The sequence below is a fragment of the Podarcis raffonei genome, chromosome Z, assembly GCF_027172205.1.
Source record: "Podarcis raffonei isolate rPodRaf1 chromosome Z, rPodRaf1.pri, whole genome shotgun sequence".
Classification (NCBI taxonomy): domain Eukaryota; kingdom Metazoa; phylum Chordata; class Lepidosauria; order Squamata; family Lacertidae; genus Podarcis; species Podarcis raffonei.
The window spans coordinates 17,340,604-17,401,551 of NC_070621.1; the positions used below are offsets into that span (position 1 = coordinate 17,340,604).

Below are 60,948 nucleotides of genomic sequence, written 5' to 3' on the forward strand. Positions count from 1 at the left end.
CACAGAGAGAGGCAGAAGGGGTGGCAGAAAGAGGGAGGGGGAGAAGGGGTGCACGATGGACCAATGGTCTGACTCAGTATAAGGTAACTCCCTACCTACATGTTCAACTGAGCCCTTTGGTCAGCACTATGAGGACTAGGATTTTACTCTCTTTTTCACTGCACTACTCAGATGTAGTACACTTTAAAGGTAAAGGGACCCCTGACCATTAGGTCCAGTTGTGACCGACTCTGGGGTTGCGGCGTTCATCTCGCTTTATTGGCCGAGGAAGCTGGCGTCCAGCTTCCGGGTCATTTGGCCAGCATGACTAAGCCGCTTCTGGCGAACCAGAGCAGTGCACGGAAACGCCGTTTACCTTCCCGCTGGAGCGGTACCTATTTATCTACTTGCACTTTGACGTGCTTTCGAACTGCTAGGTTGGCAGGAGCAGGGACTGAGCAATGGGAGCTCACCCCTTCACAAGGATTCGAACCGCCAACCTTCTGATCGGCAAGTCCTAGGTTCTGTGGTTTAACCCACAGCGCCACGTATTTGCCTGCAAAAGATCTCAGGTTCAGTCTCTGGCATCTCCAGGTAGGGCTCCTTGCCTGAAACCCTGCAAAGTTGTGTGGGCAAAGTCAGTGTGGGCAATACTGAGTGAGATGGAGGAATGAGCTTGACTCAGTATAGGCATCTTCCCGTGTTCCTAAAACATGCAAAAAACTAAATTTGTCTCCCATCTTCTTCCAAGCAGAAGAAAGCTTTCAGATGGAGTTTCTTTAAGTCACTATGATAATTACTGTAAGCACCTGAACAAGAGGTGCATAGGCTGTGGGCTTTCTACCGGCACAAAGACAAGGGTCCCTGGAATGAAGCCTTCAGTCTTGGCAATGGATTTGAAAGGAGGGACCCTCCTATCCATTAGTGTAATGAAAACTGCTCACTGAGGCATGCCCTTCCAAGAAAAAAAATTTTGCTTATCAACTGAAGACCAGACTGAAGACTGGTGTCAAATTGCCAGATGTCTGGACAAGAGACCTTCCTTCGATATTGCAAAGCATACTTAGCTGTAGAACATCTTATTCCCATAGAACTTTGGTCTACAGGCAGATACCCCACCTCTCTGTTTCCTGGTTCTCAAAATCTCAATTTCCATGTGAAGTGAAGGGTAGGGTTCCAGATCCGATGTATTGCCTGGACCCAAATATACGTTAATGGAAAGCTATGCCCGGCATGGAGAAAGTGGTTAGAGAAAAGATTTTCCTCCCTCATGACACTAGAACTAGTGGACATTCAATGAAGCTGAATACTGGAAGATTCAGGGCATAGGAATAGCCAGGATTTATGTTGGGGAAGGGGCAGAACTGAGGTATCTGTGACACGATTGATCAGTTAGTTACATTTTTATTTATCTACCTGATTTGGGGGGCAGCTGCCCTCCCCCGGCTATGCCCATGACTCGGAGCATGGAACTGGCTACCACAGGAGGCAGAGGTGGCCATCAACTTGGATGGCTTTAAAATAGTATTGGACAAATTCATGGAGGCGAAGAGGGCTATTGAAGGCTACTAGCCATGCTGGTTGTGCTCTGCCTCCACAAATGGAGGCAGCAATGTTTCCGAATACCAGTTGATGGAAGCCACAGGAGGGGAGAGAGTTCTTTTACTGAGGTGCTGCTTGCAGGTTTCTCATAATTGGCACCTGGATGTCCACTGTTAGAACAGGATGCTGGGCGAAATGGGCCACTGGCCACATCCAGAAGACTTTCCCTATGTTTTATCTACACAATACACAGGAGTTGGTTTAGGGTTTTAGGGAATGTTTTGTCACAGTTCCTTATACAGTGGTACCTTGGGTTACAGACGCTTCAGGTTACATGCACTTCAGGTTACAGACTCCACTAACCCAGAAATATTACCTCGGGTTAAGAACTTTGCTTCAGGATGAGAACAAAAACCGCATGGCAGCGGCAGCAGGAGGCCCCATTAGCTAAAGTGGTACCTCAGGTTAAAAACTGTTTCAGGTTAAGAACGGACCTCCAGTACGAATTAAGTTCTTAACCTGAGGTACCATTGTAGAACCATAGAATTGTAGAGTGGGGGGACGACCTCAAGAATCATCTGATCCAGCCTCACTCAGTGCAGGCATTTCAATGAATGCATCCACAACAGATGGCCATCCAACATCTGCTTAAAAACCTCTAAGGAAGGAGAACCCACCACCTTCTGAGGGAGTCCATGCTACTGTTCAACAACTCTAGTCATCATGAAGTTCTTTCTGATGTTTAGTCAGAATCTTATTTCTTATACAGTGGTACCTCAGGTTACAGACGCTTCAGGTTACAGACACTTCAGGTTACAGACTCCGCTAACCCAGAAATAGTACCTCGGGTTAAGAACTTTGCTTCAGGATGAGAACAGAAATTGTGTGGTGGAGGCGCAGCGGCAGCAGGAGGCCCCATTAGCTAAAGTGGTACCTCAGGTTAAGAACAGTTTCAGGTTAAGAATGGACCTTCAGAACGAATTAAGTTCTTAACCAAAGGTACCACTGTATGTTGAATCCATTGGTTCTGGTCCAGGGCAGAAGAAAATAAGCTTGCTCCATCTTCCCTGTGACACTCTTCAGATATTTGGGTATCAGATCATCCCACAGGCAGGAATAGCCATCTGGAACACCTAGTTTGCCAGTAGTACATATGAAAATGATCTAGGGTTCTTAGTGGACCACAAGCTTAACATGAATCAACAGTGTGATGCAGCAAACAAAAAAGTTAATGCTATTCTAGGCTATGGTAACAGAAGGGCGGTCCCACTCTATTCTGCCTTGGTCAGACCACACCTGGATTCCTGTGTCCAGTTCTGGGCTTCACAATTTAAGAAGGATATTAAGAAGCTGGAATGTGTGGAGAGGAGGGTGACCAAGATGGCCAGGGGTCTGGAAACCAAGCCTTATAAGGAACAGTTGAGGAAGTTGGGTTATGTTCAGCCTGGAGAAGAGAAGAGAAGACCAAGATGTGATATGACAGCCCTCTTCAAATAAATGAAGGGCACATGGAAGAGGAAGTGAGCTTGTTTTATCTTGCTCCAGAGGGCAGGACCTGAATCCTGAGCATACCTTGTGAGAAATGGTTGAGGGAGTTGGGTATGTTTAGCCTGGAAAACAGGAGAATGGGAGTAGATATAATAGCCACCATCAAATAGCTAAAGGGCTGTCACATGGAAGAAGGAGTGAGTTTGTTTTCTCTTGCTCCAGAAGGTAGGACACAATCAAATGGTTTCCAGTTACTAGAAAGGAGATTCCAGCTAAATAGCAGTAAGAACTTAACTGATGGTTTGGCAGTGGAATGGATTTCCTTGGAAGGTGATGTACTCTTCTTCATGGGAGGTTTTTAAGCAGAAGTTGGCTGGCCACCATATATGATCTTGATGAGATTCCTGCATTACACATGGTTGGACTAGATGACAGTCTCTCCCAACTCTACAATTCTATGATTCTTTGATTCTCTGCTTAGGAGAAGAGGAGAAAAAAAAGTCTCCCTATCTGCTTTCTTCCATGCCATGCATAATTTTATAAACTTCTACCAAGTTCCCTGTTAAGTCTCAGATACTGGAACCTTTCTTCATAGGGGTACACGTATATTTGGCAAAACTGCATAAAATCTTGTGTGTCTTGGGAGGAATTTACACTAAAAAGTGGGTGAAATTTCATGAGGACTTTATTTGAATAAATGAATGATTGAATCACACACTGATGTGGAGAGCCTGAAAACAGTGAAACTGACAGATTTGCCCCCCACTCTTTTTTGGGGGGTAGGGTGGGGTGAGGCTTTAAAGCAAGTCTCCCATGTACACAACTCCGCAGAGAAAAATATGGAGGTGCAGTTGGAGCCATGTCAAATCGCCTTGGGAAAAAGCGGTGCGTATATGTGTGAATGTAACACGAGCTCCATTTTTCGGATTCCATTCTGGGCGGGGACCCCCCACGCAAGGCTGGCCTGTGTTTGTGAAATGCCTGTGTGGGGTGGAGAAGGAGGTTAACAAAGGGTGAAAAGCTTTTGAAATTCAGCTTCGTCACCCCACCCCCAAACCCCCATGGGCTAAAGCAAATACCCTCCCCCCCATCCTCCTGTAGGTTTCTTCCCCCCACAGCTGCCTCCCCTCCTGGTAATCTATTCTTCCAAAAAAGAAAAAGGGGGAAAAAGAGAGCCTTTTGTTGGCAATCTGAGAGAAAGGCAGGCAGTTGTGTGAGTGAAACGAGGCTTCTCGTGGTCAGCTGGGAGACCTTCCAGGCCTGCCCATCAGATGATGCTGATTGCAACCCCCAACTGACTGCTGATGCTTGAAAAAAATGTGAAAAAAGCCTGGTGGATCAGGCCAATGGCCTATCTAGTCTAGCATCCTGCCCTCACAGTGGTGCCCCAACCAGCTGCTCCAAAGGGAAGAAGCCCACAAGCAGGACCAGAGCACAAGAGCCTTCTCCCCCTTCTGTGGTTTCCAGCAGCTGGCGTTCAGAAGCACTGTGGAGGCAGAGCACAGCCATTGTGCCTAGTGGCCAGCGATAGCCCTCCATGAAATTGTCTAATCCTCTCTTAAAGCCATCCAAGCTGGTGGACATTGCTGCCTTCTGGGGAAGTGTGTTCCATAGTTTATGCACTGTGTAAAGAAATACTTTAATCCATCCTGAATCTTCCAACATTCAACTTCATTGGACATCTACCAGTGCTGGTGTTAGGCACTTTCTCCATATCATGCACCATTTTAAAACTTTATGAACTTACCGGTAATATAATGTTGCCTCTTACCTGCCTTTTTTCTAACTAACCCCCCCCCCCGCAGTTTCATCCTATTGATATTTTTTGTTGCCCTTTTCTGAACGTTTTCCAGCTCTGCAATATCCTTTTGGAGGTGAGAGGTGGCCAAGCAAGAGGGTGATTGGAAGGGGAGAGGGCTGAGACTCAGTGCCCAGATTTAGTCCTAAAGTCCCTTCTTGAGATTGCTCCTCTGAAAAATGGTATAGCTCCCATCTGCTCCTGTCTCTCTCTCTCTCTCTAACCCCCTTTCTCTGGCAGGGACAGGACAAGAATGACTCCCTCACTATTCACCCCTCCAAACCTCATTACAGTCTCAGAATCATCATCTGTTTTTAAGCCCCACTCTTGCCACATATCATGTAAACCTATATTGTGACTGCGGTGCGTGTGTGTGCGTGCGCACAGGCACAAACCTCAGCTGTTTGTATTCTACTATGAAGAATCTCATTTTTTTACCTAGAAGTCATTCCTGAGCAATCACAAATCTTCTGTTGTGCCTTTTGGGAGAGATTTTAGGGATGGCTTCTTAAAAGCCCCTTCCCTTTAATTTTATTTGGAAGTTGAAAAATACAGGTAACAAAAAATGATAACATAAGAACAGAACATTGCCACTAATTAAGAAAAAACAGGATTCTGATGATGATGGTAGATTGCAGCCCTTTGCAAACTATAGGTGGACTTTTGAGATGCCTCCAGTATAACATCTTAAGGATGGATGTTGTTGTTGTTGTTTTCTGCTTTTTGCCCAAGTAGTACTCAAGGTGGCTTACACAAATTAGATCAAGGCAAATAAAATATAGAATACTAAAAACATATAACAGACGGTTGTTAAAAAGTAATTACACTCTAACAGAATTAAAACAAAATAAAAAGCATGTATAAAAATAGGGATAATAAAAGCAACACAGCACTCTTAAAAGCTATTTCCTTAAATAAATAAAAAAGTCATTTCCCTATTGACAGAGTTTGGACAGAGTTTGTGAAATTATGTTAAGTTTAGATGGATAAAGTTATTTAGAAAGTCACCTGACAAAGTGTATTGTGTTTAATTATGGGGTATCAGAGTTTTTAGGGGGCTAACCAGGCTGGGTTAGCTGGGATAGCAGGCTTGTTGGTTTTTAAATGTCTGATGTAGATTTTTTCAATTTCGTTGTTCTGTATGAGACAATAAAGATTACTGTATCATAAAAAGGAACTTAAACAGAGCAAAACACACAAGATGATATAGTGTAATGGTTAGAGCAGGGGTAGGGACTTCCAGGCCCTGGGGCTAAATCCGGCCCTCTAGTCCTTTCTGTCTGGTGCTGGGAACTCTCTCCAGGGCATCCTCTCAATGCCATGCCTCCTCCCATTGGCCACACCCTCCTTGAGAACCTTTGCCTGGCTGGAAGGTAACCTGTGCTACTAAGTTAAGAATCATATCTCTTGCGCTGTCCCCCTTGCCCCACTTTTTTGCCATTGGCTCCATTTGCTACTTTCAGGATTGCCAGTTCAGGAGCGGCCCATACCCTGATATTTCAGGGTCCAAACCTGAGACCTAGGGGCACCCTGCAGTGATGTCACAGTGGGTGGTGATGTCACAGGAGGCAGGCCCTGGAGAGCTTATGCAATAATTTGCAGGGATGGGGGTTAATTAGCAGAGGGGAAGAGGAAGGGGAGGAGGGCATACCCCACCAGCGGGGTCTCAAATTTTGGCGCTGCTCTGTGCAATGCCAAAATTTGACGTGCCCCTGCCCCACCTCTGACCGTTCATTCTACATCACAGTTGCAGCGCCCCCAAGGCTCCATAGCCAGTGTGACTGAATCAGTTGTGCTCCCCTAAATCCACCTCTGACTCCCAGTCTATACAATAGTTTGCAGTCAGCTCCTGTTGTGCTGAAGCTTGCAGGCTGCACACTGTTTTCTTATTATGTATGCATTTTTTTAAAGGCACTCTTGCCCACCTGGAGATTCAAGCCCACCACCTGGAAGGGGCCAGGAAAACCTTGAGACCTTACTTCAGCTTTGGTGGGGGGCAGACGACCTTAGCTACTGGCAGGAGGCCTCACCCAGAAGGTTGGGGGAGGGAGAGATCTGGCATTTCCAGCCCTTTCTCCCTTTTCCAGATCTTTAAAAGGGAAACAGGTGAGGGATAAAGGGTTGAGAGGCAGGCGGCAGGGGAGTGAGGCTGTCAGGGCTCAGAGGGGAAGGATCCCAAAGCATAATCTGTGCTGCTAGCACCAAGTGGAGCTGTCCACAGTCCTTTTGTTTGGAGGGAAAGGGCTCTTTTGTAGCTGGCAGGGGTTGGTGGGGAAGTGGATTCTCTGGGAATCCCCTTCCTTTCATTCGGCCCTGAAATGCAAACATCCCCCCAAAGTCCCCACAGGCAGGCTGGGTGGGAGGCGGGTTTGTGCCTGTGATCACAGCTGCTCCTCAGCTTCTGGGAAGGAGGTGGGCATTCAAAACCTCAGTTTATAGCCCCGAGCCACACTGAGCAAATATAACAGGATGAGAAGATGTTGGCTCTGAGGCTTCTGTTGACTGATGGACAAGAGCACAGGAAGCTTCCATTTGCTATAAGGAACTGTGGTCCACTTAGCTGAGAATTGGCTGCGCTGGCTGGCAAAGTCTCTCCAAGGTTTCAGCCAGCGAACTTGTCTGTGTGAGGGCCCAAGGCCTGATGGGAGTTGTAGTCCACATCTGGAGGGTAATGGGTTGGAGAAGGCTGGTTTGCAGGTAAGGCACCCAGGCAACCATCAGGCTGGCCTTTTCTTCCTCCTGCATTTTGGGCTTCTGGGAGGTCCTCTGAGCCCCTGGTACTTTCTCCAAAAGTGAACAGAAGGAGGAAGTGGAGGGGAAACAAGAGGTGGGGAAAGAGAAAAAGAGAAAAAAATAGTTTTCCTCGCTGCCCCAGTGGTGGCAGGGATTGATCGGGCGCAGGTTAGCGGCGAGCGGCAGCGAGAGCTTCATTCCCAACTTGCCAGCTTACAATTATCGGGAAAAAACCTGCTTGGCTGCTGCAGTGAAATTAGTTATTGATCCTTTGTCTGGGTGACGAGGCTGAGTTCCCTCCTCTCGCCCACAGCTGCAGAGTCCCTGAGTTGCTCACTCCATCTCCCAAGAACCCCCCACCCCAGATCCCACCTGCCTCCCCAGCTCTTTGCTGATGGAGCATGCAGGGAGGGGGGGAGAAGGAACGGTTGAGGGAGCTGGGTATGTTTAGCCTGGAAAAGAGGAGACTGAGAGGAGATATGATAGCCACCTTCAAATATCTCAAGGGCTGTCACATGGAAAACTGAGCAAGCTTGTTTGCTCCTGCTTCGGAGGGTAGGACCAGAACCATGTTGGGCAAAAGATTCCTGCATTGCATGGGTTTGGACTAGATGACCCTTGAGGTCCCTTTCAACTCTACAATTCTTTGACTCCACAATTCTACGAATCTTGCCCTCCAGGCCACAGATGCACAACTGAGAACCATGCAGACAGCAATATCAGGTTGGACAAAAGGAAAGTTCTTCTGCATCCTTCCAGACATCATTCCACACCATAGTCCTATGAGTATATAGAGCCCTTAATGACTTGGGACCAGTCTACCCACAAGATTGCCTAATCCCAAATACACCCACTTGGCTGCTTTGATTGGCAGAACTGGCACCACTAGAAATGCCACATTACACCCATTCTGCATTTGTGAGAAACTGATTTTTTTTTTAGTGGGGCAGCACCCAAACTTTGGAACTCCCTGCCTCTTGACACCACTGTACTCTTTTCAGTGCCTGCTAAAAACATTTTTGTTGAGACAAGCCTACTATATTTAGAAATATATTTTCTAAATATTTTATATTTTACCTTTTTTATATTTAGAAAGCTGATGCAAGTTTTTGGTTTATTGGTATTTTAACTTTTTGATAGTCTTACATTATTGTTGCTAATTCTTTCTTGGATAATTTTCTTGTTACATCTTTTTTGTAAGCCGCCTTGAGGTTTTGTGTTTTTTAAAAAACCCCAATCAAATGGTGTATAAATTTTATCAAATGAAATAAAATAAAATAAAAAGCCAATTTCGACTGAACATCAGGAAGAGCTTTCTGGCAGAAAGAGCTGTTCAGCAGTGGAACAGACTCCCTCAGGAGGTGATGGATTCTCCTTTCTTGGAGGTTTTTAAACAGATGTTGGGTGGCCATCTGCCTTGGATGCTATAGTTGAGATTCCTGCATTGCATGGGGTTGGACTAGATGACCCTTGGGAGTACATTCTAACTATGATTCTATTAAAATTCATTGCTGCAGGTTGTAGAATTTTGCATGCAGTCCCCCATCGAAGTCACGTGTACAAAAAACACATAAATTAAGAGTAAAGTGTGCATAAAAATGCACACATTAGTGAAAATTAACAGAAATTGTGTTAGGTTTGGGAAAACTGCTTTGCAAAAATTTGTTCAATAGGCAAACTCTACTGTATATTTTGGAAAGTGGTTTGTTTGTTTGTCTGTCTATCTATCTGTTCTCCTTTCTAGATATATCATTGCCAAACTTGGCATGAGGGTTTCTTAACCGGGGGCTACAGTTGCCGAGAAGAACTAGATCCCAGTCACCATGTTGAATGAAAGTGGAAAACCAAAATATTATTTTGGCATGACTTTGACCACTTTGCGGCATAGCTTTGGCTGCCACTCATGATAGCATTAACAAACTGCACCAGGGTTCCTGAGGTGGGGGTTGTGGATGTAGTTGCCATTATGCTGAGCACCATTTTGAATCCAGATGGCAGGTCAAAATATGACTTTGGAGTGGCTTTGCCTCTATTTAGGCATCAGTTTGGCAGCCTCTCAGGATATGATATTGTTGCCAAACTTTGCATGAGGCTTGTTGTATGGCAACCCTGGACTGAGGTGGGAGTGACTTTGGTGTGACTTCACCCATTTTTTGGTGTGATGGTTCCGACCTCATAAACTGCACTATCCATTCAAAAACACAATATGCTTTGGTTTCTACCAGTCACTCCCTGCTAGTTGCAAAAATAAAATAAAATAAATGTGTACAGCAGGAGAAATTAACACAAAAATGCTGACGTGTTACGTGATGACCTTTTTAAAAACATGCAGATTCAGAAATGGAGAAAAGTGAACTTAAGCATGGAAAAAATGAGAAAATGAGAGAAACTGAAATTGACAGCTCTGTTCATTCCTGGTGGGTGTTCTATGATTCTGCTATTTTATATTGTTTCAATTTATTTTTATTATAATACGCTGCTCATTGCTCTCAGCCCCGAAGTGGTATATAAATAAACCACAACATTGCATTACACAACATAATAGTGGGGCTCAAACATTCAGATGACAGACATCAGAGTCACTAGGGATGAGGGAGAAATTCCATTATGTCTGCATTTTGAAGAGAAACTACCTGCTTTGCACTTCTCGAACTGAAATCTTTTGGGATTTGCACGTTTCTGAATTTTGCAATGCAATTTCCCCAACCCAGCAATGTGTACAAAGGTGTATATATTAGGGGGAGTAACAAACTGAAAAAAGCATCACATATGGGGAAATTGCAAACAATATGTGCATGGGTCAAAACTGCTTTCAAAAATGTGTGTGCTTATGGAAAATCCACAGCAAGATCTTGATGAAAAATCTTATTAAATTTTCACAATGATTTTTAAAAAAATTATTTAGCAAATTACTACATAGGGGCTCATCAACCTGGGAAGGTAGCACATCTAGGAGAAGGAAAACTCTGATCCTAAACCTCAGCTGCTTTGTAGGATATCTTCAGGACAAAAAAAAGCTACACAAATCTGGAGTGGAATCCCTAGGATGGTGCCTTGTAAGCCTCCTTTGGGCAACTCTTGCAGCCAAGTTGGGTCCAAATATATTGCTCTGCTTTCCTATGGACCACATCAGCACAGCCAAGAGGGGGGTCTTGTCACCTGGGCAGCCCAGGACATCTATACACACTGCCTAGGCTTGTGCTTGTGCCCCGGGGAGGTCACAGGTGCTGCTAACACAGTGGTTTGACTTCACCCCAGGAGGTGCACTCCATTGTCTCTCGAGACAGATGGATGCCAACAAAAACAACTTCAGAAATAAGGGGAACTGAACTGAACATTGGAAAAATGAGGAACTGACCAGGCTGAAATTGACCGATCCACCTTACATGTGTCTTGGGGTAAATAATAGCCTCTGGGGAGCAGCTTGAAGACTGAAATGAGTGGATAATCAATATAATCCCTGGCAACTAATGCTTGGAGCTCAGATCAAACCATCACTCTTCCTGGCTGGCATCATCTTGAACCTCTCCCCTGTTGGGCTGAAATGATGGGTGCTCTGTGCTTGCCCCCAAAGTGCCTCTTCAGACATATAATCCTTTTGCAAAAATGGGAGGTAATGAGCAATAGAGCAATAAAGCTCTGCCTGTTTGTGCATGGAGGGTGGCCGGGTGTTGACTCCAGTGGCTCCTTTAAGAAACCCACAACCTTCTCCAGAAGGAAACAGCTGAAGGTCACAGCAGGAAACATGCCAGGCTAGTAGAGGGAGAGAAGGGAGAGCAAGGAAGGGGAGAGATTGCCTGGGGATCTTAGAGGGAGTTGAAAACAAGGGAGAGGAAGGAGATGGAAGATGGGGAGCAGGTGGAGCAGGGAGAAAGCAAGTCTGAAACCAGGCCTCAGAACTAAGCAGTTTCAAATATAGGGAAAGTGATTTAATGGCTTGGGGAATGCTGACTGTTTCTGTAGCACCAATCAATAATGTGGATTAGAATCTCCAGATTATCCATGACTACACAGAAAGGAAGGGGGTGGCAATTCTTGCTTTCTGGGGTCAGTCCCTGGAAAACTGATCTCTTGCCTTTTGGACAGGGGTGGGGAAATGAATGCAACCCTTTGGTCCTTTTTATCTGGCCCTTCACAGTCCTACTCTGTGGGAAGGGCCATAGCTCAGTGGTTAAGAGCATCTGTTTTGCATATGCAGAAGATTCTAGGTTCAATCTCTGGGAGCATCTCCAGGTAAGAAACCCACCTTGAAACCCTGGAGAGCTGTTGCCAGTCAGTATAGATTATGGGTAGGCAAACTAAGGCCTGGGGGCTGGATCTGGCTCAATTGCCTTCTAAATCTGGCCCACGGACGGTCCAGGAATCAGTGTGTTTTTACATGAGTAGAATGTGCCCTTTTATTTAAAATGCATCTCTGGGTTATTTGTGGGGCATAGGAATTCGTTCACCCCCACCCCAAATATAGTCTGGCCCCCCCACAAGGTCTGAGGGACAATGGACCAGCCTCCTGCTGAAAAAGTTTGCTGACCCCTGATATAGATTATGCTGAGCAAGATGGACTCATGGTTTGAACGGTATAAGGCAGCTTCTTATGTCCATATTTAAATCAGCCCTTTATTTAGAACCATGAGGGTTAAACATAGAACTACAGAATTGTAGAGTGGGAAAGGACCCTGAGGATAATCTAGTCCAACCCCCTGCAATGCAGGAATATGCAGCTGTCCCATATGGGGATCTAACCTGCAATCCTGATGTTATCAGCACCATTCTCTAACCAACTAAGCTATCTAGAATCTACTTCTAGGGGAAGAGTCCCAGCTCAGTGCTAGAGCCTGGGTTCAGTTTCAGGTAGGGCTGGGAATGGGCGCTGGTGCCAGTCACTGTAGACAATGCGGAACCAGACGGACTAATCTGACTCTGTAGCTGAGGCAGCTTCTTATCTCCTGCCCTAAAATGGGTTAGTGATCCATTAATGGACAATGAACTTTCCCCCAGCTCTGGTGCATAGTCACTCCTTTAAACACAGGGCTATGTCATGGTTTGTGACCAAGGGAGCAGGTTTTTGTCTATCTTTGGATACAACTGGACACCATTTTGAATCAAGATGGCAGACTGAACCTTTCAAAGCTGCCCTCATTTTAACCGAATCTTGCAGGCTAGTTTGTGTGATGAAGGGAGCAAGTTTCCATCTATGTCCCAGTATAATTGGATGTCATTTTGATGCAAGGCGGTGGACAGAACCTTTCAAAACTGCACTGATTTTAACCACTGAATTCTTGGGTTTCTTAGAATCCCCAAGCAGGGCTTGTCTTATGTTCTTAAGACATCAGGGGCACTGCAGAGGCAATGAGGAACGTTTTTGTGTGTGTGTTTGCTTTAATGTGAAGTTCAACTCCAGGTTGTCCTTGACAGGCAGGGATGCTTGAGTGCCACTCTTGTATATTCATGTTCTTTGGGCAGATATTTCTCATGCGTTTCGCCCAAGAAACTCAGGTCTGGTGAGGGGAACTGAGTCCCCCACCCACCCCCTGTATAGCGATAAATCTCACTGTTCCTCCTGCTCGTTTCCCACCTCTGTCAACCTGCTGTATATCTCACTGTTGGATCCATCCTGGTACAATGCACTACCTGCTACCTCCCCAGCACCACTACAACCCTTGCTGGCTCCCTTTCTGTCTTTGGCAAAACAAAAAACAAAACCTGGTGCTTGAATCCCTGGTTCAATAGAACAGGGTAACAGCAAGCTGTCGAGATTATGGATAGCCAGGAGGGAAGGAGCCAGGCAGCGGTGAAGGGTGGGAAGGTTGAGGGAGCAAAAACAGCCGCCACTACTTTCTCTTTCTCTCTCCCCCCCACCCCACCCAACCATAAGCAGGAGAAGTTGTCATCAAAGGCTCACGGAGGCTGCCGCATCAGCACAATTTTTATCGAGTCCTCTGCGGAGAGCCAAGGAGTTTGCTTCCTTTCAGAAATGAGATTCCAGCACAGGGAACGTGGTGGGTGGGTGGGTGGGGGTGGGGGTATGAAATTTGGGGTGGTGGATTCAGGAGCTCCTGCAACAAGATAGGGGATAGAGTCAATATTTTGCACACCCCTCCCAGCCACATCAAACAATTCCAAACATATGAACACATCAGTGAAGTGGGTATGCTTACTAGGGGGCAAAACCCCTTTTGGGGGCCTATAGGAAGACCATGCAGGGGCTGGGAATGTTTTTCAGCTTGAGGGCCACATTCTGTTCAGGCAAGCTTGGGGGAGCATGTGCTGGTGGTGGGCGGGAACAGAGGGGAAAGTGGGTGGAGCAACATATGCAAATTTTACTTGCAAATGGTAAGGTGGTTTTGACACATACCCTCCCTGAACAGGAGTTTTCCAAACTTAAGTTCAGTTCTCTGCATTTTTCACATCATTTTGCCATATTTGTGTGTGATTAAAAAAAACCCTCATGAAAGTTCATCTAAATTTTCGTATGAATTTCTCCTAATAGACACAACTTTGTGTAGCATTTTGCCCAACATTCTTGCAACACAGTTCCTCCTACTATAATGCATTGCTGCATGAGGTTTCCTCCAATATATGTGTTTCTATGCATATTTTACCCCAGTGCAATATGCTTTCCTACACATTACCTGGCTGGAGAATGGCATTGCAAAATTTGGAGGAATGTGAGGGTCAGTTTTTGGTTCTTTTATTATTTCAGAAAGCATATTTTAGGTAAATTCATCTTTAAATGTGGCCTGAATCAAATTTCTACTCCTCTGTCCTCACTCAGAGTCAAATTTAGCAGGTCTCGGTTGGTTATGTTCATGAATATTAATAGGTCTGCTCTGAATAAGACTAACATTAGATACAGCCCATGCCCTTTTGCAGTTAGGAAAGTGATGTGGAAACACATTGGAAACTGTGGAATGAACAAATGATTAACAGGAAGATATACAGACACCCCAAAGGCAAATTAAAGTGAACACTTATTATCATATTTGGAGTATTTATTTTTCCAGCAGCCCTGGAAAAAATATTGTGCATGCCCACAATAGCTTGAGAACCTCAGGTTAAGAACTTAATTTGTTCTGGAGGTGCCATGCCCTCACTGCACGATTTCTGTTCTCATCCTGAAGCAAAGTTCTTAACCCGAGGTACTTTTTCTGGGTTAGCGGAGTCTGTAACCTGAAGCGTCTGTAACCCGAGGTACCACTGTATATATTTAGAGTTGACCTGTTGAAATAGGCAGGTCTCCGTTAAGGCATGCCAGTCAGTATCTGTGTGTCTATTTTGAGCATGACCAACCTGCGGGATTCTGCTGGTTCAGGTCTTTGAAACATTCTCCGTACACGATGCTCTGCAAGAATCCCTCACAAAGCTTTTACTGCAGAGGCACAGGATGTTGGAACCAGCCCAGAGTAGGGGGGGGGGGGAGGAGAGAGAGAGAGAGAGAGAGAGAGAGAGAGAGAGAGAGGGGAGGAGGGAGAGGGACTTAATCCTCGCAGTACTAGGCTTTTAGGGCAAATGGAGCCTTCAGAATTAATTGCTAGCCTGGAGGCCTCATCAGCCGTTGCTTCTTCTCCTCCTCCTGCCTCCAATGCTTTCTGCTGCGCCGCTCTCCTCTCCCCACCTCCTTTCCCCGTCACCCATCATGCATAAAACTGACAGCCTCCATCTAGGCGAGGACCGCCACAACGAGGAGGCGCAGCGCTGGACGCGAGCCGTTCAATTTGTCTCTGCGCCGGGTGCTGGAGAGTTCAGGGGGGATTATGTCGGGGGCTCAGCTGGGATCCGATGCCGGGAAACGGGGGGGTGGGGGTGGGGAGAAGAGAAAAGAAAAGAAAGAGGCTTAGATATTTATAGGAGGACTGGATTGCATGCGGAGACCAGACCAGCTGTCACATGACAGGGGCAGAGCTGTAAACAAGCAACCCAGAGACAGACGGACGGGGTTAACCCTTTCTGGGCACTGCCTTCCTGAGTGGCCTCCTCCTCCCTTCCACCAGCCTCTGGCCGTGTTGTGAAAAGAAAGTCCAGGCAAAGCATTTGAGACGTTGCGTGTGCCCTTCTGACCATACGCGGCTTTGGAGTTTGATTGTTGTCGTCAGTGGTGTTTTTAAGGCTGGGTGTGTAGCTGGGACCAGTTATCTATAATCCATCACCTCCCTGTCTTTCTAGCTATCATTTAATCGATTATAGGATAGCCTGTGTTGTGTAGTGATTAGAGTGGCAGACTAACACCTGGGAGACCAGGGTTCACATTCCCACCTGGCCTTGAAGGCTGCTGGCTTGGGCCAGTCACTGCCTCTCAGCCTAACCTACCTCACAGGGTTGTTGTGGGGATTGGAGGAGAACCACATGTGCCACCTCAAGCTCCCTGGAGAAAAAAGTGGGATAGAAAAGCAATAAAATAAATAAATATTTATATTCAATCTCCTTCTCTCTCCCACCCCCAATCTAATTAGCTAGATATCATCTATCTAATCTCCCAAGGTTCAAATCTCACTGCAGATTCTCTGATCCAACAGAATTTCTTAAGCTTCAGCAGGAAGGAAAACCCACGAAAAGGCGACTTGGGGCTGTAATCCAACAGGAAATAACTTTCTAATGAACCTCCAAAGAATTTCCCTTTCTCAGGAACGCTCTCCCCTTCCAACACCGTGAAGCTTTGGAGAAATTCAGGAGCCCGTTTTCCTGGGAAATATTTGGTGACTTGAGAACATTGCAGCTCAAATAGGGCCACCAATGAACAGGAGGGGGGGGTGAGCAACAGCTTGCCTGATGGAACTCTGAGGTTTGCAAAAGTACAAAAAACGACTTCAGGGAAATATCCTCAGTGCCCCAGCCCCACACCCCTGGCAACCCAAACAAAATGACTAATGCATAACATCTGTTCCAGGGCAGAATGGAGTATACTGGAAGAGGGCATAGCTGGTTGGCTGGCTGGCTGGAACCCTGAACAGGGACACTCTGCTCTGAAACACCAACCCCATGCAGAAATTAGATAGCCTAGGTGTGAGATTTTATTTTTATGGGTGTTAAACCCACCCACCCCCCATGCAGAGGACGCACTGTTTATAGAACATTCGCTGGCTGAGCTTTACTCATTGACTGGGGAGGCAGGAACAGCCTCCTGCCCTGATATTTTGGAAGGAGTGGAGGAAGCGGGGAGGCTTTGCAAGGCCACAGCCAATAGCCGGAGGCAGCCAGCGCAGCAGAGAGTAGGCTGGGGAGATGGGGGAGGGAAACAACAGCCAGCAACACCAGATTTAGGGCAGGGTAAGCAGTTTCCTCACATTGGCCACAGAGCTGAGGGGGTGCAAAATAATTATAACAACAACAACAACACCTATATTTATACAGGTATATATAGGTTTAAATTGTACAAATGGAATTATTGTGAAAATCAGAAATATTTTTTGGAGGGACGCCGACTGCTGTCCTTGCTCAGGATGCCATATTACCAAAGCCTATCCCTGCAGGCAACATTAGTATAGAGCAGTTTATCTGGGCTGCAATACAGTTTCATAAGCCTGTGGCCTGCCATAAAATCTGGACAGCCTTGTACTGAATAGCTGGACTTGGAAGGGACAAGCTGCTGTTTCTCTCCTCGCAGCCAGCCAGAGAGTTGTTTCCCCCTCTTCTCTGTCATTCCCCCAAGCTGCACAGAGGAAAGAAATGGCTGGTTCAACTGCAAGGGCTCTCCAGTTTTAGGTCTCCTGTCCCCCTGCCCAACTACCATTACTAAGAAGCAAGAATCCAGCCAAATCCGTAATGCAGTCTACGTTTCCCCGGTTTCCTCTCCTCTGGAAACACAACAGTCCTGAAGAAGTCTGGCTACCTGTGTGACATACCAGTGCACTGTGGTTTCCCTCACTCAAGCCCTGTTCACCTGAGGCAGCGACAGAGAAATCCCAAGCTGGATTGCGGCCCTGAACTGGAATGGATTGTGAACCTGCTGCTGTGTGTTTTTGGTTGGGAAGTGAAGAAACTGCACAGCTAATACTACAGCCTTTGTCTATACCTTATTTTTCACTCTATAAGACACACCTAGTTTTTGGAGGAGGAAAACAAGAAAAAAAAATTCTGAATCTCAGAAGCCAGAACAGCAAGAGGGATTGCTGCACAGCGAAAGCAGCGATCCCTCTTCCTGTTCTGGCTTCTGGGATAGCTGCGCAGCCTGCATTCGCTCCATAAGACGCACACACATTTCCCCTTACTTTTTAGGAGGGAAAAAGTGAGTCTTATACAGCAAAAAATACGGTATTTATGGGGTGTGTGTGTGTGTGTGTGTGTGTGTGTGTGAGAGAGAGAGAGAGAGAGAGAGAGAGAGAGAGAGAGAGAGAAGGAAATCACTTCTACTAGATAGGGTTCTGTGTTTGAACATTTGTATGTTGTGAATCCTCTGTGAAAAATCAGGAAGCTGCTGCTGCTGCTGCTGCTTCTTCTTCTTCTTCTTCTTCTTCTTCTTCTTCTTCTTCTTCTTCTTCTTCTTCTTCTTCACATTTGTATCTCATCTTCCCTTCAAAAGAGCTCTGGGTAGTTTACATAATTATCTTCCTCCCTATTTTATCTCCACAACCACCCTGTTAGGTAGGCCAAATATCAGTGGAGCTTACAACTTTACAGCCAAGTGAGGATTTTAATAAGGAAACAGGTGTGTGTGTGTGTGTGTGTGTGTGTGTGTGTGTAGGAAATTCCTTCCTTCTTTCCTTCCTTTTCTGTAGGAAATCCCTCTTCTTCTGGCACCTGTACAGAATCCATCCAGGTGTGCTGTGATTTCAGCATCCAGAGAGGGGTGGACTTGGCGGGAGTTGCAGAGCTCTGTGAGGAGGAGGGGGTTTGCAGCAGCCTTGGAGTCTGGCCAGCAGAGCAGCTCCTCTGTCGTAGTCCTCTCCACCCTTCGCTTCTCAACCCTCCAGGAGAAAACAAGTCAAGCAGGCCCAACCACAAGAGTCCATTGGGGTGTGTGTCCCTTTTGTGCAAGGAAAAGCAGCTGCTGGGAATCCTCATTCAGAGGGAGGCTGGATCCTAGCTAGGCGAGGCCAGGTAGTCAATCAGTGACTTAGAACCAGGGAGGGGAAAGAATTTAGACTCAGTTGGTGTTTAAAGGTGGAACTACCTAATCTGCACTGCTAGATTGAATTGCAGCCCTACTTTGAAACACACACTTCTCCAAATTTTGCCATGTGATTCTCCAGCCAACTAAAGCATACAGAATTTGCACACACCTAGGTAGCAGAGTCTAAGGGACACGGGTGGCCCTGTGGGTTAAACCACAGAGCCTAGGACTTGCCTATCAGAAGGTCGGCGGTTCAAATCCCCGTGACGGGGTGAGATCCCGTTGTTCGGTCCCTGCTCCTGCCAACCTAGCAGTTCGAAAGCCCGTCAAAGTGCTAGTAGATAAATAGGTACTGCTCCGGCGGGAAGGTAAGCGGCATTTCCGTGCGCTGCTCTGGTTCGCCAGAAGCGGCTTAGTCATGCTGGCCACATGACCATCTGTACGCCGGCTCCCTTGGCCAATAAAGCGAGATGAACGCCGCAACCCCAGAGTGGGTCACGACTGGACCTAATGGTCAGGAGTCCCTTTACCTTTAGGTACAGTGGTACCTCGGGTTAAGAACCTAATTCGTTCTGGAGGTCCATTCTTAACCTGAAACTGTTCTTAACCTGAGGTACCACTTCAAGTAATGGGGTCTCCCGCTGCCGGCGCCATGCGATTTCTGTTCTCCTCCTGAAGCAAAGTTCTTAACCTGAGGTACTATTTCTAGGTTAGTGGAGTCTGTAACCTGAAGCATCTGTAACCTGAAGCGTCTGTAACCCAAGGTACAGATATGCGTGTACCAGGGAAAATAGTGTACCTGTGATCTTGGGATGGAGGGTGGTATACAACTTTAATTAATAAAATAAATATAACATAAAATTTTACTAGGGGGAAATAGCTTTGCAAAAAGAATTGTTTTATTTATTACATATCTATTCCGCCTTTCCTCCAACAAGCTCAAGGTGGAGTGCATGGCTCTACCACCTCCTCCTAATTTAATCCCCACAACTACCTTGTGAAGTAGGTTAGGCTGAGAGAGGCAGCAACTCTGATGGTTGCGACTAGGCCGCCATCCTCACCCCTAAGCAACTGTTCTCTCCAAGTATGTATGTTGCTTTTCACGTATGTATGTTATTTGAATTGAAACAATAATTTGCAGGTCACTTTCTGTGCACAGCCCAGAACTACAAGGTTCAGAAAAGGGCAACCAAAATGATCCGAGGGTGGTGGTGGTGGTGTAATAGAACATCTCCCACACAAGGAAAGGTTGCAGTCCTTCAGACTTTAGCAAAAGTTTAGCAAAAAGGCTAGTAAGAGGGGACATAATATATGTTTATAATACGATGCAGGATGTGAAGAAGTTTTCCTCCTTCTCTCCTATAACACTTGAATTTGAGAACATTCAATGAAGCTGAATGTTGGAATATTCAGGACAGATTAAAGAAATGACTTTTTTTCATGCTTATAGTTAAACTGTAGAACTCACTCCTGCAGGAGGCAGTGATGGGCCACCTGTTTGGATGATGTGAAAGAGGATTGGGTAAATTCATGGAGGAGAAGGTGCCCAAGGGTTACTAGCTCTGATGGCTGCGCTCTGTCTCCACAGTCAGAAGCAGTACTGAAGTGTAGAGTTAGAAGGGGTCCCGGGGGTCATCCAGTCTGACCCCCTGCAATGCATTAATCTCAGCTAGATCATACAGGACAGATGGCCATCCAACCTCTGCTTGGAAAACTCAAATGAAGGAGAGTCCACCACCTTCTGAGGGCGTCCATTCCACAGCTAGAAAGCTATTACAGTCAGAAAGTTCTTCCTGATGTTGGAATCTCCTTTCTTGTAACTTGAATCCATTGGTTCAGGTCCTAGCCTCTGAAGGAAACAATATTGCTCACATCTTCCATGTGACAGCCCTTTAGATGTTTGAAGATGGTTGCCCTACCTCCTCTGCCTCCTCTTTTCCAGGCTAAACATGCCCAGCTTGGTTTCCAGGCTCTCAGTCATCTTGGTTGCCATCTTCTGCATACATCACAGCTTGTCAATATCCTTCTTTAATTGTGCTGTCCAGAACTGGACTCAGTTCACAGGAGAGCCACAGGAGAGCACACTTGTGCTAGGGCTCTGCTTGAGTGCTTACTATAATGGGCATCTGCTTGGCCGCTGTGAGGGCAGGAGCCTGGACTAGATGTGCCACTGGCCTGATTCAACAGGGCCTCCCCTTATGTTCTTAGAGTCCTACAGAGATATGGCACTAGCTCTGGTCCCCCATTATAGAAGGAAAATAGGGCCTGCACTAAAAGTCCTGGCACTGCCTAGACTATATGTTTGCTGTTGTCAGAAGAGCCCACCCACCACAGCCAATCACAAACAAACAACCGCACCCTAGGCCAACCCCAACCTCTCTCACCACCAAAGGAACACAAGCGAATAGTAAAGAGAACCCACACAAGCGACGGTATCACAAAACCCCACACAAATATTAAGTAAAATCCAAACATCGCCACCCAACCCCAACCCCCATGACCCCCTCCACCTTTCCCCCCTTTTCCTTCCTATTGTAACCCTAATGTCTCATCAAATGAAACTGACCTTTGGAAAATGTAACTTGAAAAAAGAGACATTGCACATACTTTTGTAAACCAATAAATCTTTAATAAAATCAAAAATCAGAAGAGCCCACCATGACCCATCAACTGGATTTGGGATCTTCAAACCTGATATGTACCTGAGTTCATTTTATAGAAAGTCCCCACTCTGGCAACATCCTGGAAGGTCTAAAAGTCCAGCATTATAAAGACGGTTTAATTATAATGTTGATTTCCATATGGAGGGAGGGGGAATGCCCTTTTATACAGTAATTACCAGTGTATTAATTAATATAGAAGAATAAAAGAGAATGAAATAAACTCACAGTGCAAATCCATAAATGTTTACCTGAATTAATGCCCACTGTGCTCAGCAATGCTCATTTTCCAGAAAGAGTGCTGATTGCTGCCTCAGTTAAATAAATTGATTGAATAAATAAAGTCTCTGGCAAGCCTGCAAGTGAGCATCCGCAGAGGAGGCAGCCTGTTGTGTCTCTGCATGATTGATTCCCTCTGACCTTGCCTTCTCCTGAGGCTGTGTGTGTTTTTGCATCCAAGGGGTGTTTGGATCATTCAGTTGCTTCAGGTGAAGAGATGCATTAAAAAACCACCTTTCCAGAGAGGAGGATGCCAGGTTATGTCCTTCCACTAATCACAGCTCTGGGCTTGTCTCTGTTCAGTCACTCTCTGCTTTGGGTGGGATATCTTGCACACTGCCTCTGTCTGTGGTGTGATGGGAACATTCCTTCCCTGCTGAAGCAGAGGTGTGACATAGTGATTTACTCAGCCTCAGGGCAAAGGTGCTCATTGTGTCTCTGCATGAGTCTCTTTTCAATGTCCCCTTCCTTTCTGTCCTGCACAGATCTGTGGCTGATGCAGAAACTTAGCAGGCAGGAACCTCTGAGGGTGAATGTAAGAATGCAGGAAGCTGCTTCTTGCTCAGCCAAACCATTGAACCATCTAGATCTGTGTTGACTGGCTGCAAGTCTCAAGGATTGCAGATGGGGTCTTGCCCAGCCCTCCCTGGAAAAACAAGGGACCTTCTTCAGTGGAGGATAGGACCATCAATGGCCAGTCATGGTGTCTATACAGTATTCCACCTCCACTGTTGCAGTACAGTATTGCCTCTGAACGCCAGTTGCCAGGAATCACCAGCAGAGAGAATGCTGTTGCACCCAGGTCCTGCTTACTGGCTTCCCCTAATGGGCACCTGGTTGACCACTGTGAGAACAGAATGCTGGACTAGACTCTTTGGCCTGATCCTGCAGCCAGGCTCTTCTAATGTTCTCTGATGCAAAAGTGGGGAGGGGGACAGCAATTTGCTGGGGTCAGAAAGCAGGGGTTCCCCCCTGCAGACCAGAGCGGTCACAGCATATGGTCTGCTTTGAAGCAGATGGAGGAAAGAGGGAGGATCCATTCAACATCCTGAAAGAATGAGCCTCAACAAACTTTGAGCTATAAAGGGGAAATGGGTTGGGGAGTTGATTGCAGGATCCACTTCGGTCTGTTGTCTCCTGGCTACGGAAGGGCTGAGCTCTGGTGCGGAGGAGACCCGCCTGCCCAGCTGCCTCCGAGCTCATCCTTTGCCTGCCTCTGCTCAGATCTGCCTCCGAGCCAGTCAGCGCCTGCCTTTTCCCAGGGAAGCATCTCAGAAAAGTGGTTTGGCTCCCGTCCAGCCATTAGCAATGGAAATGTACCGTCTCCCGGAAAGCAGCAACGAGGCTTGCCTTGTTTTCTAGCGTCCTCTTTCTCTCTGTCTCTCGCCCCCCTCACCTTGCACCCTTGGGCTACAGACATCACAGCTTCTGGAGATGACATCCAACCCTAGTTCTCCACACAGCCAATTCACAAAGATCTGCTGGTTCAGACCATAAAGCCTTTCTTGTCCGTCTCCCAGCCGTGGATAATCTCAGTGGTGGAGAATCTATGCTGCATGGGGTCAGGTGATCAAGCACCCCATCACAAAAACCTGGAGGAGGGCCACATCTCAGTGGTTAACGTCACCTGCATTACATGCATAATGTCCTGCTTTCAATCCCAAATGGCATTTCTAGGTAGGGTAGGGGAAGAGCCTCCATGCCTGAAACCCTGGAGAGCAGCTGCCAGTCCGTGCAGACTATGCACGGATCAATGCTCTGACTCAGTATGAGATGGCTTTCTTATTTATTTCTTGCATCGATACCCCACCTTTCCCTCCTAGGTGCTCAAGGTGGTCACATGGTTCTCCTATCTCTAGTGTTATCCTCACAACAACCCTGTGGGGTGGGTTCGATTGAGAGGTGGCAACTGGCCCCAAGGTCACACAATGAGCTTCTTGGCTGAGTTGGAGGGGAGGGATTCAAACCTTCGTCTTCTAGGTCCTGGCCCAACATGCTGACCACTACACTACACTGCTTCTTGCCCCCTTGATGGCAGCCCCCAAACTCTTGAATGGGCCCCCCAGGGAAGCTCGCCTGACCCCAACTCTGAATTTTCACTTTGGTTCCAAGGCCTCTTAATTGGCCCACTTTTTCACATCCAGGGGCGTCAGCCACTTGGAGGCTCTCTTTTTATCCATTCCACTGAATGGGGTGGTTTAGCACTGGACTGAAAAATTAACATCCATGTCCTCCTCCCTTCTGTTGCCCTAACCACCCTTCATCAGAGTTTGCATGCAAAAGCGATCAAAGGGGGAAACAGGTTTTGTTGAAATTTTAGGATGGGGGGGGGTTACTGTGGCGCTTGCCTTACTTTTGAGCAAGTGGCGAGGCTGCCCGTTTTCCTTCTTTCTTGTAAAATTACCCTTTGTCTTGAAAAGGTAAAAGGCTTCTCTTAAAAACAGAAGAGTCCTCTTGCAATGATATTCCTTGCTTCCCCAGTGCATTCCCCACCTCCGTGGTTGGTCATCGCCTCTTCCCTCCTCTTAGGATTCTCTCTAATGCTTATGCAAATGAGCACGCTTTGCATAAGCCATCTAGCTGATGAGATTGTTTCTGTTTTGCAGAACTTGGGATCTGTCAGCATGGACCAATCTGCAGGCAGGAAAAGATGCATGGGTTGTAATAATAATAATAATAATAATAATAATAATAATAATAATAATAGTTTGTTTTATGTTACTTGTGAGGGGTTTGGCTGTTCTAGAAGGTTTAAGGCTTTTTTTTGTTAAATGTGCTTAATTGTTTTCTTAAATGCTTTAAATGCATTTTATTTTATTATTAATAAATATTGTTTTTACTACTTCATTGCTTGATGACCTGTGCTCATTTGGGTGAAAGGATGAGAAAAACATTAGGACACCAGAGGTTGTTGCCAAATGTTAATTTTACTCAGAGTACACCCATTGAAAACAATGAGCATGGTTAGCATAGATTCATTGATGAGCTGGAAACAACCCCAAGGATGTAAAAGCTCCTCTTTGGTTCACAATGCTTACGGTCATATCTTCTTGCCTATTCCACCACCCGAACATTTTGGGTGTAGATTCATGAGGACCAGAAACTTTAAAGCTGAAAAAAAAGAGGGTTCTGGCCAGAAACCCAATTTCTGTGCTTTCACATAGAGCTGAGGTGAGATTTCTCATAAGAGATGTCGCATGCAGAAAGTCCCAAGTTTAATCCCCAGTGACATCTCCTGGCATTGCTGGGAGACACCACTACCTGGAAACCTGGAAAGTGACAGCCAGTCAGTGTGGACAAGCTTGAGCTCAATAAACCAAAAGTCTGACTTGGTATAAATCACCTTCCTATATCCCTTGGCATTTACTATCAGATCCCAAAATGGGTTGATGCAACATACCTGCTTGCCCAGGACTTAAACTCCCCTACAGAGGCTGTGTTCTTACAACCCACTTTAGAGAAAGTGTGCTAGGCATCCAGAATTGGGAGATTTTCAGGAATTTGGATACTCTCTCTAAGGAGGCCTTCTTGGCCCAGATGTTTGGCAACCGGTGAAGACTTTCCTCTTAGCCAAGGTGCTTTGTTGTTTCTTGACCATTTTTGCTCACCTCAATCTACTCTTTGTAGCTTTTGAAAGTTATTTGTTTTTGTTTTGCTATATTGATTTCATTAGGGTGGTTTTTTTGTTTTTGTTTTAAATCACATTGATCCTCTGATTGAGAATTACTGTTTATTTATTCAAGTCAGGATAACTCAGTTAGTTAGGGCATGGTGCTGACCACACCAAGGCTGCAGGTTCGCTCCCCATATGGGACAGTTCCTGCATCGCAGGGGATTGGACTAGAATTATCTTCACAGTCCTTTTCTACTCTACAGTTCACCAAATGATCTGACAAAGAGTCCGAAAAGAGATTGCAAAAGATCCTAGTAAGGTGCAATGTACACTGAAATCCTGCCCATTTTGGATGGGATGGTTTTCATAGAAGCAAATTGGATGATTTTCCAATTGTAATACTACTACTAGTAGTAATAGTAATAGTTAGTTATACCCTGCTCATCTGACTGGGTTGCCCCAACCACTCTGGGCAGCTTCCACCATATTTAAAAACATAATAAAACATTAAACCTTAACAGATTTCCCAATACAGGGCTGCCTTCAGATGTCTTCTAAGGGTCATCTCCTTGACATCTGATGGGAGGATGTTCCGCAAGGAACGGAATTGTAGAGTTGGAAGAGACCTTGAGAGTTATCTAGTCCATGACAGATGGCCATCCAGCCTCTGCTTAAAAACCTCCAATGAAGGAGAGCCCTGGGCTCATTTGACGGGTGGCGCTGTGAGTAAAAGCCTCAGCACCTAGGGCTTGCCGATCGAAAGGTCGGCAGTTCGAATCCCCGTGGTGGGGTGCGCTCCCGCTGCTCGGTCCCAGCGCCTGCCAACCTAGCAGTTCGAAAGCACCCCCAGGTGCAAGTAGATAAATAGGGACCGCTTACTGGCGGGAAGGTAAACAGCGTTTCCGTGTGCTGTGCTCGCTCGCCAGATGCAGCTTTGTCACGCTGGCCACGTGACCCGGAAGTGTCTCCGGACAGCGCTGGCCCCTGGCCTCTTGAGTGAGATGGGTGCTCAACCCCAGAGTCTGTCAAGACTGGCCCGTACGGGCAGGGGTACCTTTACCTTTACCTTTACTTTAAAACCATTTTCAACCAACCCACTTCTTGTGTGTGGTCAGGATTAATGGTGGAGGTCAGTGCACATTACCCTTGTCTATGAACCACTTGGGGACGCGGGTGGCGCTGTGGTCTAAACCACTGAGCCTCTTGGGCTTGCCGATCAGAAGGCCAGCGGTTCAAATTCTCTCAATGGGGTGAACTCCCGTTGCTCAATCCCAGCTCCTGCCAACCTAGCAGTTCAAAAGCATGCCAGTGCAAGTAGATAAATAGGTACTGCTCCGGCAGGAAGGGAAACGCCGTTTCCGTGTGCTGCTCTGGTTTCACCAGAAGCGGCATAGTCATGCACATGACCCGGAAAAACTGTCTCCAGACAAATGTTGGCTCCCTTGGCCAGTAAAGCGAGATGAGCGCCGCAACCCCAGAGTTGTTCTGGACTTAACTGTTCTTTACCTTTACCTTTTTATGAACCACTTAGAGACTAAGCGGTATATAAATTATTTAAATAAACAATTTAGGGCTCCACCAACTTTAATATTGATTATTTCCAACTCAGCTGCCTCAAGTACAGTGTTTCCCTGAATATTTGTTGCTGACTACTTAAACTGAATATCCACCATATATGCAAAGCACACACACACACACTCCGAAAAAGTTCTGGGAACTGTAGTTTAATGGTACTGTGGGAATTGTAGCTTTGTTAGGGGTAATCTACTGTTCCCAAGATTCTTTGGAAGAATCCATGTGCTTTAAATGTGTTTGGTGTGGACACAGCCTTAGGCCCCATCTGCACTAATTGTTTAAAGCAGTATCATACCGCTCTGCCCCCCACCTTCCCAAAAGGAATCCTATGGACTGTATTTTGTTAAAGGTGCTGGAAGTTGCTAAGAGACCCCTGACCCCTTCACAGAGCTAAAGTTCCCAGGCTGGTTTAACAACCAATCCCTCTTTTCAGGAAACACTGAGAGCTGTGGCTCTGCAAGGGGGAACACAGCTGTCTCCTACAAACTCTTTGCACCTTTGAAGAACTACAGTTCCCAGGATTCCCTAGGGGAAGCTGTGACTGTTTAAAGTGGTAGGATATACACTGTATGTAACGTGTAGTCAGAGAAGACCTTTACCTCTGTTTTGCCTGGAGGGAACTCAGCAGGGAAGAGGATGGGTGTGGCATAGTGTTAGAGTGTTGGAATAAGACCCTGGGAGACCAGGGTTCAAATCCCCACTCAGCCATGAAACTCACTAGGTGAGCTTGGACCCATCAGTGCTTCTATTCCTAACCTACCTCACAGGGTTGTTGTAGGGATTAGATGAGGAGGGAGAGAACCATGTACGCCACAATGAGTTCCTTGGTGGAAGCGTTAGGATAGAAATGCAATAAAATAAAATTTAAAAATGCAACTAAAATGAGTTGGCTCCACCTCTCAAGGACTCCTTTCATTGGCTCCGCCCCTGCCTCTTGCTGGCTCTGGTGCCACCTGCTGCTGGCCTTCTGCCCTACCAGTCTCAATAATTGACAGAACTCACCACTGGTTATGAAAGGGGTAGTTGATGGTTTGGGAGGTGGGGTTCCAGCCTGGATTCGAAGGAGCTTTCTGCCTGCATTGCATCACTCTGGTTGACGTTGATCATAGCTGGATGCTAGCCATGCCTGGAAGGGATGATGATGACAACCTCTGCCGTTGAGGCCCTTCTGGAGTTCTTGAGAGGCTCAGCTCCTGACTCCTGGGCATGATCCAAGAGGCACAAGAGTGCGGTGTAGTGGTTAGAGTGCCAGACTAGGACCCAGGAGTAAAAGGTAAAGGGACCCCTGACCATTAGGTCCAGTCGTGGCCGACTCTAGGGTTGTGGCGCTCATCTCACTTTATTGGCCGAGGGAGCTGGCGTACAGCTTCTGGGCCATGTGGCCAGCATGACTAAGCCGCTTCTGACGAACCAGAGCAGCGCACAGAAACGCTGTTTACCTTCCTGCCGGAGCAGTACCTATTTATCTACTTGCACTTTGATGTGCTTTCGAACTACTAGGTTGGCAGGAGCAGGGACCGAACAACGGGAGCTCACCCCATTGTGGGGATTCGAACTGCTGACCTTCTGATTGGCAAGTCCTAGGCTCTGTGGTTTAACCCACAGCGCCACCTGTGTCCCAGGACCAAGGAGAACAGGGGTCAAATCCCCATTCACCCATGAAGCGCACTGGGCAACCTTGGGTAAGTCACTTGCTCTTAGAGTAACCTACTTCACAGGATAAATAGGGAGGAGGAGAACTATGGAGGACTCGTTGGAGGAAATGTGGGTATAAATATAATAAAGAAGCACATAAATAGAGTGAGTGGTTGAGAAAAGACTTGACCAAAACCTTGTTAGGGTGGAAAGGGATCCATCCACCACAACACAGTTTGCAAGCAGAAAACCAGGTTCAGGCCTCTGTTTTCAAGGGATCTCAGTTCCCAAAGCCTGGATCAATCCCTCTCTAAGACCTTGCAGAGCTGGTGCCGGTTGGATTGGCCTGCTCTGCATTGCAGAAGACCCTTATCCCCTTCAGTCCACAGCGTCTCCTGCTAAATGGATCTAGAGTTGGGGATAGCCAAAGGTAATCCATCCCAACCCACCGGCCAACGTGAAAGACGCTTATCTGCCCACAAGACCCAAAGGAAGGCATTACCAAGCAAATTTGCAAATGAATAGAACCTCAAGAGGTTTCTCTTGCAATCCTGGATAAATGAAAAAAAAAACCCCTCTCAATTTCTGACAGTGGGCTCCTTAGTGGTGTCCCCCCCCCCATTAGATCTAAAAAGGGGGGGGAGATTAAAATGCAGTGGGGGTGTCTGAAAAGTAGGTGGGGAATGAATTGAGCAAGGCTGAGGCTGGGAACTGTGTCTAAACCTTTCTGCTTCTTCATCCTCCCCCATCTGTTTGAAATTCGTTTCTGACTCAGTTTCCAAGGCTCAGAGAGCTGGCAAATGGGGCTGCTGTGTGAAAGAGTCTGCGTGGCAGAATTTTCTCCTTGCCTCTCTGCCCTTTGTTTCTCTCTCTCTCTCTCTCTCTCTCTCTCTCTCTCTCTCTCTCTCTCTGTGTGTGTGTGTGTGTGTGGGAGAGAGAGAGAGAGAGAGAGAGAGAGAGAGAGAGAGAGAGAACCCCCGCTTTCCATAAAGAGAGATCAGGGTGGGTAGCCAAGTTTACCTGGCATAGGGAGGACCTCTGCACAACAAAAAGAAAGAAAAGGGAGAGACAGAGAGGCTAGGAAGGAGCGGGTGGGGGGGGGAGAGAAAAAGTTTCCAATCCATTAACAAAGAAAGGAAGAAAGTTGTGCAGAGCATAGTTGGCTGGCTTAAAAGTGCAAGGCAAACCCGAGTGTACCGAGCGGAGGCAAAGAAAATGCAACACTCCCTCCATGTGTTTGAGAGTGGGTACTGCAGGACATTTCAGAAAAACACGCCTCTACACACAGGGCCCCATAGTTAAATTACGGAACCCGCTCCCACAAGAGGCAGTGGTGCCCAGCAACGTAGAAGGCTTTAAAAGAGGACTGGAACAGATTCATAGTGGAGAGGGTTATTAATGGCTACTATGCTCTGCCTGCTTCTGAGTTTCTTTTTCTTTGGCGATCACTCAAAGCACCCTCTAAAATATATACATTTACGCCTCAACCTAAAGGGCCAGAAGAAAGTCCCCTTGCAGCGGTTCTCAACCTGTGGGTCCCCAGATGTTGTTGGATTACAACTCCCATCATCCCTGAGCTCTGGCCTTGCAACTAGGGGTGATGGGAGTTGTAGTTCAACAACATCTGGGGACCCACAGGTTGAGAAAGGCTGCCTTAGAAATTCTTATGAAGACTCTCAGGACTTGATGAACCAACCCTCTAACTCTGTAGAATGCAGCTTCACACGCCCCTGTTCTGGGAAAGGGCTGTGGCTCAGTGGTAGAGCACCTGCTTTGCATTCAGAAGGTCCCAGGTTCAGTCCCTGACAATCTTGAGGTAGGCCTGAAACCCTGGAGAGGTGTTGGTAGGCCTGACGAAAGACTCCTTTACTGAAACCCTGGAGAACCACTGTCATGGTTTGACTTGGCATGGGCCAGTTTTCTGTTGTTTTTTAGTCATTTAGTCATGTCTGACTCTTCGTGACCCCATGGACCAGAGCATGCCAGGCACTTCTGTCTTCCACTGCCTCCCGCAGTTTAGTCAAACTCATGCTGGTAGCTTCGAGAACACTGTCCAACCATCTTGTCCTCTGTCGTCCCCTTCTCCTTGTTCCCTCCATCTTTCCCAACATCAGGGTCTTCTCCAGGGAGTCTTCTCTTCTCATGAGGTGGCCAAAGTATTGGAGCCTCAGCTTCAGGATCTGTCCTTCCAGTGAGCACTCAGGGCTGATTTCCTTAAGAATGGAGAGGCTTGATCTTCTTGCAGTCCATGGGACTCTCAAGAGTCTCCTCCAGCACCATAATTCAAAAGCATCAATTCTTCGGCGATCAGCCTTCTTTATGGTCCAGCCCTCACTTCCATACATCACTACTGGGAAAACCATAGCTTTAACTATACGGACCTTTGTTGGCAAGGTGATGTCTCTGCTTTTTAAGATGCTGACCAGTTTTCTACCTCCCTTTTTTAATTGAGCCCTTTACTGAAACAATGAGAACTAGAATCCTACTTTCTCTCACTAGCGCAGCGGTTCTCAACCTCTGGGTCCCCAGATGTTGTTGGACCACAACTCCCATTATCCCTGAGCTCTGGCCTTGCTAGCTAGGGGTGATGGGAGTTGTAGTTGAACAATATCTGGGGACCCACAGGTTGAGAAAGGCTGCTCTAGCGGAAGGGATTGTAGCTCCATGGTAGAGCACACACTTTGCAAGCAAAAGTTCCCAGGTTCAATCCCACTGGCATTTCCAGGTAGGGTTGGGGAAAACGTGCCTGACACCCTGAAGAGTTGCTGCCAATCAGTGTAGACACTACTGAGCGAGATGGATCAATTGTCCAAATCTTTGCTTGTATTATTTTCTTCATAAAAAATTATGTACCCTTGATTGTGGAAAACTCAAAACAGTTTACAAAAAGAGACCATTTTGGCTGTGCCCTTGGAAAACCTGCTCCCTGCCTTGCTGGCCTTTTCCCACTTGGCAAATGCGGGGCTCAGACTGACTCCAGCTACAAAAGCTGAGGTTGCTGAACAGACCCTTGTGCTGGGGAATTGTTTGGTGTGTGTACAGTGGTACGTCGGGTTACATACGCTTCAGGTTACAGACTCCGCTAACCCAGAAATAGTACCTTGGGTTAAGAAATTTGCTTCAGGATGAGAACAGAAATCGTGCTCCTGCGGTGTGGCAGCAGCAGGAGGCCCCATTAGCTAAAGTGGTGCTTCAGGTTAAGAACAGTTTCAGGTTAAGAACGGACCTCCAGAACAAATTAAGTTCTTAACCCGAGGTACCACTGTATTGCTGTTATTGATATTAATTTTTCCTATCTTTACTTTTATATCTTATTATGATTTATGAGGCAATTATTTGATTTGGTTGTGTACTTTTTGATGTGTTTTATTTAGCGTTTAGCACTACTTTTGTCATATCTGTAGTTGTGCAACTTTTAAATGTTGTAAGCTGCCTTGCAACTTTTTAATGTTGTATGGAAAGGTGGCATACGAACAAAATGAGGTATGCATGTAAAAAGACAAAAAAAAAATTAGGAAAAACAATCAAATGTTCAAAAAGATTTAAAAACCCCCAGCAATAAACTAAAAACACACCAGTTTTCTAGATATCTGGGCAGGCTTGTCCCAGGAACAATGTATTTGCAGGTGCTGAAAACAGTACCGTGGTACCTCAGGTTACATACGCTTCAGGTTACATACGCTTCAGGTTACACACTCCGCTAACCCAGAAATAGTGCTTCAGGTTAAGAACTTTGCTTCAGGATAAGAACAGAAATCGGGCTCCGGTGGCACGGCAGCAGCAGGAGTCCCCATTAGCTAAAGTGGTGCTTCAGGTTAAGAACAGTTTCAGGTTAAGAACGGACCTCCGGAACAAATTTAAGTACTTAACCTGAGGTACCACTGTACAACGAGGGCCATGGTTGTAGTCAGGCTTTATGCTGGAAGGGGGAGGGAGGGCAGAACCAAGTTATCTGCAACACAATTGGTCAGTTAGTTAAGTATTTTTATTTATGTACTTGATTTTTTTGCTGGGAGGGGAGCTGCCCCCCTGCTTATGCCCATGGTGAAGGTACCTGCCTGATATCAATAGGCAGGGAGTTCCAAAGTAGAAGTCCTGAAGCAGGATACACAGGAGGGCAAGTGCAATAATTAAAACTTCATAAACTTAGTATGTAAAAAGCAAATGTTCCAGAAGTCTAACCGCCACTGATGCTAATCTCTTTCCTATTGGTCAACGTCCTCATTGGTCAGTGGGAAAAGCTGGCACTGTCAACAGAATCCTGTTTCCACAGTAATCTATCAGCTGGACTTTAATTTCACACAGCAAGGTGACCCCTTTTGCTTTCTCCACCCATCCGTACCTTTATCTGACGAGGACTTTTCAGCCAAGAGGTTGTGCTGTGCCCATGTAAGAGTCTGTATTCATGTGCCAACAGCGGGTATGATTGTGTACACTGCCATACGGGTATAAAAGGTAAAGGGTAAAGGGACCCTGACCATTAGGTCCAGTTGTGGCTGACTCTGAGGTTGTGGCACTCATCTCGCTTTATTGGCCGAGGGAGCCGGCATACAGCTTCCGGGTCATGTGACCAGCATGACTAAGCCGCTTCTGGCGAACCAGAGCAGCGCACGGAAACGCCATTTACCTTCCCGCTGGAGTGGTACCTATTTATCTACTTGCACTTTGACATGCTTTCGAACTGCTAGGTTGGCAGGAGCAGGGACTGAGCAATGGGAGCTCACTCTGTCGTGGGGATTCGAACCACTGACCTTCTGATCGGCAAGTCCTAGGCTCTGTGGTTTAACCCACAGCGCCACCCGCGTCCCTCCATATGGGTATACGAAAGGGTATACTGCCATGTGGGTATGGTTGTGTATGCCAGCTCTTTTATGACTGATGGAGGTGTGAGCCTTAAGAATATACGGTAACTACCAAAGGCCTACCTAGCCCAGCATCCTGTTCTCACAGGTGCCTAGACCTCATTTAATTCCCACAACGACCTTGTGAGGTAGGCTAGGCTGAGAGATGGCGACTGGCCCCCAAGGCCACCTAGTGAACTTCATGGCCGAGGGGGGCGGTGGGAGGATTTGAATCCTGGTCTCTCCTGGGTTATACTCCCAACAACCACTTACACCACACTGGCTCTCATTTTAAAGTCTGTGAGTTCTTCCCAAAAAATCCTGGGTGGGAACTGTAGTTTCCCCAGCACAGACTTACAATTCCCAGCACCTTTAGCAAACTGCAGTTCCCAGAATTCTTTGGGGGGACTTGTGGCCTTGAAATATGCAGCATGGATCTGTGCAATACGTGAGTTTGGACCAGATGGGAGATCTTGCACAGCCGAATTCTCAACCAATTGATGCTTCTGGGTTGTCTTCAAAGGGAAGTCTCCTTCCCTCTCCAGTCTTGGGTGTTTGGCAGGGATCAGAAGCTTCCTCTCGCCCCCACTCATCTTTTATATTGTGATTATTATTTAGTGATTCCAAAAATGGCAGTTAAGAAACTCAATGTTCTAGAACAACAGCGGTCATTTTTGTTCAAAAATTGACGATGCAGGGTGGGAAAATCATGGAGACTTTTATTTTTATTTTTAAATAGCCAGGAATTTGGCAGGATCAGTTCTAATAACAAGATAAAATGTTTTTATGTTTTAAAGGAAAAATAGGATCAATGGAAGAAGGGTTAGATGAACGAAGCCAAATGAAATGCAGATCTAATCAGTAGAGTTCTTTGTTTTTTATAATATATAGAAAACAACGAATGCTGTAAAAGGAGGTGGAGAGTAACATGATCTAGTAGATTAGATCAAATATGATGCTAAATAGAAGATTCTTAATCCTACCTGTTGGGTGTGTTGTGTTTTAAAGAAACATGATCTAAATCCTGAAATACTGTTGATGTCAGGTTTGTAATTTAGGGTTGTATTGATACTCTCATCAATATTACTTTAAAAAACCCAGAATTGTATTTTAGATTTTTTAAAATTCTGATTTTAATGTATGTGTTCCACAGATGAGTGAGGATTTGAACATGGGTTTCCCAGGTGCTAAGTCGCTAACCATTGCATAACACTATCTATTTGTGTGTGTGCATGAGGGGTCTGGAAAGTGGCAACAACAGAACGAGGCCTTTTGTGCAGTGGCTCCCCATTTGTGGTGTGTTCTCCCCAGGAAGGCTCACCTGGTGCCTTCACTACATATCCTTAGGTGCCAGGTGAAAACTTTCCTCTTCTCCCAGGTACACGCACAAATGATTTCTTACCCACCCTTCACTCTCAGGTCTCAGAGTGGGTTGCAATTTTATTTATCTCATAAAATGTATATATCTCTCAGTTTTCAGAAGAAACCATCCAAGTGGTTTGCTAAAAATTCAATACAGTATTGAAAATGATTTAAATTTAAAAATTAAAAGTTGGAATAAATTGGGTTGGGTTCTGAAATATTATTATTAGTAGTAGTAGTAATACTAGTATGCTGGTCCGTATCAAATTTGAAGATATTTTTAAAAAAACATTTATTCAAAAGTTACAATACAACTTCGTCTATTGCCACATCACAAAATGATCACTCCAATCCTCAATCCCTCATCACTGTCATGTTGTCTTGTCCAGTACCCTCAATAGGAACCCAAATATATATACTTTTTTTTAAACACTGTTTTAATTCCTTTGTAATTTAATGACGTTTTAGCTGCCATTCTTTTCTACGTTTTTACTTTTCTGCGTTTTAGCGGTCCTTGCTTTGATGTTTGCCAGCCGCCTCGAGTACCGGTCTAGCAAGAAGGAGGGATATAAAAATAAAGGCAGTAGCAATAGCAACAACTACCATAATGAACAAATTTTATAAAAAAAAATTGCTCGTGTATGTTTCAGCGTGTGGGTATACACAGCGTAACAGCGCGCGTGCAGCCAGGCGGGGGATGCCCTCCCGCGCGCGCGCAGCTGTGGTGCAGCCCTTTGTGAAGGGAGGGCGGGGCCGCACTGCCGCCCCCCGCCCTCCCCCAGCGATGCCTGCGTCCGGCCGAGCGAATATAAGCGGACCCCGCCCCCGCCTCCGCCCCCAGCATCCCGCCGGCCCACCCTTCTGGTCGGCTTCTTCCTCCTCCCTCCTCCTCGGGAGCAACTCCATGCGCTCTATGTAAGGAAATTGCGTGCCGAAGAGGGAGGAGATTGTGGGGCCCAATGCCCAGCGACGGGGAGGCGAGACCTGTAGCTGCCTGAATAGCAGAGAGAGAGCGCGAGAGAGGCTCCCCAGCCTGGAGGAGAAGGAAGCTTCGCAGAAGAGGCCTGTCTGGACACCTCCCCTCCCAGTGCCCTCCCACTATTAGGTTCCCCTTTCTCTTCTTCCTCCTCCTCCTCCCTGCACGTTGCCGCAGCGCCCGCGCGCAAGGGAAGCCGGCGCTCGGTGGGGTGAGTTTACACAGAGAGCCGGAGTGACTGCTTCGGAGGCGGGGGAAAAAGAGAATTGCAGTCCACGTGGCTCATGGGTTGTCGGGGGAGGGAAGTGGGGGGGAATCTTTCCTAGTAAGGGTTTGTTCTGGAGGGAGCTACGGCTGGTGCAGGAAAGGAACCCACAAAAGCCCGTTGGATAACCCTTCTTTAGTCTCCACCGCCTTTGTGCTAGGGTTCAAAAGTTAAGGTGAATGCCCTCCCCCGCTCCATGCACCAATATAGACAGAGTTTATAAAGTTCATATAGTTTGAGCACCAGGAAATGGGTAGTGATTTATTTATTAATTACATTAATTACATTTATATCCCACCCTTTTCTCCAAGCAGCTGAAGGTGGTTTTCAAATGTTCACGTGGGTTTTTTCTTTTGCTTAAAAGGGTCGCTTTGTGTTGCTGTGGCACAAAAGTAACCAATTCATTATTACTATTAATACGAATAGTAATTCATCTAATAATTATAAGTAATGCCATTAATACTTATATAATTATATATAATAATTATATTTGTCAAATAAAAGCAAGATTAACTGTTTTCTGTATGCAAGGCAGTGTGTGAAGAGGGCCAAAAATGCTAGTGTGTTGTTTGCAGTTGTAAACTCGCTTTTGGGAAGTTGGTGCTAAACTGGCAAACAAGTGCTTTCAAATTCATGTGTTCTTGGGAACTATACTTAACATGAATTGTGGTTAATGTTAGTGCATGTGCAACCACTTTGTTCTGTGGAACTGGCACCGTTATACGTGCCACATAACACATGTTCCACGTTTGTAACGCACACTTTGGAACTCCCTGCCTCTTGACATAACAGCAGGTGCCTTCGTTGTACTAATTTTATTTTTTTTGCACCTACTAAAAACATTTCTGCTAAGTATGTAGAATGAAAAAGTGTGTGTTTAACTTACATTTTTCCAGCAGAAAATCTTCCATTTCCAGAAGTTCATGAGTAGCAACAAATGGGTGTGGAGTTCAAGTACTAGATGAGGCAAGCCCTCCCCCTCAGATTTTACTGGCTTCAATCCTGATGGATTTTGGCGTGCCAGCTGAAAATACATTTATTCAGCAAGGCCTTTAGCTCACACCCATAACAGTGAAAGGAATTGCAAAAAGATGTCAATTGCAAATGCAACATCAGGCAATATTAGCAGTTTCAAAGTTGACTGTTGTTGTTGCTGCTGCGCTGTTCACTAAATAAGAGCAAGATAGTTATGGTAAATTAGGTGATTGCAAAGTTTTCTGGGTGTCAGCCGGACATTTTCTGATGTGAATTACCCTTTCCAAATTATTCCAGTTTGCATCAAAAATTGCCTGGTTCAATCTTTTTTACAAAACCCACATAGCTGAAGTTCATGTGTAAAATAGAACTTTGGTGTTAGAACTTAAGTAGATTAAGAATTTAAGAATATTTAGCACACACCCGTTTCTTTGGCTTGCAGACCATAAACATCAAATATGCTGTATAGGCCTAGGTATGTGTACAGAAGGGGAGAGCGCTCCCTATGTCCCTCTTCCCCAGAGGTTCCTTGGCTCATCCCTCATGCATGCCAGGCGTTAACCAGAATCGACTCTTCATTGTCCATCGCAGAATGGATGGGCTGAAGAGTCCTCTTGCCCTGCTAGCATGTACAAATAATTTTACATACAATAATTTTTACAAATAATTTTATTTGTATGCCTCCTTTCCATTAGCTGAGGCATGTTCAAGGCAGCTTACCACATGAAAAAACCTCATAATGACAACAAAGGTTGTCGTAAATAAAACATGCAAAAAATACACAACCAAATTAAATGATTTCCACATAAATCATAATACGATCTAAAATAAAAGTACAAAAAATTAATAGCAATAATAGCAACAACCTTCCCAACCAAAGCCCCTTATCCCAGCCCAAAAGTCTGTTCAGCAGCCTCAGCCTTTGTAGCTGGAGTCATTCAGGGCCCCACCCTGCCTGGCCAGGTGGGAAAAGCTCTGCAAGGCAGGAAGCTGGTCTTCCAGGCCTCTGGTCTTAGTCTAGCACAGAATTAACATCCAGGATTTGGTTTAAAAAAACCGAGATTTTGGGAGGGTGAGAGACAATTGGATAGCTCTTGAGTGGACCTAAGGGTAAATGAACATCCCACATACCTACCTGCCAGACTAGTTGACTTTTGGGTTCTCTACAGTTCTGTGATTCTGATTACAGGTACTACAGCTGGGGTGTGTGTGTGTTGTCCATCTCACAACCTGGTGAGTGCCTCAACTTGAGCTAAGCTAAGAACACTTTTGGCAACCGATCGTCCTGATTCCATGTTTGGGTTGGTGTAGGGCACGCCCCACGGAGCCATGTATATATTTAGCTCGAGATCTCATCCTTCAGGGTTGTACATATCTAACGGGGCGGGTTGAACATCACCTGCTCTCTTTTGGAATCTCTTTAAACGCCCTTTTGCATTCTGGGCCTGTTGGTTGAGGGGTGAGGTCACTGTGCTAGCACCTTATTATTTTTCTTTTGTAAAGATTATTTAATTTTACATGCAACGCAGAGAACAGTTATAGCCACAGGTCAAAAATATAAGACTATGAGATGGGCATGTGGAATCTGAGTACAGTTGCACATGGGTCAAAATAATAAACTTTAGGTAACGACTTTCAGCGTTACCAGATTTATCAAGTGTAGTTCCAGATTTGTACCAGATTTATCAAGTGTAGTTCCAGATTTGCCATGCTTGTGATGAGGGTCATCCTGAAAATGGTGGTTCCACTCTACTGTGTTTAGAGTGCCAAATCATATGAGAAGTATCTGGAGGTTCTAGTTCTTGTCAAAATCTAAAATAACACGTGATTTTCTCTATTATAGCTACCGTATTTTTTGCTCTATAGGATGCACTTTTCCCCCTCCAAAAATGAAGGGGGAAAGTGTGTGCATCCTATGGAGCAAATGCAGGCTTTCGCTGAAGCCTGGAGAGCGAGAGGGGTCGGTGCGCACCGACCCCTCTTGCTCTCCAGGCTTCAGGAACTATCCGCAAGCCTGCGGAGCCCAGCAGGAGTTCCCACCGGGCTCCGCAGGCTTGCGGACAGCTGCCTGCAGCCCAAAGTCTGGGGAGCGCGGCGCTGGCACCCCGGGCTTCGGGCAGCTCTCCCCAAGCCTGCGGAGCCTGGCAGGAACTCCTGCCATGCTCAGAAGGCTTGCGGATAGCTGCCTGTTCTCCGCAAGCCTTCTGAGTGTGGTGGCGAGGTTGCTCGGGCATCCCCCGTCCCAGCCCTGCAAGCCCCAGGAGCGGCGGCGAGGTTGTGCGCAATCTCGCCACCGCTCCTGGACCTGTTTTGGGGGCTGGGGTCGGGGGAAGCTCGGGCTTCCCCCATCCCAGCCCCGCGGCTAAAAACAAAGCCGCACGCAGCTTCTCCCGGCTGGAGAGGTTGCGTGTGGCTAAAGAGGAAGACAAGATGGCTGTCTTGGCTTCTTTGCTCTTTGGGACTGCAGGGGGGGGGGATAACATTTCCCCCCTTTATTCCCCCCCCCTAAAATCTAGGTGCGCCCTATGGTCCGGTGCGCCCTATGGAGCGAAAAATACAGTATATTCCTGAGAGAGTGACTCCAAGCAGCCAGTGTAAGATTTTGGACTGTTGCAATTACTATTCGAGCTTCCTAGATAATATATAAGACCAATTCTTTTGATGATACATCTACACTGGTATTGTCAAAAAATATTCAGTAGGACAACGATCAATAGTTTCTTCAGTATTATGTATCATTTCTGCCAAAATTAAATCCCAAAGACCAGTTGACGTTCCCACCATAAATGATAATATGTACTAAGTTTATCACAACCCTTCCAACATTTAGGTGACATAGAAGATAACATTTTTTTGACATTTGCAAAGCATTGTGATGCCATCTGTGAAGTAATTTCCCTAAGAAAACTGGAAACGAATTTTAAGGGTCTCTGTTCCCCAATCCCTTTCACACCTTTCTTCTTCTCTGTCAAAGGGAACACCTTTTGGCCTGCTTTGGTTTCTCATTGAGAAGAAAGGTGCCGATGGCGAGCGACGTTGTGGAGAACGAGAAGGAGTTCTACTCAAAGGCCAAGAAATACTGGAAGGACATCCCCGCAACAGTGGATGGGATGCTGGGGGGCTATGGGCACATCTCCAGCATCGATATCGACAGCTCCAGAAAGTTCCTGCTCCGTTTTTTGCTGGTAAGCAAGGTGTTCTCTCTTCCAAGCTGAGCAGGAACAGCCTGGGGTTACCTGCTTTCCTCCAGATATTTTGGACTACATCTCCCAGCAGCCTGAGCCAGCCCAGCCCTGCCAAATAATGCAGGGGCTGATGGGAAATGTAGTCAAAAAACATCTGGAGGTTGGCCAGGGCTGGTTTAGGGGGAGTGTGGGAAATCCACTCCCCCCCCCTTTTAAAGCAGTGAATTATTGAATAGTGGAGTTGGGAGGGTCATCTAGTCCAACCCCCTGCAATGCAGGGATCACAGCAGAAGAGTCATTGACAGATGGCCATCCAAGCTCTGCTTGAAAACCTCCAAGGAAGCCGAGTTGACTGCTAAATCTCTGGCAGGGATGGCTGACCTGTAGCCCTCCAGATATTGTTAGATTCAAACTCCCATCATTGTGGGGCAGGGCCTTTTTGGTGGTGGCTCCCTATCTGCAGAATGCGCTTTCCAGTGAGGTGCACCTGTTCTTGTTATGTTAGGCTAAGAGTTCTTTGCCAAAATGTGCGTATTGGGCAGAATTGTGATTACGATAAGCTGGGGAGGCCTTGGTGGTGGTGCCACCACTGGGAGCTACCCAGTGCTTTTTTACAACTAGAATACCTGCTGTTCATAAGGAACGTGGCAGGTTTAATCCCTAGGGCTGGTCATTGTTCCCTGCCTAAAACCTGGGGAAATGGAGGCTGTATCTGCAAACATGGATGCCATCTCGCCAGATGCAGTATAACAGAGAAGGGTGTGTGTGTGGGGGGGGAGAAACAATGAAAGACCCTGTTTCTGAAAGCGTTGAGAGGCATTCAAGGTTCTAGCCCTCATTGACTTCATTTCTGTCCAGGATGAGCCTAACAGGACAGGGACCTCCCGTGCCTTGGACTGTGGGGCTGGCATTGGCCGGATTACCAAGCGGCTCCTGCTGCCACTTTTCGGAACAGTGGACATGGTGGATGTCACAGCGGACTTCCTTAACCAGGCCCGGACCTACCTGGGTGAGGAGGGTCGGCGTGTCAGGAACTACTACTGCTGTGGCCTGCAGGACTTCAGCCCCGAACCCAGTGCCTACGACGTCATCTGGATCCAGTGGGTGATAGGTAAGAGTCTCCCTCCACTACCTGTAAAAGAGGGGTTGTGTATCCAGCTTATTTTCTCTTTCTCGGAGTAGACCTTAATGAAATCAGTGAACCTCAGTTAATCTTGGCCGTTGACTTGAACGAGTCTACTCCAAGTGGGATTGCCATTGGGTACAACTGGCAAAAGGTCTCATCTGCACTGCATATTTAAAATGCTACAGTACCTCTTTAAAAGGCATTCTGCCCCCCCCCCCCAGAATCCTGGGAACTGTAGTTCAAGGTGCTGAGAGTTTCTAGAACTTTATTGCCCCCCTCACAGAGCTACAATTCCCAGGGTTCCCTGAGGAAGGAGTATTGATTGTCAAATCACTCTGGAAGCTGTAGCTCTGCAAGGGTTTTTTCCAGCCTCCTAGCAACTCTCAGCACTCTGAACAAACTACAGTTACCAAGATTAATTGTCAGGGAACCATGACTGTTCTAAGTGGCAGTCCTTTAAATGCATAATGTGACTGGCGCCTAGGATAGAGACAGGAAAGGTATTTCATCAGTTAACTCTCTCTGCAGAATTTAAAGGGCAGTGTAAATGCCCCCCCTTCAACGTCCTTTCTGTTTTCCTCACAACAGGCTTGTGAGGTAGGCTTGTCAGAGAGGGCAAACAGCCTAAGGTTACTTCAGAGCTGAGCAGAGAGGTTTGAACCCACGCTGCCTCAATCTGTCCCCTTTGTACTGTTCAGACACTTAATTATCACAGCATTGGATTCCAGCCACTGCCTTTTAGGTTAAGGTTGTTGTCCAATGAAACTGAATGTTGGAAGATTCAGGACAGAGAAAAGAAAGGACTTCTTCACACAGAGCATTTTTAGAAGTATGGAACTCCCTCCCACAGTGATATTCACCAACTTAGATGGTCTTATAAGATGATTAGACAGATTAATGGAGCATAAGGCTATCGATGGCTACCAACCAATGATGCCTCTGCTGTACCCCCACAGTCAAAAGCAACTTCTAAATACCAGTTGCTGGAACCCCAGGAGGACAGAGTGCACTTGTGCATGGACCCTGCTTGCAGGCTTCCCATTGAGGTATCTGGTTGGCCACTGTGAGTGCAGGATAAAATGGGCCCTTCCTAGCCGAGCCCAGCAGGGCTCTTCATATAGAGAGGTCTGTTGTGAGAGCGGAACCCCCATGCACAAGAACAGTCTACCTTTGAATACCAAATAATGGGGAACTGCAACTGGAGAATACAGTTGTGCTCAGGTCCTGCTTGGGTTTTCATTTTGGGGGACATCAATCAGGTTGACCACTGTGAGAACAGGATGCTGGAGTAGAGGTGGGCCACTGGCCTCATCTAGTAGCCAGAGTCATTTTCTTCTTCTTCCATAAACCATTTATTGATGTTCCAATGCATATACATAATATTTACATAGAATTTCATATTTCTTATAATTTATACATTCACATTTTCTATTACAGTACATTGTAAATCCACATTTAGTTTTTACTTAATTATCTCATACTTTCCCCCCTTGTGACTCGAAGACTTCCCTCCACCCGTGTGTGACTTCCTAATTTTGTTTTAAAATTTGTTACTATGTTTGTACTTTGATAATTTATTTATTAAATATTTATTCTTGTGTTCTATATTAACTTTGTGAGATCAGTAGGTTTTTGTTGGAGTACCTATTAGCCATGTATTCCTCTACACACTGATTCTGATTTGATTGCATTCTAATTGTTGCCGTCATTTTCGCTAATTTAATAAATTCAAAAATTATTTGAACTTATTAATACATTTAATAAATTCAAATAATTTACATTGCCAATCTATCACTAATGTTGCTTCTTCACACTTCCAATTTTTGGCAATCAATAGTCTAGCGGCAGCTGTAGTGTATAAGAAGATTCTTTTATTGTCTTTGGCCCACCGATATACCTTTTATTTAAGAATTTCTAGTAGGCAGAGTCTTAATGCTCTTATGCTCTTAAAAACAGGGCACCTGACAGACGACCACCTCTCCAGCTTCCTGAAGCGCTGCCGCCTGGGCCTGCAGCCCAACGGCATCATAGTCATCAAGGACAATATGGCCCAGGAAGGGGTCATCATGGACGACGTGGACAGCAGTGTCTGCCGGGACCTGAACGTTGTCTGCAAGATCATCCGCTGTGCTGGCCTCAACCTGCTGGCCCAGGAGAAGCAGGAGAATTTTCCTGACGAAATCTACCACGTTTACACACTAGCAATGAGATGAACCCCTCCATCACTGAGCCCCATAGAGAGGGAGGTTGCCTTCCTGCGGGGGCCTTGAGACACCCTTCCCAAGCAAGGCTGGCTGCCTCCCTGGCGACGGAGGGCCCCAACTGAACATCCTAAAAGAGATAGTCCAGAAATTGGGGTCTGGCTGAGACTCTTGTCGTCGAGACTGGCTTAGGAATGCTGGGGGGAAGTAAATGTTCTTTTTTTTCGAAGCTGCTGCTGCTAATGTTGTTGGTTCTTTATTGTTTGATGGGTGGAGGGGAAAAAACACTTGTCAAAATATACTTTGTATGGTTGTAACAGCAACTTGTTTTGAACTGTTTTATATACTCAGTGGGAGGGGCAGAAATGGGTGTGTGGAATTCCCTCCCCCAGGAGGTGGCGATCCCCACCAACCTGAATGGCTTCCAACCTGGGTTTCCCAAACTCCAGTTGTTTTTGGACTACAATTCCCATCATCCCTAGCTAGCTAGAACAGTGAATTGTAGTCTAAAACCCCAAAGTTTGGGAAACGCTGCTTTAAATGAAGATTGGACAAATTCATACATTGTTATTAATGGGTCCTGCTTTCAGGTTTCCCATAATGGGCTTCTGGTTGGCTACTGTGAGAACAGGATGCTGGAGTAGATGGGCCATTGGCCTGATCCAGCAAGCTCTTATGTTCTTGCGTTTAGTGCTCTCTTTGCGAGAGTGCGAGACTCTTGATCTCAGCGTCATTGATTCAAGCCCCATGTTGGGCAAAAGATTCCTGCATTGCAGGGGGTTGGGCTAATGACACCTTGGAACATCTTCCAACTTGCGATTCTGGATGTTGATTATTATTAATATTGGGTGCTGCTAGGCACTTTTAAATTTGCACAAAACACATATTTGCATAAATGCTACTGTATGGAAATTAAGGTGAACACAACAGCTCAAAAGGGGAGTGCAGAGGAGTTTGGACCCAGGTCACCCTTCCCTAACAATAACACCATTTGTGGGTCCAATTTTCACCTAAATTACTCTTCGCTGTAGGTCACAACCATAGAGAAACATTGAGGCTCCTGCTTTTAGTTGTGAAGAGTTTTTATTTACCCCTCTACTTCATCAGAAAAGGCGCCCAGAGCACGTAGTGCCAGGTCAGCAGCACACAAATTCCTTCCTATACAAGATTTGCAGGTGCGACCTACAAGGAGGAAAAGGAAGGGGGTGGGGATGAAGGCAAGCAAAACTCAGGCACTGTTGAAGTGTAAGTGTTCTTATAAGAACCAGATAGGAAGGGAAAAATCAAAGCCCAGAGGAGTTGCCAAAGCACTTGGAATGACTGCTCAGGGGTGCCAAATGAAGCTGGTCCCTCAATACAGCCAACGGAGTGGGGCCCTTCTGTCCTTTTTGCCAAAAGATGAAATGACTGTTGATAAGACCCCAGTTGAGGGGTCTCTGGAGAGTGCCAGTGGAGCAGCCCAGAGTGGTTTAACAATCCCTCCTACTTAGGGAACTTTGGGAATTGTAGCGCCTTGAAGGGAACAGCAGTCTCCTATACAGTTCCCAGGATGCTTTGGGGGAAGCTGTGATGGTTTAAAGTGTCACTGGGTTTTTAAAAAATGTATGGTGTGAATAGCCTGTGCGTTTGGTTAAATGCTTTCCGGGGGGTGGGAAAATAACAGCTGAACCAAGGGGCCACCCTGAAATGATGTCTATCTTGTACTTATAAACAATGGATATTTTTCCCCAATTGGTGGTGAGCGCATGGTCATCACCCTTTCTGAGGAACAAGGCTGTTTTTTTCCAAATCAGGACCACCCACCAGCCAGTTGACAGTGCTGGGTGACATCAGGAAGGCATGGGGTGGGTGCTGCGTTGCTAGTTTGTTCCCCTCTGGAAACACTAGTAAAGTGAACCCCTCCCCTATCAGTCTTGCTTCATTTGTGCTCTGTCAGATGAATGACAGGTGTGTGGCCTTCCCACTTATCAAGGATCTGGCCCAATGGGTCAAAGAAGTTCTTCACACTTAACCTTGCTGTGTATCAGCTTACAACAACCATCATCATACTGCCTTTGAAAACACACAAAAATGGTTGAGTCACTCTGTGGACTAGATAAGGCTGCCCTTGGCTCATGGCCTAGCACAAGAAAGCTTCATGAGGAATGGTACCTTCTGTTCTGAAGGGGAGAAACAGAATCTGCAATATGTTGTGAACCTCCCCGAGACCTATGGGTGAAGGGCAGTATACATATCAATAAGGCAACAAGTATGAAAACATCTACTTCCCATTTGCAAAAGCAGCACCCAACGTAGCATAGGATGTCGTGAAGATGTTATTGCCACCCCTTTTTCCTGCTACTTGGCCTATTGTTGCTTTTATTTTATTTAAATTAAATTTGTCAAGTCACTGTTACCCAGGACAACCCAAAGCAACTTGAAAACAACCAAGCAAGACACTAGAGGCACAACATTTTGCTGGTGCAGAACACATGTTTAATGACCCAGAGGAATGGACGCTTTGCTCCCTGTTAGAAGCCAGGTTGCTCAGAACAGCTGTTTAGAAAAGTCACGAGGTAATATTGTTCCAGATAAATGAAGGCCTCCAACCTTCTGAAGACACTGAGCAGAATTCAGTTTAGTCATGACTCAGGTCCAGAAAATGGACTTGTCCCTCCTTCAGAACAATCAGCAGTTGAGCTGCAGATTTGGAAACGTCCAAGTGTTATGCATTCGTCCATTGCAAGGCAAAAGGCCAGTCCACGTGTGTGAATGAGTATGGTGCAGTAACACCCTGTGCGGCAATCCCGCAAATGTCATCCTGTGCGTGACCAACACCCGTGTCCACAATTGACTGGTGTGTGTGGCTTGAAGGCCTCAGGCTGGAAACACCCCCTTGGCAGATCAGTCTTCTTGGTCCACCCTTGAAGTCGCCTCCGCAGAGCTGCTCGGGTCTATAAGGAGATATTTTTTCAACAAGTTGGGAAGCGGGAGGGCCTTGACTTTTTCATCGATGGGCCAGGGTCTGAGATGCTGCCGCAGGGAAACCCGGCACATCTGCTTCAAGGTAGGAGGGGAGTGTTCCAGCTGCTTCACGCTGGTGAAGAGGTCTGAGATCCTCTTCCTATGGAACCCACTGAGTTGGCTGAGGTTGATCTCAAAGTTGATGGGCAGCTTGATGGTCTGGGAGCTTGAGGCCATGAGCTCCAGCACCGTCTCGGCCTTCTGAAAGAGGTCGACGGAGAAGGCGTCGTCCTCTGACCCGCTCAAGTGGGAGCAAAGCTGCTCGAAGATAATACTGAAGCCCGACCAACAGGAGGGCCCATGGAGGGTGCAGTTGTATGACGCCCCAAACTCCAGGAGGAAGCGCAGGAGGGGAAAGTGGAGCCGGAAATTCTTCAGGCACAGGTGGGTGAGGGACTCATAGGTTGGGCACGCACTAGGGTTGGCCCCATGGGTCATCAGCAGCTGAGTGACCTGGAAGCAGAAGCTCTTGATGGTCCGGACCTCCTCTTCGTCACCTCCCACTGTCTCTCCAAGGAGGAAGATGATGTAGGAGAAGACGCTGTCACCATCTTTTGTTGTGGCCTTCACATTGGCTCCTGATGGGCAGGAACAATAAAGAAACAGACAGTTTAATTTTTTTTCCCAGTGACCTTTGGCATCACCACCACCATTTTCCTATTTTCCCCAATCAATTTTTACTAAAAGTATTCAACAAAATACAATAAAAGCCAAACTAAGGAAGAGAAAGAGAAAATAAATATAAGGCCCTTTATCACAAATATCTTAACCCTTATTTAAAGTAATACCAAAGACATTTAATAACATGTTTAGAATAGTGCTGGAAGTACAGTGGTACCTCTGGTTATGAACTTAATTCGTTCTGGAGGTCGGTTCTTAACCTGAAACTGTTCGTAACCTGAAGCACCACTTCAGCTAATGGGGCCTCCTGCTGCAGCTGCGCTGCTGCTGCACGATTTCTGTTCTCATCCTGCAGCAAAGTTCTTAACCCAAGGTACTATTTCTGGGTTAGCAGAGTCTGTAACATGAAGCATCTGTAACCTAGGGTACCACTGTATTTGAAGTTGAGAATATATTGCGGCAATGCATGATTATTTGTATTTCTTTCAATTAACCTAAAATAAAGAATAATGTTCTTCAATACATATACCGGTATATCTTGTTTGCCTAAGTAATCCATTATCTATATAGATCACATATCTTGTAACAATAAATTTGGATTAATCAGTGCTTGCACTTTTATCATTCCAGCCCACCCAGGCAGGTTGTTTTAGGGAGAATGCCGTGTGCTGGCAAGAGGGTGCCAGCCTTGATCCCTGGTTCACATTCCTGCTCTGAAACCACTGATAGTTTTGCACTGGATCTGGACCCCTGGAAAAGGAAGCAGCAGGGCTTGGTGGGGCGGGTGGGTGGAGGAAGCTCACCTCCTTCCAACAAAAGGCGAATGTTTTCCGTATTGTGGATCTGAACCCCATCACTGCTGGCTAGAGCATGCAGCAGAGCGGTCTTTCCTGGGGAAGGAGGAAAAAGAGCATAAGAATGTGAGAGGAGCCTGTATGGGGCCTATCAAGCCCAGCCTCCTGTTCTCAAGAGTGACCAACCAAATACCCCAAGCAGGAGCCAAGGAGGAAAAGGGGGAAAGGCCAAGCCCAGGAGGATGGAGGCAACTGACCATGTTTATCAACTGCATTGACATCGGCTCCAAGTTCCAAAAGTCGCTTTAGGCAAGGGAGGCGTTCTGGCTCTTCGCTAGCCAGATCTAGGGGGCTGCTTTCATGAACCTAAGGAGGAATGGGATAGAGGAAACATAACTGGCTGCTTTTATTGATGCCTTTACTGCAGCAGCGATGAATGGAATTTCTCCTAGTTTGAGGGCTGCAGTCCCTCTTCTGCAGAAAGCAGCTGGCACAGTGAATGTGAATTTCCCCTCTACGTATATGGTCAGCTGGATTCTACACGCACTTGGACACCTGTGTCCTTCAACCAGGCGAGCAAGAGGCATGAGCAGAGTTGAAGGATTTGTTTCCATCCAGGCAACACTCAAGGACGAAATCTGGGACCCTGCAGCCTGCCTTGACCCCTGCTTTCTTGACCAACTATATCTAATCTTATCCTATTTTCCATACAAGTTATTTGGCCTAGAAAGGGGAGGGGGAGAAGGTCAACTCTCAGCCTTGTGGAAACTTTTGAAAGCTAACTTTTTAAAAGAGCATAAGGTTTTAAACCCTACATGCACATTGCATCCTATGAACAGAGAAGCAAAATTTGGGATGGGGATTTTGGATCAGGATCTCAATGGTTCCATATTATTGCTCTATTCCTCCCCACCCCCAGCCTGCAATGTTCTTATCAATCTCCCTCTCCCTTTGTTAGTGCATCTGCTCCCTTCACTATACAGGTGGTGGCCATTTTGGGTGGGGGGTTGTGTTCCTGACCCCTCTATGCGTTGGCAGAGCCCCAGCCCTGTTTTCGGGCCTCTTCTGGGTCGGCAGTGACGAGCCTGATCATGTGCCAATCAGACATGCGTAAAATGGTTGCTGCCTGTATGGTTCCTGTCATACACCAAAGATGTGCCTCTTTACTCTGCCCTGACACTCAAGATGCAAGAATAAAGTGGGTCCTAAACAGATGCAATCGTAATTGATCTCAAACCATTTTTTTTAATGCTTGCGTTTTAAATGGCTTGCGATTAGGCCAAATCCATGATAAGAATAATTGTCAGCATGGTGTAATGGTTAGCATGCTGCGCTAGGAGCTGGGAGTGACCAGGGTTCAAATCCCCACTAGGCCATGAAGCTAACTGGGTGTAACCTTCGGCCGGTCACTGCGTCTCTTAGTCTGATCTACCTCACAGAGTTGAGAGAACCATCTGCACCACTTTGAGTTCCTCGTGTGTGTGTGTGTAAGGTTTGACATCAATGTTAATAATGGAAATAAAAATGGCAGCAGCTTACCCTGTCTCTCCGGTTGATGTCTGCACCTTCCTGCACCAACAGCTCTACCATGTCCGGCTTGTTCCGCATCACGGCGATGTGCAAAGATGTATAATAAGTGATTGGATCTTTTGGAAACACAGGAACACACATTTATTTATTTATTCACCAATTTGGCACAATTTGTTAATTTGTCACACTGAAACATCCTTACCTTTCTTCCAAGGACCCCAAGGTGACCTGGTTCCCATGCCCTCACAACATCCTACGAGGTAGGCAAGGCTGCAGGTGAGATAGCGACCGGCCCAACTGTCGCTCAAGGGACCTTCACGTGGTTGCATGGGGAACTGGAACTCTGGTTTCCTAGTTCCACAGCTCTTATCCACTGTGCCTGACTGCCTCTCCTAGCAGGCTAACTGGCTGTTGGTTTTTAGGAAACACTGAGCCCTTGCACATTCAGGGTTGTTATTTTGATTTTCAAGGAGCTTAAAGTGGGGTTCTCTCTCTTCCCTGTTCCATCTTCACAACCACCCTGTGAGGTACGCTTAGGCTAAGAAACAATGACACTGGCCCCAAGGGTTGCATCCAGAGAGCTTCATGTGGCTGTGTGCATGATTTGAACCCTGGTCTCCCAGGTCTTGTAGTCTGACATCCTAACCCTTGCACCACCCTGCTGCCTAGTAAAGACTCCTGATCATTGGTCCTTTGGATATGGGGACTGTCTGCCCACACAACAAGGCTGTCGTCAGCACTGGGGGAAGAGAAAGATGCTTACCGGTGTTCACGTCAGGCCCGTAATACGGGAGCCAGCAGGCCAGGAAACATCCCCCTACCCATTTCCTCCTCATGGCTCCCAGCAGTCAAAGGCCCTCCTTCCTGGCCCAACTGTCTAACCGGCCTTGCTGGGAGGCGGTCATGTTGTTAGAGAGACAGCCTATGAAGGAACCTCTGTGTGACATCACACACCCATGGGCACTTGAGCCCGCAGCGGCCAGCGCTTTAGAACACTGATGCTCATGGGGAGGAGCTTAGGAGACAAGGGGTGGAGCTTGGGTAAAAGGAAGGTGGAACCTGATGGCAGAGAGGTGAACCTAGCAGTACCTGACAGTAGAAAAGAGCGACTTAGGGAGGTGGAGCCTAATGGACATCTGGGGTGCAACTACTACTGAATTGAAAAATTATACCCCACTTTTGGCTTCCTCATCTGGGTCTCAAAATGGATTATCAGGCCAGGTGAAGAAGAAGAGTTTGGATTTGATATCCCGCTTTATCACTACCTGAAGGAGTCTCAAAGCGGCTAACAATCTCCTTTCCCCTCCTCCCCCACAACAAACACTCTGTGAGGTGAGCGAGGCTGAGAGACTTCAGAAAAGTGAGACTGGCCCAAGGTCACCCAGCAGCTGCATGCGGAAGAGTGGAGACGCAAATCTGGTTCACCAGATTACGAGTCCACCACTCTTAACCACTACACCACACTGGTGGAATAGCTTTTTTTGCCTTTAATACAGGCAACAACCTATTTGCGTGCGGGTTGCGTTCTGGATCATCACTCGCATAAGCCCCTCAGCCCCACCCTGCCTTCCCCCCACTCTGCCCTGTTCCGGTTCTGAAAACGTCCCACACACGTGCATGGCCACACGTTCTTGGAACGCATGCAAAAACGGGGGTCGCCTGTATTGAATTAAAATGGTGTCCCATAAAACAGGGCGTTGCGATTCCCAGCAGAAACAAAGAACCAAAACAGGTCGCTCCTAACCAGAAAGGAAACATTGGGGGGGGGGGATGGGGGGGGAATCATGAAAAAATTGTATATAAAAATACATCCTCCATAAATAGTTATCCCAATGATTTCTGTAATTTTAAAATATATGCAAGACCGGAAGCATTAACCAGGTCCCCCTCCAACCTTCAAAGGTGATGTCCGCCCCACCACGCAGGAGGGCTTCTGCGGCTTGGACTACCCCATACTCCGCCATCTTCAGCAATGAATAGCTCACACCCTCTTGGTAGTAAACGGAGTTGGCGTTCCTCTCCAGCAGGTTGTTAAGGGCCGCAATCCGCCTGTCGTCTTCTACCACAGCGCTGGGGCTTCACAAGAAAACAAGGCAAATAAAACACCACAATGACAGAGCCAATCAGTAGTCAGCTCAGAGGGAAGAGCTGTGTGCCAATGAGAAGCCATGTCCTTCTGGGCCACATTCTGGGGGCCACATGCCAGCGGTGGGTAGGGCCAGAGTGGGAGAAACTAATGTGATTTCCCCGCCCCGCCCCCCATTAGACCACCAGGTCCTTCTAGCTCAGTACTGTATGCACTGACTGACAGGAGCAACAGCTCTGCAGGGTTTCAGGCAGGGGATATTATAAGTGCCAACTTGGAGATGCCATTAGGGGCTGAACCTGGGCCTTCTGTATGCACATAAGGTGCTCTACCCTTAACCATGGCCCTTTCCCTGAAAGGTGGGATTCTGTTTGTGCATTTCATGGTTTTTAGATACCGCTTGATTGTAGAAAACCCTCAAAGATCCTAGTCCTCATAATTCTGAAGAATGGGCTGAATTGAATGAGACCCCAGCTCAGTATTGTCTACACGGACGGGGAAGCAGCTTCCCAGTTACCTGACCATCAAGTCCTGCACCAGAGGATCCATACATTCCAAGATCTCGTCAACTAATGGCTGGTACTCAAAGATGATCCGTCGGAAGCCATGGAGGAAAGGCATTCTGCTCGACTCCCTTCTGTGATTCATTTAGGAAATGATCTGAGAGCCAATCTAAAGCTGCTTCCTCGGCCTACCAAAAAAACAATTCTTCATAATCATAATCATCGCTGTCATTCACAACCATATGTATCCTACAGGGCTTGTTAGCATATCCTTCCCAAAACCCACAGTAGAGGTTAACCATTTAAGTAGGATAGCAATGTTTCAACCCTTCTCTTGCTTCTGCTGCTGCTGCTATTAAGTAATAAATAATAAATAATAATAATAATATCCTGCCTTTCCCCCAGATTGTGACTAAAGGTGACTGATACAAATTAAAACACAGATCATATACAGAAAGCTAAAACTTATTTAAAAGTAGTAGTTTAATTAAAACTATAATAGAACATAAACAATATGAGAAATAGATATAGTAAAAACAGCACAGCACTATTTAAAAGGTCTTTTCCTAAACAAACAAAACCCAATCAGTTCCCAAAGACCTGTTGAAACAGGAAGGTCTTCATCACTGGCGGGAAGGAAGGTGAGGAGGGAGCCAGTCTGGCTTCTCCAGGGAGGGAGTTCCAAAGTCTGGGAGAAGCCCCTGAGAAGGCCCTCTCTTGCACCCCCCACCAAGACTGCCTGTGAGGGTGGCAGGACCAAGAGAAGGGCCTCCCCTGAAGGTCTGAACCAGGGCATGTTCGTATGTGAGAATAGAGTCCTTCAGGTAGCCTGGGTCTAATGGAACACGTGCCTAGCCCTCCTGGAGCCGTGCCTGGGGGAAGCAGTGGTAGTTTCAGCCCATCCAGCGCATGGTGAGCCATAAGGCATGTGTGTATGGGGTCGGTGTGTTGCAGCCAGGTGCAATCATTCAAGGAGGGTGTGGCCTGGAGGGAGTCCCAAGGGCCACACAGGGAGGCCTCAAGGGCCAGATCTGTACCTCCACTGCCCCAGGCCTAAGATTCCCTACTCCTGCTTTTGAAAAAGCACCATCTTAAAAGAGCTGTGTGAGAGAGGAATGCTGTGACCTTGGTCGCAAACTGTAAAGGGAACTTGCCTTTTTTCACCTGTCAAAAAGGTAGGACCTGTTTAAGCCAGTTTCAAACCTTTGGGGGTAAATTGCCATGAGTATAGTGCATTTGAAGGGAAAACTCTGGATGTGTCAGACAGAAAGTCACCAGGTGCAGTTAAGATAAATGGAAGCTGTACCAGTTGTGTTTCTGTTTGGTCAAACACGCGCACACAGAGCTAAGAGACCTAGACTAACCCCAGCCTTGTAATTACCAACTCTGACTACTCACCTAAGGTAAGGACTGCATGACACCCTTGCCAGGTAGCAAATGAGCCGCCAATGACTTGTGGTAAACATGGGCCCCTGGGCCAGCTGTACACCTTTCAGGGCGAGTCATTAGAGGGAACATTTTGCAAGGCTGTCAGAGATTAAGGAGACAGCCAGGGCCCATCATTAAGATGCCATAGCAACAAACCAACTTGATGTCTTGCCAGGTTCCTGCTCTCAGCTTGCTAGGACCAGTAGCTACAGGATGGAACTGGGGCCAGTCCACCCAGGAGACTAGTAGCTCAAGACATGACGTTCCTGCCTTGGGAAGGAGTGATACAGTGGCAAGTGGAAGGTTACCCCCCATCCTTTAAATTCATGCCTTTACGTGGAGTAGCACAGTCATTAAGCCCTACAGGTCTAGAGTTTCCTTGCCCCTCCCTTCCTAGATAAGAACTCTCCATTGCAACTGCCATTGCCCTGTTGATATAGAATCAGAGCTGTAGGGCCATTCATAACATAAGAATATTCTTCACAACTATGAGCAGAGAAAGCTTCAACAGTTAACTGCGCCTATGATTCTATGAAATTAATCCACAGCAAGAGGTATGATCTCACAGCATTCAAAAAGTTAAAAGAGACCCTCTCCTTATCAAGAAGGCCACCTGTGACTTTTCTTTCCAGGGGCAGGGTGGGTCTGCATTTCAGATCCACACACCCAAGGAAACTTTTTTTTTAATCTACCACATTTTTTAAAATCTACCATGAGGCAAGTTGCAAGGGCTCCATGCGACTCAATGATCCTACACAATGCCCAAAGAAACTACACCTAGCTCAGTATGGCCAAAACCAGGCATAGGCAACCTTCGGCCCTCCAGGTGTTTTGGACTACAATTCCCGTCATCCCTGACCACTGGTCCGGTTAGCTAGGGATCATGGGAGTTGTAGGCCAAAACATCTGGAGGGCCGAAGGTTGCCTATGCCTGGCCAAAACTGACTGGCAGCAGGTCCACTGTAGGATAGAAAAGCTATTTGCGACATGGCTCCTGGAACCTGGGTTACAGGCGCAAAAGCAGAATGGCTATTCCCCACCCCAAATGCAGCAGCACTTTATTATTTCTTTGTAGAGAATTTATTTGGTTCTTTTTGTAGTTTGTGGCATTTGGAAGGTTGTAACCAGCCACAGAGGGATGCGGGTGGCGCTGTAGGTTAAACCATAGAGCCTAGGACTTGCCGATCAGAAGGTTGGCGGTTTGAATCCCCGTGACGGGGTGAGCTCCCGTTGCTCGGTCCCTGCTCCTGCCAACCTAGCAGTTCAAAAGCACGTCAAAGTGCAAGGAGATAAATAGGTACCGCTCCAGCGGGAAAGTAAACAGCGTTTCCGTGCGCTGCTCTGGTTCTCCAGAAGCGGCTTAGTCATGCTGGCCACATGACCCAGAAGCTGTACGCCGGCTCCCTCAGCCAGTAAAGCGAGATGAGGGCCACAACCCCAGAGTCGGTCACGACTGGACCTAATGGTCAGGGGTCCCTTTACCTTTACCCAGCCACAGCAAAACAGGTAGTACAGAGAGCACAGTGGGACTTAAGTTTAGGCATGTATAGGACAGTAACACCCAGTGAACATCATGGCTAAGTGGGGATTTGAACCTGGGTCTCCCCAGTCCTAGTCCTACAGACTCTAACCACTACACCACACTGCTCACACTGGGGTTGAACCTTTTTCTTCCACTTTGCAAAGTCACAGCTTCTGTGATAGGTGCTGCTGCTAGGGAAGGGGCACTGCCTCACTCTAGTCTAGTCCATGTCCACATAACATGATTATTTTCAAAGCTCTGATGTTTTCATTTCTGTCAAGGAAATCACTTCCCCGTAAATGGTACAGGAGAACTCAAGCAAATCTTTTTTAAAAAGTAGGGAATGCTGCACCATTTCAAGAGTCTTTCTTTCTTTGAATGTCTGCCCCCCCCCAAACTACTACTGCCCCCAAATTACCTCTACAGCTGTACTGTAGCTTGTTAACTTAACTTCATGAATCTGGCTAAAAGGGGGGGGGAAGGTTTAAAGGGAAAGGCTACCCTTCTGACAAAAAAAGGGGGTTTCCCTAAGGAAAGGCATTTTACTTAGTTTTTCACTTCCAGTAAAAAAACCAACGACAACTGCAATTTTACCACCTGGGGTAAAATTTTGAATGGGGCAAATATTCTAATGACCAAGAGCAGGTGTGGGGGACGCTGTGCCCCCTACCCCTGAATATTGCTGAACTCCAACTCCAACCATTCCTAGCCCTTGCCACGACTGCGAGGGCTGACGAACGATTCTCCATCCCGGGACTAATGAGCTATCCAATTTAGCCTGCTTATTTTTCTTGCACTTAGTAAACAAAGCTAAAAAGTTTGAACCTGGCAAGCTAATATTTATTTTCAAGTGCTTTGTCATCATCACTACATGAATTTATGACATTTATCTTTCCCCCATAGAAATACGTAAATCCCCTGCCCGCCCCCGCCCCCCCCACCCGCCAGTAAGGGCAAGAAAATTAACGCAGACAAAGTAAGGTTTATACGCAGCAAAATACAAATTATCAAACAAAAGTCAGCATCTCAGTAAATTGCCACCTGCTTCCAAAACCAGTCGCTACAAACATGGGAACGAGCCCACCTCACAAGGCTGTTAGGAACGATTTCACGGGCAGGGGAGCTTTCTCGAACCAAGCGTCTGAACTAGCTTGAAGTGCTCTGCAAAATGGAACCAAATTATTACTACGTTCAGTATGGATAACCAGAGCAGCCTTCTCTCCCCGCCACACACCATGCCGGAAGAATCCCTTTGCGGGTCCGAAACCCCCAGTCTGCAATTCCGACAACCCTAGTTTGCAATTTAATTTTTTTAAGAGCCTTACAGTTTACCGATTAGCAAGATTTTTAAATTCTGTATTTTCAAGTAACTTAATAAATAAAGCCTTTTTGCTAAAACCAGCAAAAATAAAACCCCTGTATCAAGGTAGCCTATTAAAACGTTTATTTCAACCACCTTCCTCTCTGCAAATTCCCAACTCGAACCCCATCCTATTGGTCCCACGTCTCCTACCTGCACGGCGTGCCTCCGGGTTAGCAGGAAGCGGAAGGATGCCGAGCTCTTGAGTTGGACTTTTATACAGTTTGCAGCCAACAGCTGTAGCTCTCTCTCTCTCTCCCTCCCTCTCTCTCTCTCTCTCTCTCTCTTGGTTGCTCGCTCGCTCGCTCGCTCGCTCTCGCTCTCCCCACAGTTTCACGTATCTTTTAATCTAAGTGCCCTCTGCAGGCTGGAGGTTTCGGTTTAAACCGCTGCCGGATCAAGCGGCCACCAGGGGGCAGACTTCCCCAGCGGAAAAGAAGATACTGTACAGTACAGTGGTACCTCGCGATACAGAGGCTTCAGGTTACATACGCTTCAGGTTTCAGACTCCACTACCCCAGAAATATTACATTGGGTTGTGAAGTTTGCTTCAGGATGAGAACAGAAATCGTGCTCCAGCGGTGCAGCAGCAGCAGCAAGCCCCATTAGCTAAAGTGGTGCTTCAGGTTAAGAACAGACCTCCAGAACGAATTAAGTACTTAACCCGAGGTACCACTGTACATCTATAGACTCAGTTGAACTGGAATTTTTAATCCACTCTTTACAAGCATTAAATGCATGCAGGCTTCAGCTCCATGGCTGGAGTTGCAGCTGCTTAGTCTTGCTTGATAGGGTTTTATCAGAGCTCCCACCAAAAGTTGTTTCAGTGCCAGCCTTGCAAATGTGTACCCCACCTTAAGCTCCTTGAAAATCAGAACAACAACCCTGAACGTGCAAGGGCTCAGTGTTTGCTAAAAACCAACAGCCAGTTAGCCTGCTAGGAGAGGCAGTCAGGCACAGTGGATAAGAGCTGTGGAACTAGGAAACCAGAGTTCCAGTTTCCCATGCAACCACGTGAAGGTCCCTTGAGCGACAGTTGGGCCGGTCGCTATCTCACCTGCAGCCTTGCCTACCTCGTAGGATGTTGTGAGGGCAGGGGAACCAGGCCACCTTGAGGTCCTTGGAAGAAAGGTAAGGATGTTTCAGTGTGACAAATTAACAAATTGTGCCAAATTGGTGAATAAATAAATAAATGTGTGTTCCTGTGTTTCCAAAAGATCCAATCACTTATTATACATCTTTGCACATCGCCGTGATGCGGAACAAGCCGGACATGGTAGAGCTGTTGGTGCAGGAAGGTGCAGACATCAACCGGAGAGACAGGGTAAGCTGCTGCCATTTTTATTTCCATTATTAACATTGATGTCAAACCTTACACACACACACACACACACACACACACGGAACTCAAAGTGGTGCAGATGGTTCTCTCAACTCTGTGAGGTAGATCAGACTAAGAGACGCAGTGACTGGCCGAAGGTTACACCCAGTTAGCTTCATGGCCTAGTGGGGATTTGAACCCTGGTCACTCCCAGCTCCTAGCGCAGCATGCTAACCATTACACCATGCTGACAATTATTCTTATCATGGATTTGGCCTAATCGCAAGCCATTTAAAACACAAGCATTAAAAAAAATGGTTTGAGATCAATTACGATTGCATCTGTTTAGGACCCACTTTATTCTTGCATCTTGAGTGTCAGGGCAGAGTAAAGAGGCGCATCTTTGGTGTATGACAGGAACCATACAGGCAGCGACCATTTTACGCATGTCTGATTGGCACATGATCAGGCTCGTCACTGCCGACCCAGAAGAGGCCCGAAAACAGGGCTGGGGCTCTGCCAACGCATAGAGGGGTCAGGAACACAACCCCCCACCCAAAATGGCCACCACCTGTATAGTGAAGGGAGCAGGTGCACTAACAAAGGGAGAGGGAGATGGATAACAACATTGCAGGCTGGGGGTGGGGAGGAATAGAGCAATAATATGGAACCATTGAGATCCTGATCCAAAATCCCCATCCCAAATTTTGCTTCTCTGTTCATAGGATGCAATGTGCATGTAGGGTTTAAAACCTTATGCTCTTTTAAAAAGTTAGCTTTCAAAAGTTGCCACAAGGCTGAGAGTTGACCTTCTCCCCCTCCCCTTTCTAGGCCAAATAACTTGTATGAAAAATAGGATAAGATTAGATATAGTTGGTCAAGAAAGCAGGGGTCAAGGCAGGCTGCAGGGTCCCAGATTTCGTCCTTGAGTGTTGCCTGGATGGAAACAAATCCTTCAACTCTGCTCATGCCTCTTGCTCGCCTGGTTGAAGGACACAGGTGTCCGAGTGCGTGTAGAATCCAGCTGACCATATACGTAGAGGGGAAATTCACATTCACTGTGCCAGCTGCTTTCTGCAGAAGAGGGACTGCAGCCCTCAAACTAGGAGAAATTCCATTCATTGCTGCTGCAGTAAAGGCATCAATAAAAGCAGCCAGTTATGTTTCCTCTATCCCATTCCTCCTTAGGTTCATGAAAGCAGCCCCCTAGATCTGGCTAGCGAAGAGCCAGAACGCCTCCCTTGCCTAAAGCGACTTTTGGAACTTGGAGCCGATGTCAATGCAGTTGATAAACATGGTCAGTTGCCTCCATCCTCCTGGGCTTGGCCTTTCCCCCTTTTCCTCCTTGGCTCCTGCTTGGGGTATTTGGTTGGTCACTCTTGAGAACAGGAGGCTGGGCTTGATAGGCCCCATACAGGCTCCTCTCACGTTCTTATGCTCTTTTCCCCTCCTTCCCCAGGAAAGACCGCTCTGCTGCATGCTCTAGCCAGCAGTGATGGGGTTCAGATCCACAATACGGAAAACATTCGCCTTTTGTTGGAAGGAGGTGAGCTTCCTCCACCCACCCGCCCCACCAAGCCCTGCTGCTTCCTTTTCCAGGGGTCCAGATCCAGTGCAAAACTATCAGTGGTCTCAGAGCAGGAATGTGAACCAGGGATCAAGGCTGGCACCCTCTTGCCAGCACACAGCATTCTCCCTAAAGCGACCTGCCTGGGTGGGCTGGAATGATAAAAGGGCAAGCACTGATTAATCCAAATTTATTGTTACAAGATACATGATCTATATAGATTACTTAGGCAAACAAGATACAGTGGTACCTCTGGTTACATACTTAATTTGTTCCGGAGGTCCATTCTTAACCTGAAACTGTTCTTAACCTGAAGCACCACTTTAGTTAATGGGGCCTCCCGCTGCTGCCACGCCGCTGTGGCGCAATTTCTGTTCTCATCCTGTAGCAAAGTTCTTAACCCGAGGTATTATTTCTGGGTTAGCGGAGTCTAACCAGAAGCATATGTAACCTGAAGTGTATGTAATCCGAGGTACCACTGTATACCGGTATTTGTATTTAAGAACACTATTCTTTATTTTGGGTTATTGAAAGAAATATGAATAATCATGCATTGCCGCAATATATTCTCAAATTAAAATACAGTGGTACTTCAGGTTACAGACGCTTCAGGTTACAGACTCCTCTAACCCAGAAATAGTACCTCGGGTAAAGAACTTTGCTTCAGGATGAGAACAGAAATCGTGCTCCGGCGGCGCAGCAGCAGCAGGAGGCCCCATTAGCTAAAGTGGTGCTTCAGGTTAAGAGCAGTTTCAGGTTAAGAACAGACCTCCAGAACGAATTAAGTTCTTAACCCGAGCTACCACTGTACATCTATAGACTCAGTTGAACTGGAATAATTATTTTTAATCCGCTCTTTACAAACATTAAATGCATGCGGGCTTTAGCTCCATGGCTGGAGTTGCAGCTGCTTAAGTCTTGCTTGATAGGGTTTTATCAGAGCTCCCACCGCAAGTTATTTCAGTGCCAGCCTTGCAAATGTGTAACACGAAAGTTGAATGGTCTCTTGGGGCACCTGCAGGGTGCTTTTTGTGGTCTGGGAAAGGGTTATGCCTCAGCTGCATGGACATGGCTCAGGAGTCTCCGTGTAGGGCTGGGAAGGATTCCCTGTCTGAAACCCTGGGAAGCTGCTGCCTGTCAGTGTCAACAATGCTGAGCTTAGATAGAGTGATTTAATTCAAGCCTTAGTGGAGACTAGACATTTGCTTTATTTATTGGCGGGATGTAGTTTAGTGGGTAGAGCATCTACTTTGCTTGCAGAAGGTTCCAGTTTCAATTTCCAACCTTAAAGGCTGAGACAGACCCCTTGTCTGCAACTCTAGAGAGCAGCTGTCAGTCTGTGTAGGCCATGGGTAGGCAAACTAAGGCCCGGGGGCTGGATCCGGCCCAATCGCCCTCTAAATCCAGCCCGCAGACGGTCTGGGAATCAGCATGAGTAGAATGTGTCCTTTTATTTAAAATACATCTCTGGGTTATTTGTGGGGCCTGCCTGTTGTTTTTACATGAGTAGAATGTGTGCTTTTATTTAAAATGCATCTCTGGGTTATTTGTGGGGCATAGGAATTCGTTCTTTTTTCTTCTTTTCCAAAATATAGTCAGCCCCCTCCCCAAGGTCTGAGGGAGAATGGACCGGCCCCCTGCTGAAGAAGTTTGCTGACACCTGTAGGCAGTATTGAGCTAGATGGGCCAGCAGACTGCCTTGGTACAAGACAGTTTCTTTGGTTCCCATTTATTCAAAACCATGAGAACTAGAATCGTGTGTGTGTTATTGGCAGCCAGGGTATCTCCAGGGTAGGTCTAGGATTACCCTCTGGGAGGATGTCTAAAAATCTCTAAGGAAGGAGAGTCTGCTAGCTTCCAGGGAGTGTGTCCTAAATCTTTCCCTCTCTGCCTGGAAGTGAACCTGTTGGTTTAGATCTGACCCTCTGGAAAAACA

General features: G+C 46.6%; 3 protein-coding genes across 12 annotated transcripts; 2 read left to right on the forward strand and 1 right to left on the reverse strand.

Moving 5' to 3' along the window:
* The first annotated feature begins 32,634 nt into the window (after positions 1-32,634).
* NTMT1 (N-terminal Xaa-Pro-Lys N-methyltransferase 1) lies at positions 32,635-43,600 on the forward strand. Of its 6 annotated transcripts, none has more exons than XM_053373576.1 (4): positions 32,635-32,735; positions 39,740-39,950; positions 40,809-41,061; positions 43,033-43,600. In XM_053373576.1, coding segments are annotated over exons 1-4 (723 nt in total). In that variant the 5' UTR covers positions 32,635-32,733; the 3' UTR covers positions 43,290-43,600. The 6 variants fall into 6 exon arrangements, with proteins under 6 accessions (XP_053229551.1, XP_053229554.1, XP_053229550.1 ...); XM_053373579.1 differs by lacking the exon at positions 32,635-32,735 and adding an exon at positions 34,164-34,232; XM_053373575.1 differs by lacking the exon at positions 32,635-32,735 and adding an exon at positions 35,367-35,464.
* A 2,129-nt stretch (positions 43,601-45,729) lies between these two features.
* ASB6 (ankyrin repeat and SOCS box containing 6) lies at positions 45,730-56,388 on the reverse strand. 5 transcript variants are annotated; one of them, XM_053373570.1, is made up of 8 exons: positions 56,278-56,373; positions 55,849-55,925; positions 51,829-52,002; positions 51,120-51,301; positions 49,235-49,341; positions 47,953-48,061; positions 47,705-47,791; positions 45,730-46,858 (listed from the first exon to the last, which is right to left on the reverse strand). In XM_053373570.1, the coding sequence occupies exons 3-8, from the start codon at positions 51,957-51,959 to the stop codon at positions 46,161-46,163; spliced, it is 1,314 nt and encodes a 437-aa protein (XP_053229545.1). In that variant the 5' UTR covers positions 51,960-52,002; positions 55,849-55,925; positions 56,278-56,373; the 3' UTR covers positions 45,730-46,160. The 5 variants fall into 5 exon arrangements, with proteins under 5 accessions (XP_053229545.1, XP_053229544.1, XP_053229548.1 ...); XM_053373569.1 differs by lacking the exon at positions 55,849-55,925 and having other exon boundaries at positions 56,278-56,388; XM_053373573.1 differs by lacking the exons at positions 55,849-55,925; positions 56,278-56,373 and adding an exon at positions 56,221-56,243.
* A 589-nt stretch (positions 56,389-56,977) lies between these two features.
* LOC128406307 (ankyrin repeat and SOCS box protein 6-like) lies at positions 56,978-59,188 on the forward strand. Its single transcript, XM_053373609.1, has 3 exons — positions 56,978-57,448; positions 58,634-58,742; positions 58,905-59,188. The coding sequence occupies exons 1-3, from the start codon at positions 57,317-57,319 to the stop codon at positions 59,171-59,173; spliced, it is 510 nt and encodes a 169-aa protein (XP_053229584.1). The 5' UTR covers positions 56,978-57,316; the 3' UTR covers positions 59,174-59,188.
* Positions 59,189-60,948: the final 1,760 nt, after the last annotated feature.

Excerpts from the sequence above, each read along its gene's own strand:
- NTMT1 (XM_053373575.1), top strand. Across the intron at positions 39,951-40,808 it reads TCCTGCTCCGTTTTTTGCTG|GATGAGCCTAACAGGACAGG; the intron begins GTAAGCAAGGTG and ends ATTTCTGTCCAG. Across the intron at positions 41,062-43,032 it reads CTGGATCCAGTGGGTGATAG|GGCACCTGACAGACGACCAC; the intron begins GTAAGAGTCTCC and ends TCTTAAAAACAG.
- ASB6 (XM_053373569.1), bottom strand. The coding sequence starts at position 51,959 with ATGAATCACAGAAGGGAGTCGAGCAGAATGCCTTTCCTCCATGGCTTC. Across the intron at positions 51,302-51,828 it reads GTGCAGGACTTGATGGTCAG|CCCCAGCGCTGTGGTAGAAG; the intron begins GTAACTGGGAAG and ends TTTCTTGTGAAG. Across the intron at positions 46,859-47,704 it reads TCGCCTTTTGTTGGAAGGAG|GAGCCAATGTGAAGGCCACA; the intron begins GTGAGCTTCCTC and ends CCTGCCCATCAG.
- LOC128406307 (XM_053373609.1), top strand. The coding sequence starts at position 57,317 with ATGTGTGTTCCTGTGTTTCCAAAAGATCCAATCACTTATTATACATCT. Across the intron at positions 57,449-58,633 it reads ACATCAACCGGAGAGACAGG|GTTCATGAAAGCAGCCCCCT; the intron begins GTAAGCTGCTGC and ends ATTCCTCCTTAG. Across the intron at positions 58,743-58,904 it reads CAATGCAGTTGATAAACATG|GAAAGACCGCTCTGCTGCAT; the intron begins GTCAGTTGCCTC and ends CTCCTTCCCCAG.